We start from the raw sequence: 72089 nt of genomic DNA, 5'->3' as shown, positions 1-72089 counted from the left end.
AGTGGTGTAAAAAACCATCAAAAAAGGTGCAAAACTTTTGCGATGGCGGATGCATCAAACACGGTTCAGATTTTAGTTGCGTGTGTGATTTAGGGCATACGGTTCAGTTCAATTAACCGTTTTCGATGAGGAGGAACAAAAGAAACGGGCAGCCAGATGAAGGCATGTGCGATGTACATCATACGGTTCACTCGGATGAACTGTTTGTGATTAGGCAACACAAAAGAAACGGGCAGCCAGATGAAGGTGTGTGCGATATACAACATACGGTTCACTCGGACGAATTGTTTATGATTGGGCAACACAAAAGAAACGATCAGCCAGATCAAGGTGTGTGTGATTGAGGGTATACACTTCGGAAGGATTAACTGTTTGCGATTAGAAAACAAAATAGAAACGGGTAAGCCAGATCAAAGTGTCTGCAATTGATGGCATACATTTCACATGGATGAACTGTTTGCGATTAGCCACAACAAACTGAAACAGTTAGATAGATGAATGTGTGTGTGCTAGACGGGCACACCCATTCTAATTAAAAGAAGCATGCGCGATGGTAATAACGAGCGCGCACGGTTGTTGGAACAAGACGTGTGCTGGCATTGCCTATTGCGGTGCACCCAATGGTGCAAACGCCATGTACGCGGCCGAGAAGGTGTACATGCCCATGTTACGTCTTTTGGGAATAGTGATGTGATGGGGAACGTAGTAATTTCAAAAAAAATTCCTACGCACACGCAAGATCATGGTGATGCATAGCAACGAGAGGGGGAGAGTGTGATCTACGTACCCTTGTAGATCGACAACGGAAGCGTTAACTTGGTTGATGTAGTCGTACGTCTTCACGGCCCGACCGATCAAACACCGAAACTACGACACCTCCGAGTTCTAGCACACGTTCAGCTCGATGACGATCCCCGGACTCTGATCCAGAAAAGTGTCGGGGAAGAGTTCCGTCAGCACGACGGCGTGGTGACGATCTTGATGTACTACTGTCGTAGGGCTTCGCCTAAGCACTACTACAATATTATCAAGGACTATGGTGGAAGGGGACACCACACATGGCTAAGAATATGATCACGTGGATCAACTTGTGTCTCTAGGGGGTGCCCCTGCCTCCGTATATAAAGGTTCAAGGGAGGGGGGCCGGCCCGCCAGGAGAGGCGCGCCAGGAGGAGTTCTACTCCTTCTGGGAGTAGGACTCCCCCCTTTCCTAATTGGAATAGGATTCGCGGAGGGGGGGAAAAGAGGAGAGAGAGGAGGAAGGGGAGCCGGCCCCCTCTCCTTGTCCTATTCGGACCAAGGGGGGAGGGGCGCGCGGCCCATCTATGGCCACCTCTCCTCTCTTCCACCAAGGCCCACTAAGGCCCATATACCTCCCGGGGGGGGGGGGTTCCGGTAACCTCCCGGTACTCCGGTAAAATCCCGATTTCACCCGGAACACTTCCGATATCCAAACATAGGCTTCCAATATATCAATCTTTATGTCTCGACCATTTCGAGACTCCTCGTCATGTCTGTGACCACATCCGGGACTCCGAACAACCTTCGGTACATCAAAATGCATAAACTCATAATATAACTGTCATCGTAACCTTAAGCGTGCGGACCCTACGGGTTCGAGAACAATGCAGACATGACCGAGACACGTCTCCGGTCAATAACCAATAGAGGAACCTGGATGCTCATATTGGCTCCTACATATTCTACGAAGATCTTTTATCGGCCAGACTGCATAACAACATACGTTGTTCCCTTTGTCATCGGTATGCTACTTGCCCGAGATTCGATCATCGGTATCCTATACCTAGTTTAATCTCGTTACCGGCAAGTCTCTTTACTCGTTCTGTAATACATCATCCCATAGCTAACTCATTAGTTGCAATGCTTGCAAGGCTTAAGTGATGTGCATTACCGAGAGGGCCCAGAGATACCTCTCCGACAATCGGAGTGACAAATCCTAATCTCGAAATACGCCAACCCAGCATGTACCTTTGGAGACACCTGTAGAGCTCCTTTATAATCACCCAGTTATGTTGTGACGTTTGGTAGCACACAAAGTGTTCCTCTGGCAAACGGGAGTTGCATAATCTCATAGTCATAGGAACATGTATAAGTCATGAAGAAAGCAATAGCAACATACTAAACGATCGGGTGCTAAGCTAATGGAATGGGTCATGTCAATCAGATCATTCAACTAATGATGTGATCCCGTTAATCAAATAACAACTCTTTGTCCATGGTTAGGAAACATAACCATCTTTGATTAACGAGCTAGTCAAGTAGAGGCATACTAGTGACACTCTGTTTGTCTATGTATTCACACATGTATTATGTTTCCGGTTAATACAATTCTAGCATGAATAATAAACTTTATCATGATATAAGGAAATAAATAATAACTTTATTATTGCCTCTAGGGCATATTTCCTTCAGTCTCCCACTTGCACTAGAGTCAATAATCTAGATTACACAGTAATGATTCTAACACCCATGGAGCCTTGGTGCTGATCATGTTTTGCTTGTGGAAGAGGCTTAGTCAACAGGTCTGCAACATTCAGATCCGTATGTATCTTGCAAATCTCTATGTCTCCCACCTGGACTAGATCCTGGATGGAATTGAAGCGTCTCTTGATGTGCTTGGTTCTCTTGTGAAATCTGGATTCCTTTGCCAAGGCAATTGCACCAGTATTGTCACAAAATTTTTTCATTGGACCCGATGCACTAGGTATGACACCTAGATCGGATATGAACTCCTTCATCCAGACTCCTTCATTTGCTGCTTCCGAAGCAGCTATGTATTCCGCTTCACACGTAGATCCCGCCACGACGCTTTGTTTAGAACTGCACCAACTGACAGCTCCACTGTTTAATGTAAACACGTATCCGGTTTGCGATTTGGAATCGTCTGGATCAGTGTCAAAGCTTGCATCAACGTAACCGTTTACGATGAGCTCTTTGTCACCTCCATATACGAGAAACATATCCTTAGTCCTTTTCAGGTACTTCAGGATGTTCTTGACCACTGTCCAGTGATCCACTCCTGGATTACTTTGGTACCTCCCTGCTAGACTTATAGCAAGGCACACATCAGGTCTGGTACACAACATTGCATACATGATAGAGCCTATGGCTGAAGCATAGGGAACATCTTTCATTTTCTCTCTATCTTCTGCAGTGGTCGGGCATTGAGTCTGACTCAACTTCACACCTTGTAACACAGGCAAGAACCCTTTCTTTGCTTGATCCATTTTGAACTTCTTCAAAATCTTGTCAAGGTATGTGCTTTGTGAAAGTCCAATTAAACGTCTTGATCTATCTCTACAGATCTTTATGCCTAATATGTAAGCAGCTTTACCGAGGTCTTTCATTGAAAAACTCTTATTCAAGTATCCCTTTATGCTATCCAGAAATTCTATATAATTTCCTATCAGTAATATGTCGTCCACATATAATATCAGAAATGCTACAGAGCTCCCACTCACTTTCTTGTAAATACAGGCTTCTCCAAAAGTCTGTATAAAACCAAATGCTTTGATCACACTATCAAAGCGTTTATTCCAACTCCGAGAGGCTTGCACCAGTCCATAAATGGATCGCTGGAGCTTGCACACTTTGTTAGCTCCCTTTGGATCGACAAAACCTTCCGGTTGCATCATATACAACTCTTCTTCCAGAAATCCATTCAGGAATGCAGTTTTGACATCCATCTACCAAATTTCATAATCATAAAATGCGGCAATTGCTAACATGATTCGGACAGACTTAAGCATCACTACGGGTGAGAAGGTCTCATCGTAGTCAACCCCTTGAACTTGCCGAAACCCTTTTGCGACAAGTCGAGCTTTGTAGACAGTAATATTACCGTCGGCGTCAGTCTTCTTCTTGAAGATCCATTTATTCTCAATTGCTTGCCGATCATTGGGCAAGTCAACCAAAGTCCACACTTTGTTCTCATACATGGATCCCATCTCAGATTTCATGGCTTCAAGCCATTTTGCGGAATCTGGGCTCACCATCGCTTCTTCATAGTTCGTAGGTTCATCATGATCTAGTAGCATGACTTCCAGAACTGGATTACCGTACCACTCTGGCGCGGATCTCACTCTGGTTGATCTACGAGGTTCAGTAGTATCTTGTTCTGAAGTTTCATGATCATTATCATTGGCTTCCTCACTAATTGGTGTAGGTGTCACAGAAACAGTTTTCTGTTATGCACTACTTTCCAATAAGGGAGCAGGTACAGTTACCTCGTCAAGTTCTACTTTCCTCCCACTCACTTCTTTCGAGAGAAACTCCTTCTCTAGAAAGTTTCCGAACTTAGCAACAAAAGTCTTGCCTTCGGATCTGTGATAGAAGGTGTATCCAATAGTCTCCTTTGGATATCCTATGAAGACACATTTCTCCGATTTGGGTTCGAGTTTATCAGGTTGAAGCTTTTTCACATAAGCATCGCAGCCCCAAAATTTCAGAAACGACAACTTTGGTTTCTTGCCAAACCATAGTTCATAAGGCGTCGTCTCAACAAATTTTGATGGTGCCCTATTTAACGTGAATGCGGCCGTCTCCAAAGCATAACCCCAAAACGACAGCGGTAAATCAGTAAGAGACATCATAGATCGCAACATATTTAGTAAAGTACGATTACGATGTTCGGACACACCATTACGCTGTGGTGTTCCGGGTGGCGTGAGTTGCGAAACTATTCCGCATTGTTTCAAATGTACACCAAACTCGCAACTCAAATATTCTCCTCCACGATCAGATCGTAGAAACTTTATTTTCTTGTTATGATGATTTTCAACTTCACTTTGAAATTCTTTGAACTTTTCAAACATTTCAGACTTATGTTTCATTAAGTAGATATACCCATATCTGCTTAAGTCATCTGTGAAGGTGAGAAAATAATGATATCCGCCACAAGCCTCAATATTCATCGGACCACATACATCTGTATGTATGATTTCCAACAAATCTGTTGCTCTCTCCATAGTACCGGAGAACGGCGTTTTAGTCATCTTGCCCATGAGGCACGGTTCGCAAGTACCAAGTGATTCATAATCAAGTGGTTCCAAAAGTCCATCAGTATGGAGTTTCTTCATGCGCTTTACACCGATATGACCTAAACGGCAGTGCCACAAGTAAGTTGCACTATCATTATCAACTCTGCATCTTTTGGCTTCAACATTATGAATATGTGTGTTACTACTATCGAGATTCAATAAGAATAGACCACTCTTCAAGGGTGCATGACCATAAAAGATATTACTCATATAAATAGAACAACCATTATTCTCTGATTTAAATGAATAACCGTCTCGCATCAAACAAGATCCAGATATAATGTTCATGCTTAACGCTGGCACCAAATAACAATTATTTAGGTCTAATATTAATCCCGAAGGTAGATGTAGAGGTAGCGTGCCGACCGTGATCACATGGACTTTGGAACCGTTTCCCACGCGCATCGTCACCTCGTCCTTAGCCAATCTTCGCTTAATTCGTAGTCCCTGTTTCGAGTTGCAAATATTAGCAACAGAACCAGTATCAAATACCCAGGTGCTACTGCGAGCATTAGTAAGGTACACATCACTAACATGTATATCACATATACCTTTGTTCACCTTGCCATCCTTCTTATCCGCCAAATACTTGGGGCAGTTCTGCTTCCAGTGACCAGTCTGCTTGCAGTAGAAGCACTCAGTTTCAGGCTTAGGTCCAGACTTGGGTTTCTTCTCTTGAGCAGCAACTTGCTTGCTGTTCTTCTTGAAGTTCCCCTTCTTCTTCCCTTTGCCCTTTTTGTTGAAACTAGTGGTCTTGTTGACCATCAACACTTGATGCTCCTTTTTGATTTCTACCTCCGTAGCTTTCATCATTGCGAAGAGCTCGGGAATAGTCTTATTCATCCCTTGCATATTATAGTTCATCACGAAGCTCTTGTAGCTTGGTGGCAGTGATTGGAGAATTCTGTCAATGACGCAATCATCTGGAAGATTAACTCCCATTTGAATCAAGTGATTATTATACCCAGACATTTTGAGTATATGCTCACTGACAGAACTGTTCTCCTCCATCTTGCAGCTATAGAACTTATTGGAGACTTCATATCTCTCAATCCGGGCATTTGCTTGAAATATTAACTTCAACTCCTAGAACATCTCATATGCTCCATGACGTTCAAAACGTCGTTGAAGTCCCGGTTCTAAGCCGTAAAGCATGGCACACTGAACTATCGAGTAGTCATCAGCTTTGCTCTGCCAGACGTTCACGACATCTGGTGTTGCTCCAGCAACAGGCCTGGCACCCAGCGGTACTTCCAGGACGTAATTCTTCTGTGCAGCAATGAGGATAATCCTCAAGTTACGGACCTAGTCCGTGTAATTGCTACCATCATCTTTCAACTTTGCTTTCTCAAGGAACGCATTAAAACTCAACGGAACAACAGCACAGGCCATCTATCTACAATCAAACATACATAAGCAAGATACTATCAAGTACTAAGTTCATGATAAATTTAGGTTCAATTAATCATATTACTTAACAAACTCCCACTTAGATAGACATCCCTCTAATCCTCTAAGTGATTACGTGATCCAAGTCGACTAAACCATGTCCGATCATCACGTGAGATGGAGTAGTTTCATTGGTGAACATCACTATGTTGATCATATCTACTATATGATTCACGCTCGACCTTTCGGTCTTCGTGTTCCGAGGCCATATCTGTATATGCTTGGCTCGTCAAGTATAACCTGAGTATTCCGCGTGTGCAACTGTTTTGCACCCGTTGTATTTGAACGTAGAGCCTATCACACCCGATCATCACGTGGTGTCTCAGCACGAAGAACTTTCACAACGATGCATACTCAGGGAGAACACTTCTTGATAATTTAGTGAGAGATCATCTTATAATGCTACCGTCAATCAAAGCAAGATAAGATGCATAAAAGATAAACATCACATGCAATCAATATAAGTGATATGATATGGCCATCATTATCTTGTGCTTGTGATCTCCATCTCCGAAGCACCGTCGTGATCACCATCGTCACCGGTGCGACACCTTGATCTCCATCGTAGCATCGTTGTCGTCTCGCCAATCTTATGCTTCCACGACTATCGCTACCGCTTAGTGATAAAGTAAAGCATTACTGCGCGATTGCATTGCATACAATAAAGCGACAACCATATGGCTCCTTCCAGTTGCCGATAACTCGGTTACAAAACATGATCATCTCATACAATAAAATTTAGCATCATGTCTTGACCATATCACATCACAACATGCCCTGCAAAAACAAGTTAGACGTCCTCTACTTTGTTGTTGCATGTTTTACGTGGCTGCTACGGGCTTAAGCAAGAACCAATCTTACCTACGCATCAAAACCACAACGATAGTTTGTCAAGTTAGTGTTGTTTTAACCTTCACAAGGACCGGGCGTAGCCACACTCGGTTCAACTAAAGTTGGAGAAACTGTCACCCGCAAGCCACCTATGTGCAAAGCACGTCGGGAGAACCGGTCTCGCGTAAGCGTACACGTAATGTCGGTCCGGGCCGCTTCGTCCAACAATACCGCCGAACCAAAGTATGACATGCTGGTAAGCAGTATGACTTATATCGCCCACAACTCACTTGTGTTCTACTCGTGCATATAACATCAACATATAAAACCTAGGCTCGGATGCCACTGATGGGGAACATAGTAATTTCAAAAAAATTCCTACGCACACGCAAGATCATGGTGATGCATAGCAACGAGAGGGGGAGAGTGTGATCTACGTACCCTTGTAGATCGACAACGGAAGCGTCAACTTGGTTGATGTAGTCGTACATCTTCACGGCCCGACCTATCAAGCACCGAAACTACGGCACCTCCGAGTTCTAGCACACGTTCAGCTCGATGACGATCCCCGGACTCCGATCCAGCAAAGTGTGGGGGAAGAGTTCTGTCAGCACGACGGCGTGGTGACGATCTTGATGTACTACTGTCGCAGGGCTTCGCCTAAGCACTGCTACAATATTATCGAGGACTATGGTGGAAGGGGGCACCGCACACGGCTAAGAATATGATCACGTGGATCAACTTGTGTCTCTAGGGGTGCCCCTGCCTCCGTATATAAAGGTTCAAGGGAGGGGGGCCGGCCGGCCAGGAGAGGCGTGCCAGGAGGAATCCTACTCCTTCTGGGAGTAGGACTCCCCCCTTTCCTAATTGGAATAGGATTCGCGGAGGGGGGAAAAGAGGAGAGAGAGGAGGAAGGGGGGCCGGCCCCCTCTCCTTGTCCTATTCGGACCAGGGGGGGGGAGGGGCGCGCGACCCATCTATGGCCACCTCTCCTCTCTTCCACCAAGGCCCACTAAGGCCCATATACCTCCCGGGGGGGGTTCCGGTAACCTCCTGGTACTCCGGTAAAATCCCGATTTCACCCGGAACACTTCCGATATCCAAACATAGGCTTCCAATATATCAATCTTTATGTCTCGACCATTTCGAGACTCCTCGTCATGTCCGTGATCACATCCGGGACTCCGAACAACCTTCGGTACATCAAAATGCATAAACTCATAATATAACTGTCATCGTAACCTTAAGCGTGCGGACCCTACGGGTTCGAGAACAATGTAGACATGACCGAGACACGTCTCCGGTCAATAACCAATAGCGGAACCTGGATGCTCATATTGGCTCCTACATATTCTACGAAGATCTTTTATCGGTCAGACTGCATAACAACATACGTTGTTCCCTTTGTCATCGGTATGTTACTTGCCCGAGATTCGATCGTCGGTATCCTATACCTAGTTCAATCTCGTTACCGGCAAGTCTCTTTACTCGTTCTGTAATACATCATCCCGCAACTAACTCATTAGTTGCAATGCTTGCAAGGCTTAAGTGATGTGCATTACCGAGAGGGCCTAGAGATACCTCTCCGACAATCGGAGTGACAAATCCTAATCTCGAAATACGCCAACCCAAAATGTACCTTTGGAGACACCTGTAGAGCTCCTTTATAATCACCCAGTTACGTTGTGACGTTTGGTAGCACACAAAGTGTTCCTCTGGCAAACGGGAGTTGCATAATCTCATAGTCATAGGAACATGTATAAGTCATGAAGAAAGCAATAGCAACATACTAAACGATCGGGTGCTAAGCTAATGGAATGGGTCATGTCAATCAGATCATTCAACTAATGATGTGATCCCATTAATCAAATAACAACTCTTTGTCCATGGTTAGGAAACATAACCATCTTTGATTAACGAGATAGTCAAGTAGAGGCATACTAGTGACACTTTGTTTGTCTATGTATTCACACATGTATTATGTTTCCGGTTAATACAATTCTAGCATGAATAATAAACTTTTATCATGATATAAGGAAATAAATAATAACTTTATTATTGCCTCTAGGGCATATTTCCTTCATGACGCACTTATAACCGTCAGTAAATTTTGAGCATGTGTTCCGTCACAATTTTTTTAGAAGAACAGGGAGGTCACGTCCCGTCACATTCCGAATTGCAAACCTGTTCACACCGATCAAAACCTAAACAGTTTACCACTTAGGAGCGTATTACTACACGGTTATAAATACTACTACTTCAAGATGATTGCACATTCCTCCTCAACTCCTCATCCACAAAAAGTCAAAAACAAACAAGTCATTCATCATCATTCCCTTGCGTCCGCCATGGCCAGCGTGAGTTCTGGGTCGAGAGATTGCCCCTAGGGAGAGGCGAGCCTGGAAGGGGAAGTACGAGAGATGTCTCGCCTCGCCGCGAAAGCAGCCAACATGTCCTACCGCACGGCCATAGCAGCAGAGAGGTCCCGCCGCGCCGCCGAAGTAGCACGGAGGACCCGCCACGCCGTCGATGCAGCAGACTGGTCCGGCCATGCCGCGAAAGCAGAAGAGATGTCCCGCCGCGTCGCGAATGCAGTAAAGATGTCCTCCCGCGCCGCGGCGGCTTGGTAAAATGTCTCGCGGGCAGGCGACGACTCTTACAGGTGTATGCGTGCCCTTGTCCTTAGGCAGATGGATCAGATCTCGAGGTGGGCAAGGTTGCATGATGACCTGAAAGCCTTGTTTGAACAGTCTACCGACATCATCCGGCAACTAAATGAGAGCAATGCGAAGCTCCAGGACGAGAGTGACCTGCTGAGGGCGAAGATCGTTGGAAGTGCGGAGTAGCAGGAGCAGACCACTGCCTTGTTGAGGAGGACCGGCGTCATCATCAAGAAACTTATGGACGAGAATGTCATGCTGCGCATCGAGCGCAGAAGGATGGTGGAGGAATCCGTGGATGCTCTCAAGCAGCATCTTGGGGACAAGAAAGAGCTCGTCGCCGCTCGCCACAGATACTAGTTCCCGCGGCCTGTAGCAATGCATCAAGAAAGTAGAGATCAGCGAGCCAGATCGTTGTCTTGCTTCTTCTTTTGCCCTTGTGTATTTCGGGCGTTGCCGCATGTGGCTTTTTAAAATTATGTTTCTAAATATGTAAGACAATTATTATCCAATGTCATCGTCCTTATATTCATCATGCTTGCTATAAGTCGCAGTCGATGCTATATAGGTCCGTCGGATCTTACATCAAGATCCATGCAAAACTTTCTTTTTAGATTTTCATTTTTCTCTCTTAAATCTCAGTCCAGTGAGACATATAGTCATGCTATAGAACAGGTGCTCGGGCGCCACTAATGGAGACGTTGGGAGGGAGGTGCGTGGCGGGTAGCGGTCATGTAAGTGCATCTAGTGCCACCCCTAGTTGGTTTTGGAGTATTGACGACAAACCTAGTTGAGGGACTAATGTGTTTGTGAGAATTGCAGGATAACACATGTAGTAGTCCCTCATTGATTCGGTTTACCTACCGGAGATGACCCCTAAAAATGTATGAAGACATTGAAGACAAAGGTGGTATGTGAAGATATTCACATTGAAGACTATGACAAGAGAATACATCGCGTGAAGACTATGGAGCGTGAAGACTTAGTTGTTTCGTTGTTTCCTTTTCTTCTTTGTTGAGTCATAGGAACCACCGTACTGTTAAGTGGGGTCCCAGTGAACAAAGTCAGAGTGACTGAAGTGATGCTTAACCAAAATCCTATGTCTTCGAGCGAAGACAATGAGAGCAAATCTTATCCAGAGCTGGATGAGTCAGCTTTACTTGTAGCCCAAGTAAAGTTGTCGCGTGTGTTTGAAATCGGACCGTTGGAACACATGTCAGTTCCTTAGTGACCCAGGGTCATTTCGGACAAATCAGGTCAGGTTGCCTAGTGGCTCTAAATAGCCCACCCCCTACACCATAAATTGGTGGCTACTCAAAGCTAGTGCACGGCTTTTGTCGTTTGAGAGCAACCCACCTCGAAACCATTGGGAGAGAAATCCTTGCGAGGACAAAGCTCTAAACACCCAGAGCCAAAGAGTGTTAGGCATCACTGAAGTCTTCCTGTCTGTGTGATCTGAAGACTTGTTACACTTGAGGACTGTGAATCCTCCAGCCGGTTAGGCGTCATGTTCTGAGCATCCAAGAGTCATTGTGGATCGCCGGTGAACGAAGTCTGTGCAGGTTTGGAAGTCTACCTTGAAGACTTACCAGAGTGATTGGGCGAGGACTGGGTGTCCTTAGCTCAAGGGGAATAAGGTGAAGACACAGTCTTCTGAGCTAAATCTCAGCCTCCCTAACCAGATGTACAGTTGTCACAGCAACTGGAACTGGTCCAACAAATCATTGTCTTCAACAAGCCACTGGTTCTATCCTTCCCATCTCTTTATTTACAGTTGGTCCTTGTGAAGTCATTGCCTGTTTGCATTGTCCATTTGTCTTCACTGTGTGACTTTTTGTTCAGATTGGTTTCATACTATCTTCCATCCTGATCCGTACTGCCTAGCTGCTATTAGTCTTCATGCTCTCACTTCATTGAATACTTGACTATGGCTTGTCTAGTGTAGTCTACCTTCCACTGCATGGTTATAGGTTCATTTCTATCGTTTGTCTTCGAAACTCCCATGTTTTGAAGACTTTCATAAAAATCACCTATTCACCCCCCCTCTAGTCGATAACTAGCACTTTCAGGTCAAAAGGCTCTTCCTCCTCCCGATGAGCACGCGCAGGGGTCTGATCGCACGCCTCCCGCACTCAAATAACTACCCCGCACGGTGTTGGAAATATGCCCAAGAGGCAATAATAAAATGGTTATTATTATATTTCTTTGTTCATTATAATTGTCTATTGTTCATGCTATAATTGTGTTATCCGGAAATCGTAATACATGTGTGAATACATAGACCACAACACTTCCCTAGTGAGCCTCTAGTTGACTAGATCGTTGATCAAAGGATAGTCATGGTTTCCTGACTATGGACATTGAATGTCATTGATAACGGGATCACATCATTAGGAGAATGATGTGATGGACAAGACCCAATCCTAAGCTTAGCTCAAAGATCGTGTAGTTCGTTTGCTATAGCTTTTCTGAATGTCAAGTATCATTTCCTCAGACCATGAGATTGTGCAACTCCCGGATACTGTAGGAGTGCCTTGGGTGTGCCAAACATCACAACGTAACTGGGTGACTATAAAGGTACATTACAAGTATCTCTGAAAGTATTTGTTGGGTTGGCACGAATCGAGACTGGGATTTGTCACTCCGTATGACGGAGAGGTATCTCTGGGCCCACTCGGTAATGCATCATCATAATGAGCTCAATGTGACCAAGTGGTTGATTACGGGATCATGCATTACGGCACGAGTAAAGTGACTTGCCGGTAACGAGATTGAACTAGGTATTGAGATACCGACGATCGAGTCTTGGGCAAGTAACGCACCGATTGACAAAGGGAATTGTATACGGATTGATTAAATCCTCGACATCATGGTTCATCCGATGAGATCATCGTGGAGCATGTGGGAGCCAACATGGGTATCCAGATCCCGCTCTTGGTTATTGACCGAAGAGGCGTCTCGGTCATGTCTGCATGTCTCCTGAACCCGTAGGGTCTACACACTTAAGGTTCGATGACGCTAGGGTTGTAGAGATATTAGTATGCAGTAACCCAAAAGTTGTTTGGAGTCCCGGATGAGATCCCGGACGTCACGAGGAGTTCCAGAATGGTCCGGAGGTAAAGATTTATATATGGGAAGTCCAGTTTTGGCCATCGGGGAGGTTTCGGGGGTTACCGATATTGTACCGGGACCACCGGAAGGGTCCCGGGGGTTCACCGGGTGGAGCCACCTATCCCGGAGGTTCCCATGGGCTGAATTGGGTGGGGAACCAGCCCTTAGTGGGCTGGTGCGCCCCCCCCTTGGGCCTACCCTGCGCCTAGGGTTGGGAAACCCTAGGGGTGGGGCGCCCCCCACTTGGCTTGGGGGGGAAGCCGCCCTTTGGCCGCCCCCCTAGGAGATTGGATCTCCTAGGGCCGGCGCCCCCCTAGGCACCCTATATATAGTGGGGGGCGGGAGGGCAGCCGCACCCAAGCCCCTGGCCTCTCCCTCTCCCTCCCGTGACACTCCTCCGTCTCCCTGCGCTTGGCGAAGCCCTGCCGAGATCACCGTTGCTTCCACCACCACGCCGCCGTGCTGCTAGATCTTCATCAACCTCTCCTTCCCCCTTGTTGGATCAAGTTGGAGGAGTCGTCTTCCCAACCGTACGTGTGTTGAACGCGGAGGTGTCGTCCGTTCGGCACTTGGTCATCGGTGATTTGGATCACGTTGAGTACGACTCCATCAACCCCGTTCTCTTGAACGCTTCCGCGCGCGATCTACAAGGGTATGTAGATGCACTCCTCTCTCCCACGTTGCTAGATGACTCAATAGATTGATCTTGGTGATGAGTAGAAAATTTTAAAATTCTGCTACGTTCCCCAACAGTGGTATCAGAGCTAGGTCTATGTGTAGTTACTATGCACGAGTAGAACACAAAGCAGTTGTGGGTGTCGATGTTGTCAATTTGCTTGTCGTTACAAGTCTTATCTTGATTCGGCGGCATCGTGGGATGAAGCGGCCCGAACCAATCTTACACGTACGCTTACATGAGACCGGTTCCACCGACTAACATGCACTAGTTGCATAAGGTGGCTGGCGGGTGTCTGTCTCTCCCACTTTAGTCGGATCGGATTCGATGAACAGGGTCCTTATGAAGGGTAAATAGAAATTGGCAATTCACGTTGTGGTTTTGGCGTAGGTAAGAAACATTCTTGCTAGAAACCTATAGCAGCCACGTAAAAACTTGCAACAACAATTAGAGGACATCTAACTTGTTTTTGCAGCAAGTGTTTTGTGATGTGATATGGCCAAAGGATGTGATGAATGATATATGTGATGTATGAGATGATCATGTTCTTTTAATAGGAATCACGACTTGCATGTCGATGAGTATGACAACCGGCAGGAGCCATAGGAGTTGTCTTTATTTATTTATGACCCGCGTGTCAACCTAAACGTCATGTAATTACTTTACTTTATTGCTAAAGCGTTAGCCATAGTAGTAGAAGTAATAGATGACGACAGCTTCAAAAAGACACGATGATGGAGATCATGATGATGGAGATCATGGTGTCATGCCAGTGACAAAGATGATCATGAAGCCCCGAAGATGGAGATCAAAAGGAGCAAATGATATTGGCCATATCATGTCACTATTTGATTGCATGTGATGTTTATCATGTTTTACATCTTATTTGCTTAGAACGACGGTAGCTTAAATAAGATGATCCCTCGTAATAATTTCAAGAGAGTGTTCCCCCTAACTGTGCACCATTGCGAAGGTTCGTTGTTTCGAAGCACCACGTGATGATCGGGTGTGATAGATTCTAACGTTCGAATACAACGGGTGTAAGCCAGATTTACACACGCAATACACTTAGGTTGACTTGACGAGCCTAGCATGTACAGACATGGCCTCGGAACATGGAAGACCGAAAGGTCGAGCATGAGTCATATAGAAGATACGATCAACATGAAGATGTTCACCGATGTTGGCTAGTCCGTCTCACGTGATGATCGGACACGGCCTAGTTAACTCGGATCATGTTTCACTTAGATGACTGGAGGGATGTCTATCTGAGTGGGAGTTCATTGAGTAATTTGATTAGATGAACTTAATTATCATGAACTTAGTCTAAAATCTTTACAATATGTCTTGTAGATCAAATGGCCCACGTTGTCCTCAACTTCAACGCGTTCCTAGAGAAAACCAAGCTGAAAGACGATGGCAGCAACTATACGGACTGGGTCCGGAACCTGAGGATCATCCTCATAGCTGCCAAGAAAGATTATGTCCTAGAAGCACCGCTAGGTGACGCACCTGTCCCAGAGAACCAAGACGTTATGAACGCTTGGCAGTCACATGCTGATGATTACTCCCTCGTTCAGTGCGGCATGCTTTACAGCTTAGAACCGGGGCTCCAAAAGCGTTTTGAGAGACACGGAGCATATGAGATGTTTGAAGAGCTGAAAATGTTTTTTCAAGCTCATGCCCGGGTCAAGAGATATGAAGTCTCCGACAAGTTCTTCAGCTGTAAGATGGAGGAAAATAGTTCTGTCAAAGAGCAAATACTCAGAATGTCTGGGTTGCATAACCGCTTGACTCAGCTGGGAGTTAATCTCCTGGATGACGCGGTCATTGACAGAATCCTCCAGTCGCTTCCACCAAGCTACAAGAGCTTTGTGATGAACTTCAATATGCAGGGGATGGAAAAGACCATTCTTGAGGTGTATTCAATGCTGAAATCAGCAGAGGTGGAAATCAAAAAGGAACATCAAGTGTTGATGGTAAATAAAACCACTAAGTTCAAGAAAGGCAAGGGTAAGAGGAACTTCAAGATGGACGGCAAGGGAGTTGCGGTGCCCGGTAAGCAAGCTGCCGGGAAGAAGCCAAAGAATGGACCCAAGCCCGAGACTGAGTGTTTTTATTGCAAGGGAAGTGGTCAGTGGAAGCGGAACTGCCCCAAATACTTAGCGGACAAGAAGGTCGACAACACTAAAGGTATATGTGATATACATGTAATTGATGTGTACCTTACCAGTACTCGTAGTAGCTCCTGGGTATTTGATACCGGTGCGGTTGCTCACATTTGTAACTCAAAGCAGGAGCTGCGGAATAAGCGGAGACTGACAAAGGACGAGGTGACGATGCGCGTCGGGAATGGTTCCAAGGTCGATGTGATCACCGTCGGCACGCTGCCTCTACATTTACCTACGGGATTAGTTTTAAACCTCAATAATTGTTATTTAGTGCCAGCTTTGAGCATGAACATTGTATCAGGATCTCGTTTAATTCGAGATGGCTACTCATTTAAATCCGAGAATAATGGTTGTTCTATTTATACGAGAGCTATGTTTTATGGTCATGGTCTGATGGTGAATGGTTTATTCTTAATGAATCTCGAGCGTAATGCTACACATATTCATAGTGTGAATACCAAAAGATGTAAAGTTGATAATGATAGTCCCACATACTTGTGGCACTGCCGCCTTGGTCACATAGGTGTCAAACGCATGAAGAAGCTCCATGCAGATGGACTTTTGGAGTCTCTTGATTACGAATCATTTGACATGTGCGAACCATGCCTCATGGGTAAAATGACCAAGACTCCATTCTCAGGAACAATGGAGCGAGCAACCAACTTATTGGAAATCATACATACTGATGTGTGCGGTCCAATGAGTGTTGAGGCTCGCGGTGGCTATCGTTATGTTCTCACCCTCACTGATGACTTGAGTAGATATGGGTATGTCTACTTAATGAAACACAAGTCTGAGACCTTTGAAAAGTTCAAGGAATTTCAGAGTGAGGTTGAGAATCAACGTGACAAGAAAATCAAGTGCTTGCGATCAGATCATGGGGGAGAATACTTGAGTCACGAATTTGGCACACACTTAAGAAAATGTTGAATAGTTTCACAACTCACGCCGCCTGGAACACCTCAATGTAATGGTGTGTCTGAACATCGTAATCGCACTCTATTGGATATGGTGCGATCTATGATGTCTCTTACCGATCTACCGCTATCATTTTGGGGCTATGCTTTAGCGACTGCCGCATTCACTTTAAATAGGGCTCCGTCGAAATCCGTTGAGATGACACCGTATGAATTATGGTTTGGGAAAAAACCTAAGCTGTCGTTTCTAAAAGTTTGGGGATGCGATGCTTATGTCAAGAAACTTCAACCTGAAAAGCTTGAACCCAAATCGGAAAAATGTGTCTTCATGGGATACCCTAAAGAAACTATTGGGTATACCTTCTACCTCAGATCCGAAGGCAAGATATTTGTTGCTAAGAATGGGTCCTTTCTAGAGAAAGAGTTTCTCTCGAAAGAAATAAGTGGGAGGAAAGTAGAACTTGATGAAATATTACCTCTTGAACCGGTAAGTGGCGCAGCTCAAGAAAATGTTCCTGAGGTGCCTGCACCGACTAGAGAGGAAGTTAATGATGATGATCATGAAACTTCAGATCAAGTTACTACCGAACTTCGTAGGTCCACGAGGACATGTTCCGCACCAGAGTGGTACGACAACCCTGTCTTGGAAATCATGTTGTTAGACAACGGTGAACCTTCGAACTATGAAGAAGCGATGGCAGGCCCGGATTCCGACAAATGGCTGGAAGCCATAAAATCCAAGATAGGATCCATGTATGAAAACGAAGTATGGACTTTGACTGACTTGCCGGATGATCGGCGAGCCATAGAAAATAAATGGATCTTTAAGAAAAAGACAGACGCGGATGGTAATGTGACCATCTATAAAGCTCGGCTTGTCGCTAAGGGTTATCGACAAGTTCAAGGGGTTGACTATGATGAGACTTTCTCACCCGTAGCGAAGCTGAAGTCCGTCCGAATCATGTTAGCAATTGCCGCATTATATGATTATGAGATATGGCAAATGGACGTCAAAACGGCATTCCTTAATGGTTTCCTTAAGGAAGAATTGTATATGATGCAGCCGGAAGGTTTTGTCGATCCTAAAGATGCTGACAAGGTGTGCAAGCTCCAACGCTCGATTTATGGGCTGGTGCAAGCATCTCGGAGTTGGAACATTCGTTTTGATGAGATGATCAAAGCGTTTGGGTTTACGCAGGCTTATGGAGAAGCCTGCATTTACAAGAAAGTGAGTGGGAGCTCTGTAGCATTTCTCATATTGTATGTGGATGACATACTGTTGATGGGAAATGATATAGAATTCTTGGAAAGCATAAAGGCCTACTTGAACAAGTGTTTTTCAATGAAGGACCTTGGAGAAGCTGCTTATATATTAGGCATCAAGATCTATAGAGATAGATCAAGACGCCTCATTGGTCTTTCACAGAGTATGTACCTTGACAAGATATTGAAGAAGTTCAAAATGGATCAGTCAAAGAAGGGGTTCTTGCCTGTATTGCAAGGTACGAGATTGAGCACGGCTCAATGCCCGACCACGACAGAAGATAGAGAAAAGATGAGTTTCGTCCCCTATGCCTCGGCCATAGGGTCTATCATGTATGCTATGTTGTGTACCAGACCTGATGTAAACCTTGCCGTAAGTTTGGTAGAAGGGTACCAAAGTAATCCCGGCATGGAACACTGGACATTGGTCAAGAATATCCTGAAGTACCTGAAAAGGACTAAGGACATGTTTCTCGTGTATGGAGGTGACGAAGAGCTCGTCGTAAAGGGTTACGTCGATGCTAGCTTCGACACAGATCTGGATGACTCTAAGTCACAAACCGGATACGTGTATATTTTGAATGGTGGGGCAGTAAGCTGGTGCAGTTGCAAGCAAAGCGTTGTGGCGGGATCTACATGTGAAGCGGAGTACATGGCAGCCTCGGAGGCAGCACAAGAAGCAGTCTGGTGAAGGAGTTCATTACCGACCTAGGAGTCATACCCAATGCGTCGGGCCCTATGACTCTCTTCTGTGACAACACTGGAGCTATTGCCCTTGCCAAGGAGCCCAGGTTTCAAAGGAAGACCAGGCATATCAAGCGTCGCTTCAACTCCATTCGTGAAAGTGTTCAAAATGGAGACATAGAGATTTGTAAAGTACATACGGACCTGAATGTGGCAGATCCGTTGACTAAACCTCTCCGTAGAGCAAAACATGATCAACACCAGAACTGCATGGGTGTTCGATTCATCACAATGTAACTAGACTATTGACTCTAGTGCAAGTGGGAGACTGTTGGAAATATGCCCTAGAGGCAATAATAAAATGGTTATTATTATATTTCTTTGTTCATGATAATTGTCTATTGTTCATGCTATAATTGTGTTATCCAGAAATCGTAATACATGTGTGAATACATAGACCACAACACGTCCCTAGTGAGACTCTAGTTGACTAGCTCGTTGATCAAAGGATAGTCATGGTTTCCTGACTATGGACATTGAATGTCATTGATAAAGGGATCACATCATTAGGAGAATGATGTGATGGACAAGACCCAATCCTAAGCTTAGCTCAAAGATCGTGTAGTTCATTTGCTGTAGCTTTTCTGAATGTCAAGTATCATTTCCTTAGACCATGAGATTGTGCAACTCCCGGATACCATAGGAGTGCCTTGGGTGTGCCAAACGTCACAACGTAACTGGGTGACTATAAAGGTACATTACAGGTATCTCCGAAAGTATATGTTGGGTTGGCACGAATCGAGACTGGGATTTGTCACTCTGTATGACGGAGAGGTATCTCTGGGCCCACTCGGTAATGCATCATCATAATGAGCTTAATGTGACCAAGTGGTTGATTACGGGATCATGCATTACGGCACGAGTAAAGTGACTTGCTGGTAACGAGATTGAACTAGGTATTGGGATACTGACGATCGAGTCTTGGGCAAGTAACGTATCGATTGACAAAGGGAATTGTATACGGATTGATTAAATCCTCGACATCGTGGTTCATCCAATGAGATCATCGTGGAGCATGTGGGAGCCAACATGGGTATCCAGATCCCGCTCTTGGTTATTGACCGGAGAGACGTCTCGGTCATGTGTGCATGTCTCCCGAACCCATAGGGTCTACACACTTAAGGTTCGGTGACGCTAGGGTTGTAGAGATATTAGTATGCAGTAACCCAAAAGTTGTTCGGAGTCCCGGATGAGATCCCGGACGTCACGAGGAGTTCCGGAATGGTCCGGAGGTAAAGATTTATATATGGGAAGTCCAGTTTTGGCCATCAGGAAGGTTTCGGGGGTTACCGGTATTGTACCGGGACCACCGAAAGGGTCCCGAGGGTCTACCGGGTGGGGCCACCTATCCCGGAGGGCCCCATGGGCTGAATTGGGTGGGGAACCAGCCCTTAGTGGGCTGGTGTGCCCCCCCTTGGGCCTACCCTGCGCCTAGGGTTGGGAAACCCTAGGGGTGGGGCGCCCCCCACTTGGCTTGGGGGGAAGCCGCCCTTTGGCCGCCGCCCCCCTAGGAGATTGGATCTCCTAGGGCCGGCGCCCCCCTAGGCACCCTATATATAGTGGGGGGGGGAGGGAGGGCAGCCGCACCCAAGCCCCTGGCCTCTCCCTCTCCCTCCGGTGACACTCCTCCGTCTCCCTATGCTTGGCGAAGCCCTGCCGAGATCACCGTTGCTTCCACCACCACGCCGTCGTGCTGCTGGATCTTTATCAACCTCTCCTTCCCCCTTGTTGGATCGCGTTGGAGGAGATGTCTTCCCAACCGTACGTGTATTGAACGCGGAGGTGTCGTCCGTTCGGCACTTGGTCATCGGTGATTTGGATCACGTCGAGTACGACTCCATCAACCCCGTTCTCTTGAACGCTTCCGCGCGAGATCTACATGGGTATGTAGATGCACTTCTCTCTCCCTCGTTGCTAGATGACTCCATAGATTGATCTTGTTGATGCGTAGAAAATTTTAAAAGTCTGCTACGTTCCCCAACACACGGCACCTCCTAGCCAATAAAAAAGGGGACGCGTGGCCGTATGTAATTGGTAAGTCAAACGCCCACGGTTTCAATAATACTTGTGTTTCCGATTTGTAATGTGACAGCACCTGTTTCAAAATTACTTTGTTGATTGTTGATGTGTGCGCCTTCGCAAATCGGACAGAAAAATTACCATAGCATGTTGGTGCCATGTCATGAGACCATGCCAAGTTTCATGATTTTCAGGCGTGTTTTGGAATTATAGGAATTAAAAAACCAAGTTTATCAATCTTTTCGGCCGAGCCACGATGCCCAGATGTTTGAATTTCACTCACATCTTTTGCATGGGACCTAGAAATTCACCCAAGGACACACATGTGATTTTTCAAACAATTTTGGTGCACTGGAGCCTGTGCTTGTAGTTTAAATTTGAATTAAGCACACTAAATGCCCAGAAACTCAATTAATGTATAAAAAGGTCAAACGAACCCGGAATAATTCCAAAATTTAGCACGATACTTCTATCTGGTCTAATCTAGCTGTGTAAAAAATTAAGCGGGAGAAGGCAGTGTACGTATGTCGTTTCGCACACGGAGGTGACACGTTCCTTCTTGGAACCACGAGCCGTCTTGAGGGAAGCTCTGGTTTGCAAGAAGCTTACACCAAAGCTTGTCCCAATTCGGCCAAAAAAAATACCGCAGCATGTTTGTGCCATGTCATGACACCATGCCAAGTTTCATGATTTTCAGGCGTGTTTGGAATTACAGGAATTAGAAACCAAGTTTCTCGATCTTTCTGTCCGAGCCACGACGCCCAGATGTTTGAATTTCACTTCCATCTCTTGCATGAGACCTAGAAATTCACCCAAGGACACACATATGATTTTTCAAACAACTTTGGTGCATTGGAGCATGTGCTTGTAGTTCAAATTTGAATTATGCACATTAAATGCCCAGAAACTCAATTAAAGTATAAAATAGGCTAAATGAACCCGGAATAATTCTAAAATTTAGCACGGTACTTCTATTTGGTCTAATCTGGCTGTGTAAAAAAATTAAGGCGGGAGAAGACAGTGTACGTATGTCATTTCGCACACGGAGGTGACACGTTCCCTCTCGGAACCACGAGCCTTCTTGAGGGAAACTCCGGTTTGCAAGAAGCTTACACCAAAGCTTGTCCTAATTCGGCCAAAGAAATTACCGCAGCATGTTGATGCCATGTCATGACAACATGCCAAGTTTCATGATTTTTAGGCACGTTTTGGAATTACAGGAATTAAAAAACAAAGTTTCTCAATCTTTTTGGCCAAGCCATGACGCCTAGATATTTGAATTTTATTACCATTTCGTGCATGGGGCCTATAAATTCACCCAAAGACGCACATGTGATTTTCAGCAAACTTTGGTGCATTGGAGCATGTGCTTGTAGTTCAAATTTGAATTATGCACATTAAAGGCCTAGAAACTCAATTAATGCATAAAAATGCCAAACGAACCCAGAATAATCCCAAATTTAAACACGACACTCATGTACTAGTTGCATGTTCACTGTACGTAAATGTTCTAGCAATTCAAACACCATCCTTTCCCTTCGTAACACCATTCTGTCTTTCAAAACATAATGAAAAAAAATCAGATATACCACAAACAGTTTACTAGAAAGAATTGTGTGAGAGGCGATATAAAATATCTTGGGGCATCATCTTGTCTGGCTTACGCAGGAAGCTTCGTCATCTACAGTCCACCGCCCCCACTTGAACCACACTTGCGTGCCAGTTTCTCGCGGCACCGAGCGATTTTTTCCACCATGGAAATATCTATCTCCCCACCCCTCCCTCCTACCAAAAGCCACATTTCCACTGTTCCTTCTTTCTTTCCAAGTTCAAACCTTCATTGTTGCTTACTAGCAGCACAACCTCCTCACCAGCGACCCTTCTTCTTGCAGCGCCGCCTCGTCGCTGGCGACCCTTCTTCTTGCAGCGCCGCCTCCTCGCCGGTGATCCTTCTTCTTGCTCCACGACCTCCTCGCCGCCAACCCTTTTTCTTGATGCGCGGCCTCGTCGATATGGTCAGGTAATCCACACTTCACCCACACCATCCTCCTCCTTTCCTGTCCCACATGCCCCGACTGACGGGGCGACACCTTCCACTAAAATCACCGCCCCCTCCTCCAATTAAGCACCGCCCACAGCCATTTTACACGCATATAACGTGGAGCTGAGTAGCATGCGGCCGCACGCGTGAACGAGGTCACTATGGCTGCCATGCGTGTCGACCGCCAGATCTTGGAGGAGCACCTCGTCTTCGAGGCCACCGTCAACACCACCACGCGGTTGTCTACTTTAAAATATAGATCATGATGTTTTCTCGAGGCCACCGCCAGTGCCTTCTAGTGATTTGTCCTCTGTAATGTTAATATGCAATCTGATGTTCAGTTAACAGTTTGGTCCTCTGAAATGTAATGTTCAGTTAACACTTTGGTCCAACAATTGCTACATTTCGTAGTACTGTTCTCAAGTATTCTTTGTTTTGTTAACTGTCTTATCTTCTAGTACATGTTTCTATTCTGCAATGTCGTGCTCAGTTAACTATTTTGGTTCATTTGATCTGCTGTCCATTTAACTGTTTGGTTTAGTTCTGCAATTTGATTTTCATTTGCTATGGGTACAATTTTGTATTGTTATGCATGTGACACCAATTGAATTTGGATGTAATTAATACATATTCTACTGATAGTATGGCAACTCTCAGTTAACCTGATCAAGATCTTTCTTATGTGTGTTGCAGGGAAACAATGGGAGACACTGCGGTTTACCATCAAGGTTTGTTCAAGCAGGGTCCTTTGGCTAATAGCACATTATTGTGCAGTTGCAGGAATCATTCTAATATTTAGATTTCTTACAATTTGGTCTTGCACATGTAGGTCCTGCTGTGAGAGGCTTAGACTCACTGTTCGACCCATTTTGCATATGGGGAAATGAGATGTCCATGAATATCAGTCAAGTCAAGAAATTTAGAAAGATTGTTAGGATAAAGAAACTTGCGATGAATAACAACAAAATCTTTGTTTGCACAATGAAGAAGACATCAGTCAAATATAGGATGGTACCAACTCTTTTACCTTGTTTTTACCCCTTGCGCCATTTCAAAATTTACAACAACGATTTATGCATAGCTTTGTTTTCAGTACTTTTCAAAGCAGTTCACTGATGATTACCTCTCAAACCACCTGCATGGTCAAGAGGCGAGGAAGGTATTCATTCAACACCCATGGTACAATATTGAAGTCTTGCTGAAGAGGACGAAGGTTGGGCGGGCAATTATCCATAGCCACTGGCCTAAAGTTATAAGGACATTCAACATCACTGAAAGCTCAATATTTTCCTTCCACTTCAATAGTTTCCCAGGTGAGATTCATCTGTCTATTTACCGTGTATTATGCTACTTTCCAAAGGTTTTTGATGCTGCATGTGAAACTTGGTGCTATTGTGTAATGGCGTAACCGAGTGCCGAAGCTATCTGATGTAATTCGATTATGAAATCCTGGTTGCTTTTATACGGATATGAAATATCTGGCGTGTTTTATAAGAAATAACAATTTGATTAGTACATGGATTACCAATAATAGGCTAATTACCCTGCTTATTGGGGTTTTCTATTGCAAACGGTTACTCAGACAACACCGTGGGCGGTGAACTCAAACAACCCGCACGGTTTCTAGAAAGTAGGCGTGTTCGATCAACTAACAATCACACACGGATTCCGACAGCGAACTATTTGCGTTAGGCCACCTTGCACAAACGTTTCCACACAAAGAACTGTGTGTCATATACATACCTACGGAAATGTTTTTCTAGGATTACCGTGTGGGATGTACATACCTATGGAAATGATTTTCTGGGATTCACCATGTGGGATGTACATACCTACGAAAATGATTTTCTGGGATTCACCATGTGGGATGTACATACCTACAGAAATGATTTTCTCGGATTGCCGTGTGGGTTGTACATACCTACGGAAATGATTGGGTTTCGATGCCTCCCCCAATCGCACACGGCCCCAGCCTGGGTCCCAGGAGGGCCTGTCCCCGATGATTTCTGGGTCGTGTGGGAAGGACACCCTATCCCACACACTCACTTGGCGACGGTTCCAAATGTCATCGCGGAAAGGGGTTAAAAATCGTTTGTTTAGGACGTCGCTGTACCAGTGGTACTTCATGCATGAGGGCTTCTTGGCAGTCTGCGCAAAGCACCATGAATACGCAAGGGACTACATTGTCGATTCCATGGTCGCCAATAAGGACAAGGAGACGATTCTCGTGCCTTATCATCCCCTATAAGTCATCCGCACAGATATCCCTCCTTCGATTTCAATCATTCATTTGCACAGTGGAGGCTAATTAATTAGAGGTGTACTTATTTTGTGCAGCAGCGGGCGCGCCATCCTCATCATCTTTTACCCCCGACACTCCCACGCTCATTACTTGGACTCATTGAAGAACATGAACAAAAAGGATTACATACACATCAAGTCTGTTCTCGACAGTGTTATCTTTCTAAGGCGTACGGGATGGAGAGATCAAGACCAAGAAGAAAAGGGACGGCGGGCCCTCCTTCGGCCATAAGACCGGCTTCTGCTGCATCCAGCAACCGAGTGATACTCTTAGTGATGGATTATATGTCCTACACCACATGCTGGACAAAAGACGGGATCAGCAGAACCTTCGCATGTCACCTACATCCGGCGATGCCCATATTCTGCAATGGGCAAAGACCATAGGAGATATCCCGGATCATCGACTTTGAGATGAGTTCTATCACATCCAGCATGAACTTTCCCAAGTCATCATGAAGGAGGTCCTTGACAAAACGGGGATGTTCTACGAGGAAGGGCAAATGTCGCGGGAAGACGTCCGAACACGCGTAGCCGCTCAGCGTCTCGACCTGAAGCCTTTCACTAAGCTCGGGGACTATCTCCCTGACTTGGATGGATGGCACGACATGTTGGAGTGATTGTCTATATATGACAATGTGTCCGTTTATTCCATACTTTCTGAATGACGAAACTTTGAGTTATGTACGGTGAAACTTTATTTGTGATGTAATTAAACCATCCTCCTCAACTAGCGAAGATCACTCTAGTTAGGGCATTTTGGGTATGATGAACTTTGTTATTTATGCTTATGATATGTTGCTTCTATTTTTGCCAAGTCTGTCTCTTTCTGTTGCTCAACTATATATGTTGCATATCATTGACTCATGTGACAATGCAGGTGCATAGATCATCGATGACGAAGAAGTGCTACACCAGGAGTATACGACGAGTGGCCGGAGTGTCAGGCCTAGGTGTACCGGTTTCCGGTTTCCGAGCGACCAGTAGTTAGTTTATAGGTTCACGCTAATGCAAGAGAGGGATACGAACCGACGCCTCAAGAAGTACTACATTATGTATGATAAGACATGTCATGTAACTTGTATAGCTATATCGTGATTATGATGTGACGACATAATTTGTGTTGGATGATATGATGAGACTATTATGTGTATGATGTGATGAGCATATTGCATGTTTATGATATGATTGGAATACTGTATAAAACCTATACAAAAACATCACAAATACACGGCAAAAAAAGATATGAGAAAATATAGTAGTCGCGCTCTTTAGCGCTGGACAGGAAAACGCTACTGCTAAAGCACTTAGCAGTAGCGTTGGTATGGGACGCGCTACTACTAAGTAGTTATAGCTGTAGCGCCTTATCAGTAGCACGGTACCCACGCTACTAATACGTCAATGCCCGCGCTACTGCTAGGCTTTTCCCTAGTAGTGTTGTTAAGAATCTTCCTAGAATGAGTTATGCTATCTTAGAGACAACGCTGCAATCAATGGATCTGGTGTCATTGGAAATAATACTTTTATGCTTTTCATTATCGGACAATGCTTTACGCTTTACTGGGAAAACACCTCAGAGCCAGAGCTATGTATTCTCTTTAGGTATGGTCAATCCGATCTTGCAAAGTTCGTGTTTGTGTTTTCGCAATACTGATGTTTTAGATCTTGCGGAATTCATGTTTGTATCATCGTAAAACCAATTTGACGGATCTTGTGGTGTTTGCGTTTGAGTTTTTACTAGTGTGGATTGGTGCTTTTGTTAGTTTGACTTTTTTGCGTAGTTGGAATCCTTCCTCGGCATCATAGTGCAGATCGTGTGGTTTGACAATATGCACTTCTAAGGGACCATCCTCGACCATATATAGATCGTTCATCAGTCATGGCTACCCATATTTTTGGATGTGCGACACAAGGGGCTCTCTAAAACCTTTATTGGTTGTGTACGAGTGACATGTGATTGCTCATGTCTAATTGCAAGGGTCTTCATTGAAGCTTTGGAATAGTTTCGTCTTTGCAAAAAAATTTTTACCATGAGAAGATATATCCAAGAGATCTAAATGTAACTACTAATTAGTAGTTCTAGGATTTACTTTCTAGTTTTTCGGATCTTTGATCCAAAGCATTGTGACATATAATGGTTGTTATCATTGAATAAAGTCACATGTATTTCTAAGAAGAAAACTTCCGGGCTCTGTTAACTCTCCATCTGAAAGCAAAAGTGTAGTAAGACAGCTAAACGATCATCTGGTGCACACATCCACAATAGCAACACATAGAGCACGGTGACATTGGAGCACAAGCAAAAGCTGATCGATGACAAGCATAAGAGGGAGTGAGCGACATAACCAGGGGCGCTGGAAAGATAGGAAAGAGGTGGACAACTAGGGCATGACACACATCATTGTCATCGAGCGCAACCACTGCCGCCGGCTAAGCCATTGCCTTAGTCCTCAGGTGATGACCAATATTTTAGCTTTTTATTTGGATGGTGTCCAATATTTGGCACTCTCGTCCTCCCACACAAATTATTTTTCCTGTCAATATTACCAAATATATGGGGAGAAATATCTTAGGCAAAATAGAGGAATTTTGTGTGGGATTCCCTTTGGCTTAAAGAAAACATACAACCATTAAACCAGGTTGTCTACCAACTTTAGCGAAAATTGAACTTTGGCTATCTCATGAGCCCATGAGACAGGCCATTTGCCACTATTGAATAATGGCTATAGTTGATCGGGAAGCATGCGCCAAGCATATTTGTTTTCCTTGCAGACAACCTGGCTCATGACTCATGAGATAGCTAATGAGTTCCTCATGATAGGATTCGGCATTGGTATTGAGTGATGGCCATCATGGCGATTTAAAAAAAATGAAATAATTGTTTCATTCATAATCAACATGTTACATGATATGAGTTTTTATTAAGAAAATAAAACTTGGTTGTCTCATGAGCCAGGCCGTTTGCCACTCTTGGACAATTGCTTACACCACCTCCACACAATCAACATACATCACATGCATCCCACCATTGCTCTCATCCCAAACACACATCGATCACCTAGCTCTACCTGCATGATACGTATTCAACGTATCTATAATTTTTGATTGTTCCGTGCTGTTATATTATCATTCTTGGATCTTTTATAATCATTTTTAGCAACTCTATATCATTTTTTGGGACTAACCTATTGACATAGTGTCCAGTGCCAGTGACAAGATCTATTTTATAGCAACGTATCTATAATTTTGTATTGTTCCTCTCTCTCTTTTGATTCTCAATACAATGGTCTCTTGGAGATCTATTTCATGTAACTCTTTTTTGTGGTGTGTTTGTTGGGATCCGATGAAATTTGAGTTTATGATCAGATATATTTTATGCATGAAAGTTATTTGAGTTTTGATCTCTTATATGCATGATTATTTATAGCCTTGTATTTCTTCTTTGAATCTTTGGTTTAGTTAGGTTGACTAGATTGATTTTTCTTGCCATGGAAAGAGGTGCTTTGTGATGGGTTCGGTCGTGCGGTGTTCTTTCCTAGTGACAGAAGGGGAAGCAAGACACGTATTGATTGTTGCTATTAAGGATAACAAGATGGGGTCTATTCCCACATAAATAGATCTTGTCTACATCATGTCATCGTTCTTATTGCATTACTCTGTTTCTCCATGAACTTAATACACCACATGCATGCTGGATAGCGGTCGATGTGTGGAGTAATAGTAGTAGATGCAGGCAGGAGTCGGCCTACTAACCTTGGACGTGATGCCTATATATTGATCATTGCCTGGATATCGTCATAATTATTTGAGGTTCTATTAATTGCCCAACATTAATTTTTTTACCCACCGTGTGCTATTTCTTGAGAGAAGCCACTAGTGAAATCTACGCCCCCGGGTCTATTCTTTATCATATTTGCTTTCCGATCTATTATTTGCCTTTGAGATCTATTTTTATTTGCTTTTATTTTCAGATCTATTATTCCAAAAACCCAAAAATACTTTGCTGCATATTTTATTTGCATCTTCTATTTCACGTTTATTCTAGATCTATTTTATCCAATCTACACAATGTTTATCCCGTCAACTTGACAATTTCCTATGTCATTACCCGTAAGAGGCATTGACAACCCCTCATAAGGGTCGAGTTGTAAGTATTTATTCTTTGTGTGCAGGTACCGTTTACATAATGTTGCTTGGTTCTCCTACTGGATTGATACCTTGGTTTCATAACTGAGGGAAATACCTACCATAGTTGTCCTGCATCAACCCTTCCTCTTTGGGGAAATACCGACGTAGTTCAAGCGACATCACTGCACAAGAGTACATCCAATGTGGTTAGCTAGCAAAAGACAGTGGTGCATGGCAAAACCCTTAATCATCGTCGCATTGACTGCATAGGGCATCAATTCATAGCTTTCTGTTGTTTGACCAAGTTATATTATTTGTCATATGTAGGATATTTTTTTACATCAATTCTCTCTTCAAAAGCAATGATTTTGCATTTGACAAACCAGCTCGAAACAACTCATTCCTATCAAGATCAAGCCGATCTAACAATATATGTGTGTTCATTGACCAAATTCAAAATTGACATGGTACCATAGAATGTGAGTAGACAACCTTAATGCATCGGTTAGATTTGCTATTATGGTATTGATTTTTTTTCGAACAACCTGACTTTAGTCTAAATGTACATCATATTCAAATAAAATAAATGAGGACCAGGAAATATATAAAAAATCGAGTTACAACAAAGTAATATGAAATTATCATCACATGCTCCACCAATCATATCTTGATGATCTTCCATGCACTAGGTAACAAAACTACACAAAACTATATATGAACAAGGGATTTCTATTTCTGTGCCCCTCATTGCTTAGTCCTCTTCAGTTTTGTCCATACATATGTCTTTCTCTTAGTAAGAGTTTGGAAATATTTTGCTTCCCCTAAAATTGTTTTAGTGGTAGTACTATCCACTAAGCATAACTCTTCTTCTATCGGATTGTTCCCGTAAAATTTTATAGATAGACACAGAGTATTTTAGAATAAGTTTACTTCTATTCATATATTCATCAAATTACATACATGATATTTATATCACAATCTTAAATATAAATTCATTACAATATTATGTCTAATTCACATAATACAATATACATAGTCTAACAAACTTTATTCTACTTATTGTTATACAATATATAACTTTTTGTAGTACTTAAATAGCTAAATGACATCAACTTGTTTATCGAGATTAAATAAGGTCTCCAAAAACATCTGTGTTGTAATCCACAAGCATGTCTTCATCGAGGATGATATTGCCCTTTGGCATGTATACTTGAATAGCTCCTTGAGAAGGACCAGCTTGAGGGTTATCTTGAATAGCATAGAAATGAGCTTCAACTTTATTTCCATGATCTTGTTTGTCTTTTTCTCCTACTTCATGTATAGATCCACAAGGTGCTTGGGAATACAACATTGATTAGTACGACGATTCATGCATCCAGACCCTTGACAAGTTTGAGAGTTGTCATTTTGATCATGTTTCTTGAAATGAGGTTTGTTTAGTCCAGGAAGTGTATGAGAGAGCATTCTGTTTGGGCTTCCGGCAACATTACTGCTCTTTGTTGGTCATATCTTTTCTTGAGGGAGTCCCATAAAGCTAATGGATCCACCTCCATTAAATATTCATTTTTAAAATCAGGATGGAGTGGTGCATTATATAGTGCAATGCTACATACTTTACCATTTGGGAGTATTTTTGGAGCATTTTTGGGGTTCGACAATGCAAGGGCCAAGGTTATGTCCACTTACGAATATTTTCATGTCCATGGCTCATGATAGATTTTTTTTTTGCGGGGGGAGAGGGTTCTGTATTAATTAACCCGGATCAGTATGATCCAGTGCACACAGTTTTACAACCATCTCAAGACCCGACCGTAACCAGACGGCCGTCTTAACCTCAACCCTCCCAATCTTAGCTAGTTCATGGCTAACAAGATTACACTCCCTCTTTATCGCCTTAACCTTAATCTGTCTGCCCCTCTCATCATAGCAGAGATCTCCTGGACAAGGGCAGTGTACTGTGATCTATCAACCAAGGGGTTGGAAATCATCGTAGCAGCTTCAACACTATCCGTTTCGATGGTGAATGGGAGTGAGCTCCATTTTAGCGCCAATGCAATTCCTTCTTTGCAAGCCTCAAGTTCTGCAGCTAGTGCATTATCACATGTGAAAAGATGTCGGCACGAGGTAAAGATAATACCACCGAAGCTGTCACGAAGCACCATGCCGATGCCCCCATTTCCAGTATGCGCCATATAGGATCCGTCGACATTTAAAGTAAGCCACCCAGGCTCAGGTGACCGCCAGCCCACACACGAATGCTTGTGCACAGAAGCTACTTTGCCCCTGTTCATGCATGTGTGTAGCTCGTCATGATTCATGCTTATGCACAGTGCACCGTTGTTACTGCTGTTTCCCAGTGCGCCGCTGTGCGTACTCGTGCACAGTGCTCCGCTGTTTCTTTCGTTTCCGAGTGCGTCGTTGTTGCTGCTGCAAGGCGCCGTCCTTAGTGCCGGGTCCATCAGAACCATTTTCCCCTTCCTCTGATCATCCTTAGGGAATTGTTGAATGCAAAGTAGCGACATCAGGTAGCTATGCAGGAACCGTCGAGAGGCTTCAGTCGGTGGAGGAATTTTATCATGGGTGATCTCGTTGCAGACGTGCCACGTGCGCCACATGGTCATCAAGAGCACCATGCGGGATGTGTCCGAGAGGGGCTCAAGCACATCAAAAAGCCACTCCGGGCCTGTGTGCCGAACTGACTTTATATCCGGGAGCTTCCAATCCTTAGCCATCGCCCTCCAAAGCTCCACCGCACGGGGGCACCTACTCATCGCGTGGAACCCATCCTCGCGTTCCAAACCACACAGGGGGCATATGTCAGTGGTCTCCAAATGACGGGAAAACTTATTCACCCATGTTGCAAGAGAATTTGTCACAAGCCGCCATGCAAACACACGTACCTTTGGGGGGGGGCAGGGCACCCTCATATGTTCTTCCAGATGGCGCACCGACCATCCGGTGCCCTGCTAGATGCGCTCGCGGAAGGACGCTCGTGCTCGTCCATCGCGAAGCGGTACGCAGACCGAACAGTGAATATACCGTTCTTCTCAGGAGCCCATGCAAGGATATCATCGGCGAGGCGTGGAGACGTCCGTATATTCCTGATAACATTGACATCAGCCGGAAGGAAGTGCCGGTGGAGTAGGTCCATACGCCATGCGCCGCGCTCGTCGAGTAACTCGGCCACTCGGCGAAGCCGGCAGGTACCTTGGGCGGAAATCAGAACGCCCGATGGAGCTCGAGGTAGCCATCGATCACGCCAGATACGGATGCTCTGGCCATTTCCCACGCGCCACACCAGCCCCTTCTTGAGGAGCTCAAGCCCATACTGGATAGCCTGCCAAGTTGACGAGGCATTCCCAGAAAATACTGTATCCTCGAGGCGTCCCTCTGGATAGTAGCGAGCTTTGAGGACCTGCGCACAAAGACTATTAGGATTAGTAAGAAGACGCCACGCTTGCCGAGCAAGCAGCGCCTGGTTGAAGACTCTGAAATCTCTGAATCCGAATCCTCCTCTCATTTTATGTGCCAAGATACGCGGCCAAGATATCCAATGAGTTTTCCTCTTTCCATCTGAAGCGCCCCACCAAAAATTGCGAACCATTCTGTTTAAGTCATCACACACCGACATAGGCAGTTTAAACACTCCCATCATGTACGTCGGAATAGCCTGGGCAACTGCCTTGATCATTGTTTCCTTCCCTGCTAGGGACAGCGTATCACCCCACGCGATAATGCGTTTTGTGAGGCGGGCCTGTAAATTCTAAAATTTACCTTTTGACATCCGTCCTTCCGGTGTTGGTAAGCCTAAATATTTTTCCTCAAAAGTGGACATTTGAACCTGCAACGATGTGCGGACACGTTCCTGGTCAGCTGCCAAACAAGAATTACCAAACAAAATGCTGCACTTTGTGGGATTTATGAGCTGTCCAGTAGCAGTTTCATAAGTATTTATAATTTTCTTCACCTCCCTGGCTTGCCCCTCATCCGCTTTAAAGAACAACAATGTATCATCAGCAAAAAGTAGATGTGAGATCCCAGGCGCGCGCCGACAAACTTTAATGGGAGTAAATTTTCCTTGAGCCTCTCCATCCTTCAACAAAGCAGACAAGCCATCAGCCACAAGCAGGAACAAAAACGGGGATAGGGGGTCACCTTGCCGAAGCCTACGCGACGGTGCGAACGAATCCAAGAGGGTTCCATTAAATGTTACAGAATATCTCACTGAGGTGACACAAGACATTATCCAGTCAACCCATCGGTGAGCGAAACCCATCTTTTGCATCGTTTGCTTCAAGAAACTCCAGTCTACCCTGTCATAAGCCTTTGAGAGGTCCAGTTTATATGCGCAAAAACTCCTTGATGGATCCTTCTCTTGCTGGATGTGGTGAATGCACTCAAAAGCAATAAGAACATTATCAGTAATCAGTCTACCTGGAACAAAAGCACTCTGCTCTGGCGAAATGATCTCCTCCAGGATAGGTCGTAACCTGTTGACCAAACACTTTGCCACTACCTTGTAAATGATGTTGCATAAGATGATTGGTCTAAAGTCTATTAATTTTACCGGTCTATCCACCTTTGGAATCAGGACAATGGCTGTGTCATTGACCCCCTCAGGCATATGCCCAGTCCTAAAAAATTCCAACACACCTGCAACCACCTGTGGTTTCATAACTGCCCAATTCCGCCGGAAGACCTGTGCCGGAAGACCGTCCGGTCCTGGTGCCTTGAGGGGACCAATATGAAATAATGCATCTGAAATTTCTTTCTCTGTAAATTCTGCGCACAAGCTGTCATTCATTATATCTGTAACACGTGCATGTATAAGGTTAGTGACTGGATCAGCACACAAAGTAGGGTCAGCAGTGAACAAATTTTTGAAATAAGTGGTGGCCATGTCCGCCAAAACTCTGTTGTCCGTATGTGTCACTCCCTGTTCATCAACCAATGATTTAATCCGATTTTTCCGTGCTCTCCAAACAGCCTTCCTATGAAAGAATTTTGTGTTACGGTCTCCCTCCCTCAACCAATCTATTCTGGATCTCTGCATCCAAAGCATCTCCTCCCTGTACAGAAGTTCATTCATGCGATCTGTGGCCTCCCTGATAGTTCTCTGATCTGCATTCATAGCCATTAGCTCTTCAAGACGAGTACGAGACTTATTAATGTCCATGACCACATTACCAAACTTTTTCTTGCTCCAAGATTGCAAGGTATGCATAAGTGTGTGTGTTGGGGAACGTAGTAATTTCAAAAAAATTCCTACGCACACGCAAGATCATGGTGATGCATAGCAACGAGAGGGGAAGAGTGTGATCTACGTACCCTTGTAGATCGACAACGGAAGCGTTAACTTGGTTGATGTAGTCGTACGTCTCCACGGCCCGACCGATCAAGCACCAAAACTACGGCACCTCCGAGTTCTAGCACACGTTCAGCTCGATGAAGATCCCCGGACTCCGATCCAGCAAAGTGTCGGGGAAGAGTTCCGTCAGCGTGACGGCGTGGTGACGATCTTGATGTACTACCGTCGCAGGGCTTCGCCTAAGCACCGCTACAATATTATCGAGGACTATGATGGAAGGGGGCACCGCACATGGCTAAGAATATGATCGCGTGGATCAACTTGTGTCTCTAGGGTGCCCCCTGCCCCCGTATATAAAGGAGCAAGGGAGGAGGAGGCCGGCCCTAGGAGGAGGGCGCGCCAAGGGGAGTCCTACTCTCACCGGGAGTAGGACTCCTTCTTTCCTAGTCCAACTAGGAGAAGGGGGGAAAGGAGGGAAGTGGAGAAGGAAGGGAGGGGGGTCGTGCCCCAAACCCCTTGTCCAATTCGGACTGGGCTTGGGAGGGGCGCGCGCCACCTCCTGGCTCCTTCCCACTAAAGCCCATTAAGGCCCAATACTCTTCCCCGTATTCCCGTAACTCCCCGGTACTCCGAAAAATACCCGAATCACTCGGAACCTTTCCGATGTCCGAATATAGTCGTCCAATATATCGATTTTTACGTCTCGGCCATTTCGAGACTCCTCGTCATGTCCCCGATCTCATCCGGGACACTGAACTCCTTCGGTACATCAAAACTCATAAACTCATAATATAACTGTCATCGAAACCTTAAGCGTGCGGACCCTACGGGTTCGAGAATAATGTAGACATGACCGAGACACATCTCCGGTCAATAACCAATAGCGGGACCTGGATGCCCATATTGGCTCCTACATATTCTTCGAAGATCTTTATCGGTCAGACCGCATAACAACATACGTTGTTCCCTTTGTCATCCGTATGTTACTTGCCTGAGATTCGATCATCGGTATCCAATACCTAGTTCAATCTCGTTACCGGCAAGTCTCTTTACTCGTTCTGTAATACATCATCTCGCAACTAACTCATTAGTTGCAATGCTTGCTAGACTTCAGTGATGTGCATTACCGAGAGGGCCCAGAGATACCTCTCCGACAATCGGAGTGACAAATCCTAATCTCGAAATACGCCAACCCAACATGTACCTTTGGAGACACCTGTAGAGCTCCTTTATAATCACCCAGTTACGTTGTGACGTTTGGTAGCACACAAAGTGTTCCTCCGGCAAACGGGAGTTGCATAATCTCATAGTTATAGGAACATGTATAAGTCATGAAGAAAGCAATAGCAACATACTAAACGACCGGGTGCTAAGCTAATGGAATGGGTCATGTCAATCAGATTATTCAACTAATGATGTGATCTCGTTAATCAAATGACAACTCTTTGTCCATGGTTAGGAAACATAACCATCTTTGATAACGAGCTAGTCAAGTAGATGCATACTAGTGACACTCTGTTTGTCTATGTATTCACACATGTACTATGTTTCCGGTTAATACAATTCTAGCATGAATAATAAACTTTTATCATGATATAAGGAAATAAATAATAACTTTATTATTGCCTCTAGGGCATATTTCCTTCAGTCTCCCACTTGCACTAGAGTCAATAATCTAGTTTACATCACCATGTGATTTAACACTAATAGTTCACATCTTTATGTGATTAGTTCACATCTTCATGCGACCAACACCCAAAGGGTTATTCAGTAATCTAGTTCACATCGCTATGCGATTGACACCCAAAGAGTACTAAGGTGTGATCATGTTTTGCTTGTGAGAGAAGTTTAGTCAACGGGTCTGCCACATTCAGATCCGTATGTATTTTGCAAATTTCTATGTCAACAATGCTCTGCACAGAGCTACTCTAGCTAATTGCTCCCACTTTCAATATGTATCCAGATTGAGACTTAGAGTCATCTGGATTAGTGTCAAAACTTGCATCGACGTAACCCTTTATGACGAACCTTTTTGTCACCTCCATAATCGAGAAACATATCCTTATTCCACTAAGGATAATTTTGACCGTTGTCCAATGATCTACTCCTATATCACTATTGTACTACCTTGCCAAAATCAGTGTAGGGTATACAATAGATCTGGTACATAGCATGGCATACTTTATAGAACCTATGGTTGAGGCATAGGGAATGACTTTCATTCTCTTTCTATCTTCTGTCGTGGTCGGGTTTTGAGTCTTACTCAATTTCACACCTTGTAACACAGGCAAGAACTCTTTCTTTGACTGCTCCATTTTGAACCACTTCAAAATCTTGTCAAGGTTTGTACTTATTGAAAAAAACTTATCAAGTGTCGTGATCTATCTCTATAGATCTTGATGCTCAATACGTAAGCAGCTTCACCGAGGTCTTTCTTTGAAGAACTCCTTTCAAACACTCCTTTATGCTTTGCAGAATAATTCTACATTATCTCCGATCAACAATATGTCACTCACATATACTTATCAGAAATGATGTAGTGCTCCCACTCACTTTCTAGTAAATACAGGCTTCACCGCAAGTCTGTATAAAACTATATGCTTTGATCAACTTATCAAAGCGTATATTCCAACTCCGAGATGCTTGCACCAGTCCATAAATGGATCGCTGGAGCTTGCATATTTTGTTAGCACCTTTAGGATTGACAAAACCTTCTTGTTGCATCACATACAACTCTTCTTTAATAAATCCATTAAGGAATGCTTTTGTTTATCCATTTGCCAGATTTCATAAAATGCGGCAATTGCTAACATGATTCGGACAGACTTAAGCATAGATACGAGTGAGATACTCTCATCGTAGTCAACACCTTGAACTTGTCGAAAACCTTTTGCGACAATTCTAGCTTTGTAGATAGTAACACTACTATCAGCGTCCGTCTTCCTCTTGAAGATCCATTTATTCTCAATTGCTTGCCGATCATCGGGCAAGTCAATCAAAGTCCATACTTTGTTCTCATACATGGATCCCATCTCAGATTTCATGGCCTCAAGCCATTTTTGCGGAATCTGGGCTCACCATCGCTTCTTCATAGTTCGTAGGTTTGTCATGGTCAAGTAGCATGACCTCCAGAACAGGATTACCGTACCACTCTGGTGCGGATCTCACTCTGGTTTACCTACGAGATTCGGTAGTAACTTGATGTGAAGTTACATGATCATCATCATTAGCTTCCTCACTAATTGGTGTAGTAGTCACAGGAACAGATTTCTGTGATGAACTACTTTCCAATAAGGGAGAAGGTACAATTACCTTATCAAGTTCTACTTTCCTCCCACTCACTTCTTTCAAGAGAACCTCCTTCTCTAGAAAGGATCCATTCTTAGCAACGAATGTCTTGCCTTTGGATCTGTGATAGAAGGTGTACACAACAGTAACTTTTTGGGTATCCTATGAAGACACACTTTTCCGATTTGGGTTTGAGCTTATCAGGATGAAACTTTTTCACATAAGCATTGCAACCCCAAACTTTAAGAAACGACAACTTTGGTTTCTTGCCAAACCGCAGTTCATACGGTGTCGTCTCAACAGATTTAGATGGTGCCCTTCTAACGTGAATGCAGTTGTCTCTAATGCATAACCCCAAAACGATAGTGGTAGATCGGTAAGAGACAACATAGATTGCACTATATCCAATAAAGTACGGTTATGACGTTCAGACACACCATTATGCTGTGGTGTTCCATGTGGCATGAGTTTGTGAAACTATTCCACATTGTTTTAATTGAAGACCAAACTCATAACTCAAATATTTGTCTCCGCGATCAGATCGTAGAAACTTTATTTTCTTGTCACGATGATTTTCCACTTCACTCTGAAATTCTTTGAACTTTTCAAATGTTTCAGACTTATGTTTCATCAAGTAGATATACCCATATCTGCTCAAATCATCTGTGAAGTTCAGAAAATAACGATACTTGCCGTGAGCCTTAACACTCATCGGACCGCATACATCAGTATGTATTATTTCCAATAAGTCAGTTGCTCGCTCCGGAGAACGGAGTCTTAGTCATCTTGCCCATGAGGCATGGTTCGCAAGCATCAAGTGATTCCAAAATCCCATCAGCATGGAGTTTCTTCATGCGCTTTTACACCAATATGACCTAAACGACAGTGCTACAAATAAGTTGCACTATCATTATTAACTTTGCATCTTTTGGTTTCAATATTATGATTATGTGTATCACTACAATCGAGATCCAACGAACTATTTTCATTGGGTGTGTAACCATATAAGGTTTTATTCATGTAAACAGAACAACAATTTATTCTCTTACTTAAATGAATAACCGTATTACAATAAACATGATCAAATCATATTCATGCTCAACGCAAACACCAAATAACACTTATTTAGGTTCAACACTAATCCCAAAAGTATAGGGAGTGTGCGATGATGATCATATCAATCTTGGAACCACTTCCAACACACATCGTCACTTCACCCTTAACTAGTTTCTGTTCATTCTGCAACTCCCGTTTCGAGTTACTACTCTTAGCAACTGAACCAGTATCAAATACCGAGGGGTTGCTACGAACACTAGTAAAATACACATTAATAATCTGTATATCAAATATACCTTTGTTCACTTTGCCATCCTTCTTATCCGCCAAATACTTGGGGCAGTTCCGCTTCCAGTGACCAGTCCCTTTGCAGTAGTAGCACTTAGTCTCAGGCTTAGGACCAGACTTGGGCTTCTTCACTTGAGCAGCAACTTGCTTGCTGTTCTTCTTGAAGTTCCCCTTCTTCCCTTTGCCCTTTTATTGAAACTAGTGGTCTTGTCTACCATCAACACTTGATGCTCTTTCTTGATTTCTACCTTCATCGATTTCATCATCATGAAAAGCTCGGGAGTCGTTTTCGTCATCCCTTGCATACTATAGTTCATCACGAAGTTCTACTAACTTGGTGATGGTGACTAGAGAATTCTGTCAATCACTATCTTATCTGGAAGATTAACTCTCACTTGATTCAAGCGATTGTAGTACCCAGACAATCTGAGCACATGCTCACTAGTTGAGCGATTCTCCTCCATCTTTTGGCTATAGAACTTGTTGGAGACTTTATATCTCTCAACTCGGGTATTTGCTTGAAATATTAACTTCAACTCCTGGAACATCTCATATGGTCCATGACGTTCAAAACGTCTTTTGAAGTCCCGATTCTAAGCCGTTAAGCATGGTGCACTAAACTATTAAGTAGTCATCATATTGAGCTAGCCAAACGTTCATAACGTCTGAATCTGCTCCTGCAATAGGTCTGCCACCTAGCAGTGCATCAAGGACATAATTCTTCTGTGCAGTAATGAGGATAAACCTCAGATCGTGGATCCAATCCGTATCATTGCTACTAACATCTTTCAACACAATTTTCTCTAGGAACATATCAAAAATAAACACAGGGAAGCAACAATGCGAGCTATTGATCTACAACATGATTTGCAAAATACTACCAGGACTAAGTTCATGATAAATTTAAGTTTAATTAATCATATTACTTAAGAACTCCCACTTAGATAGACATCCCTCTAATCCTCTAAGTGATCACGTGATCCAAATCAACTAAACCATGTCCGATCATCACGTGAGATGGAGTAGTTTCATTGGTGAACATCACTATGTTGATCATATCTACTATATGATTCACGCTCGACCTTTCGGTCTCCGTGTTCCGAGGCCATATCTGTATATGCTTGGCTCGTCAAGTATAACCTGAGTATTCCGCGTGTGCAACTGTTTTGCACCCGTTGTATTTGAACGTAGAGCCTATCACACCCGATCATCACGTGGTGTCTCAGCACGAAGAACTTTCGCAATGGTGCATACTCAGGGAGAATACTTCTTGATAATTTAGTGAGAGATCATCTTATAATGCTACCGTCAATCAAAGCAAGATAATATGCATAAAAGATAAACATCACATGCAATCAATATAAGTGATATGATATGGCCATCATCATCTTGTGCTTGTGATCTCCATCTCCGAAGCACCGTCATGATCACCATCGTCACCGGCGCGACACCTTGATCTCCATCGTAGCATCGTTGTCGTCTCGCCAATCTTATGCTTCCACGACTATCGCTATCGCTTAGTGATAAAGTAAAGCATTACAGCGCGATTGCATTGCGTACAATAAAGCGACAACCATATGGCTCCTGCCAGTTGCCGATAACTCGGTTACAAAACATGATCATCTCATACAATAAAATTTAGCATCATGTCTTGACCATATCACATCACAACATGCCCTGCAAAAACAAGTTAGACGTCCTCTACTTTGTTGTTGCAAGTTTTACGTGGCTGCTACGGGCTTAAGCAAGAACCAATCTTACCTACGCATCAAAACCACAACGATAATTTGTCAAGTTGGTGCTGTATTAACCTTCACAAGGACCGGGCGTAGCCACACTCGGTTCAACTAAAGTTGGAGAAACTGTCACCCGCAAGCCACCTTTGTGCAAAGCACGTCGGGAGAACCAGTCTCGCGTAAGCGTACGCGTAATGTCGGTCTGGGCCGCTTCGTCCAACAATACCGCCGAACCAAAGTATGACATGCTGGTAAGCAGTATGACTTATATCGCCCACAACTCACTTGTGTTCTACTTGTGCATATAACATCAACACATAAAACCTAGGCTCGGATGCCACTGTTGGGGAACATAGTAATTTCAAAAAATTCCCTACGCACACGCAAGATCATGGTGATGCATAGCAACGAGAGGGGGAGAGTGTGATCTACGTACCCTTGTAGATCGACAACGGAAGCGTTAACTTGGTTGATGTAGTCGTACGTCTCCACGGCCCGACCGATCAAGCACCGAAACTACGGCACCTCCGAGTTCTAGCACACGTTCGGCTCGATGACGATCCCCGGACTCTGATCCAGCAAAGTGTCGGGGAAGAGTTCTGTCAGCACGACGGCGTGGTGACGATCTTGATATACTACCGTTGCAGGGCTTCACCTAAGCACCGCTACAATATTATCGAGGACTATGGTGGAAGGGGGCACCGCACACGGCTAAAAATATGATCACGTGGATCAACTTGTGTCTCTAGGGTGCCCTCCTGCCCCCGTATATAAAGGAGCAAGGGAGGAGGAGGCCGGCCCTAGGAGGAGGGCGCGCCAAGGGGAGTCCTACTCCCACTGGGAGTAGGACTCCTTCTTTCCTAGTCCAACTAGGAGAAGGGGGGAAAGGAGGGAAGTGGAGAAGGAAGGGAGGGGGGGCGCGCCCCAAACCCCTTGTCCAATTCGGACTGGGCTTGGGAGGGGCGCGCGCCACCTCCTGACTCCTTCCCACTAAAGCCCATTAAGGGCCAATGCTCTTCCCCGTATTCCCGTAACTCCCCGGTACTCCAAAAAATACCCGAATCACTCGGAACCTTTTCGATGTCCGAATATAGTCGTCCAATATATCGATTTTTACGTCTCGACCATTTCGAGACTCCTCGTCATGTCCCCGATCTCATCCGGAACTCCGAACTCCTTCGGTACATCAAAACTCATAAACTCATAATATAATTGTCATCGAAACCTTAAGCGTGCGGACCCTACGGGTTTGAGAACAATGTAGACATGACCGAGACACGTCTCCGGTCAATAACCAATAGCGGGACCTGGATGCCCATATTGGCTCCTACATATTCTTCGAAGATCTTTATCGGTCAGACCGCATAACAACATACGTTGTTCCCTTTGTCATCGGTATGTTACTTGCCCGAGATAACGAGCTAGTCAAGTAGAGGCATACTAGTGACACTCTGTTTGTCTATGTATTCACACATGTACTATGTTTCCGGTTAATACAATTCTAGCATGAATAATAAACTTTTATCATGATATAAGGAAATAAATAATAACTTTATTATTGCCTCTAGGGCATATTTCCTTCAGTGTGAAGGGCTGAAGCGACATCGCCCAGATTTGACATGCTGCCGGCCGCCCTCCAAGCGTCCATAATTACCTCAGGGAGCGCGGTATCATGCTCCCACATCACCTCGTAATGGCGGCCCTTCCTGCCGACGTCCACACGTGCCTCCTCAACCAAGCACCGGAGCAAGATGGGTGCATGGTCCGAGGAGGGCTCATGATAGATAATTACTTCCATCAATTTGCAGTTCTTGGAATTATTTCTTATTGATATCAACCATAATGTTTTTATTCTTCTTGGCCTGACCTATGTCTAGATAAATGTGTGCATGATAACGTGAGAAGAAAAGAAAGAGAGAGTTTATGTGAATGGAGCAATCTTTATTGAATGAATGATACATTCAGGTATATATGAATGGATGTTTACAATATCAGTTACATGTGCTTTGGTCGTTTGGAAGAGACTCATCGACGGTTTGAAATAGACAACATTTGGATAACGCTAGATAAGAATTTTCTAAAGAATCCGCTAATTGTCTTATTAGCCTAAATCAACACTATTTGATTCATCACAATTCATACTAAACTTTATTACTTTGTTATAACTATTCATGCATGTCATCTTTATTGACACATCGCTAAAGTTATTATCTTAAATATTACTTTTGAAGTATAACTACCGGAATTTAACATTTTAATGTTGTTTGTATATATATTAAGATATGTCTTTGTTATAAAGTTTAAAAATTTATCAATATAAAAATACTTTGTCATGTTCAGTTTGAATTATATTTTGTTGCCAAAATATGGTTTATTATACATTTAATTAGGGATGCTTAACATTTTTGAGAAAATATATTTCATCATAAATCTGAGCAAAACAAAAGTACTATATTACTCCACAAAATTACTTATACTTATTAATATATTATATATAACATTTACATGTGTCCTTCGTAACATCCTGAAATATCTACAAATTTTGGTTGAATGTTCTAAACTGCACAATTTAACAACATATGGTAGAGGTTTCTAGAGTAGATCATCTTGCTCATTTCAAATACTAGTTTCTTGGTCAAATGGCCATTTCTATTTGGAGGGTAGGGGAGTCACTAGTTAGCCATCAATGCATGTGTGCTCCAAGTATGAAAACATTGTCATTTGTGATATGCATGGGTATTGAGGATATGATTTTTTTTGTCGATTGTTTGATTTTTTTACATCAAGTTTTTCTTTGAAAGAAATGGATTTTTGCTTTCCCAAACCTGTTTGAAACAATCCAACCACGTCGAAACCAACCTTATCTAACAAGATATGTGTGTTCATGGACCAATTTCAAAACTGATATCATGCCAGGAAAGTGTGAATATACAACCTTAGTTTAAGGGAACGTGATAGCTAAGGTAGCTATATATAAAACATTTTTTTCGTGGAACACTAGAAAAAATGACAAGATGTAGGTCACGAGTCATATGAGAGTCATTGTACCCTCAATACAAGGGGTTGTAGCAAGCGATAGTGAGTGACTCATGGTATAATTCCACAAGAGAAAATGGCAAGGAATCTCCTTCTACAACATCACTAAAACAAATGAAGAGACTTCTGTATGTCCCCTACAATTCTAGTGTGGTTCTCAATCACACTAGTCTTCTTAAATGCCATAAAGTTATCAGAGTGGGGCCAAATTAGCATACAAGTCCGAATAAGGGGACTTGCTTCGCCGTTAAGGTAGCAACTTGGGGAGATAGGGATCATCGGTTCTGGATAATTCCCCTAGATGACAAATGCTTCTGTTAAAGAGGCTTTGGAAAAACTTTGAGAGGGCTCCTCAGATGCCCGAGGTACATGACTCTTCGATCAAGACTTGGTCACTTCGGAAAAGTGCATGACAACTTTGTGAACCAACTTACAAGACCGAAGACCAAAGATGTAGAACGGCTCGAAGGGACAAAGTAGTGTCCTCGACTTGAAGACCAGTTCAGGGCTTGGGGGTGCAAGCCACGTCGGCCTCATTCATATGGGCTGGGCTGAGGACCCCCCCCCAAGATTATTAACCAAGTGGGTCTCATTTGTTGAGCACAAGAGCCAAGATGAAAGATTCTGAAGACTTGGCACATACTCCAAGATTTAGAGGTCCTCTTCGCCACGTTTGCCCTTAGATGTAAAACTGAACTATGTAAACCCTAGGCACCCCCGGTATCTATATAAATCGAGGGGTGAGGGCCATAGAGGACAACTCATACACACACACATATGATATTATGGTAGATCACCTGTACTCTGTACCCTCCTAAAATCAATATAGTCAAAGCAGGACGTAGGGTATTACCTCTTCGAGAGGGCCCAAACCAGGGTAAACTCCCGTGTCCTTGTTACCATCGTTCCAAGACTACGGCTCGGGACTCCCTACCCGATATCTGCTAGATTTGACTCCATCAGGGTGTCAATCACACTAGTTTTCTTAGTTCCCATAACACGTGAGTAGATAATGATAGAAACATTATATAATTTTGCACAATAGTAATAAATATAAATAAATACATCAAAAAAACTTTTAGACTGCTTTCTTATATGGAAAACCGCATCGAGACTTCATGGGTTTACTAGTACCTGTTGGGGAACGTTGCAGAAAACAAAAAAAATTCCTACGGTTTCACCAAGATCCATCTATGAGTTCATCTAGCAACGAGTGATCGGATTGCATCTACATACCTTTGTAGATCACGCGCGGAAGCGTTCAAAGAACAGGGATGAGGAAGGCGTACTCGACGTGATCCAAATCACCGGAGATCCTAGCGCCGAACGGACGACACCTCCGCGTTCAACACACGTACGGTCAACGTGACGTCTCCTTCTTCTTGATCCAGCAAGGAGGAAGGAGAGGTTGAGGAAGATGGCTCCAGCAGCAGCACGACGGCGTGGTGGTGGTGGAGCTGCAGTACTCCGACAGGGCTTCGCCAAGCACTATGGAGGAGGACGATGTGTTGGAGAGGGAGAAGGAGGCACCAAAGGCGTGGGGTGAGAGGTCCTCCATCTCCCCACTATATATAGGGGGGCCAAGGGGGGGGCGCCGGCCCTAGGAGATCCAATCTCCTAGGGGGGCGGCGGCCAAGGGAGAACTCCCTCCTCTCCAAGGCACCTAGGAGGTGCCTTCCCCTTTTGGGACTCTTCCCTTCTTGAACCCTAGGCGCATGGGCCTCTTGGGGCTGGTGCCCTTGGCCCATGTAGGCCAAGGTGCACACCCCTACAGCCCATGTGGCCCCCCGGGGCAGGTGGCCCCACCTGGTAGACCCCCGGGACCCTTCCGGTGGTCCCGGTACAATACCGATGACCCCGAAACTTGTCCCGATGGCCGAAATAGCACTTCCTATATATAATTCTTTACCTCCGGACCATTCCAGAACTCCTCGTGATGTCCGAGATCTCATCCGGGCCTCCGAACAACATTCGGGTTACTGCATATACATATCCCTACAACCCTAGCGTCACCGAACCTTAAGTGTGTAGACCCTACGGGTTCGGGAGACATGTAGACATGACCGAGATCGCTCTCCGGTCAATAACCAACAGCGGGATCTGGATACCCATGTTGGCTCCCACATGCTCCTCGATGATCTCATCGGATGAACCACGATGTCGAGGATTCAAGCAACCCCGTATACAATTCCCTTTGTCAATCGGTATGTTACTTGCCCGAGATTCGATCGTCGGTATCCCAATACCTCGTTCAATCTCGTTACCAGCAAGTCACTTTACTCGTACCGTAATGCATAATCCCGTGACCAGACACTTGGTTGCTTTGAGCTCATAATGATGATGCATTACCGAGTGGGCCTAGTGATACCTCTCCGTCACACGAAGTGACAAATCCCAGTCTTGATCCGTGTCAACCCAACAGACACTTTCGGAGATACCCGTAGTATACCTTTATAGTCACCCAGTTACGTTGTGACGTTTGGTACACCCAAAGCACTCCTACGGTATCGGGAGTTACACGATCTCATGGTCTAAGGAAAAGATATTTGACATTGGAAAACTCTAGCAAACGAACTATACGATCTTATGCTATGTTTAGGATTGGGTCTTGTCCATCACATCATTCTCCCAATGATGTGATCTCGTTATCAGTGACATCCAATGTCCATAGTCAGGAAACCATGACTATCTGTTGATCAACGAGCTAGTGAACTAGAGGCTTACTAGGGACATGTTGGTGTCTATTATTCACACATGTATTACGATTTCCGGATAACACAATTATAGCATGAATAAAGACAATGATCGTGAACAAGGAAATATAATAATAATGCTTTTATTATTGCCTCTAGGGCATATTTCCAACAGTCTCCCACTTGCACTAGAGTCAATAATCTAGTTACATTGTGATGAATCGAACACCCATGGAATTCTGGTGTTGATCATGTTTTGCTCTAGGGAGAGGTTTAGTCAACGGATCTGCTACATTCAGATCTGTATGTACTTTACAAATTTCTATGTCTCCATCTTGAACATTTTCACGAATGGAGTTGAAGCGACGCTTGATGTGCCTGGTCTTCTTGTGAAACCTGGGCTCCTTGGCAAGTGCAATAGCTTCAGTGTTGTCACAGAAGAGTTTGATTGGCCCCGACGCATTGGGTATGACTCCTAGGTCGGTGATGAACTCCTTCACCCAAATTGCTTCATGCGCTGCCTCCGAGGCTGCCATGTACTATGCTTCACATGTAGATCCCGCCACGACGCTCTGCTTGCAACTGCACCAGATTACTGCCCCACCATTCAATATATACACGTATCCGGTTTGTGACTTAGAGTCATCCAGATCTGTGTCGAAGCTAGCATCAACGTAACCTTTTACGACGAGCTCTTCGTCACCTCCATAAACGAGAAACATTTCCTTAGTCCTTTTCAGGTACTTCAGGATATTCTTGACCGTTGTCCAGTGTTCCTTTGCGGGATTACTTTGGTACCTTCCTACCAAACTTACGGCAAGGTTTACATCAGGTCTGGTACATAGCATGGCATACATAATAGAACCTATAGCTGAGGCATAGGGGATGACACTCATCTCTTCTATATCTTCTGCCGTGGTCGGACATTGAGCTGAGCTCAATTTCACACCTTGTAACACAGGTAAGAACCCCTTCTTAGACTGATCCATATTGAACTTCTTCAATATCTTATCAAGGTATGTGCTTTGTGAAAGACCTATGAGGCGTCTCGATCTATCTCTATAGATCTTGATGCCTAATATATAAGCAGCTTCTCCAAGGTCCTTCATTGAAAACTCTTATTCAAGTAGGCCTTAATGCTGTCCAAGAGTTCTATATCATTTCCCATCAAAAGTATGTCATCTACATATAATATGAGAAATGCTACAGAGCTCCCACTCACTTTCTTGTAAACGCAGGCTTCTCCATAAGTCTGTGTAAACCCAAATGCTTTGATTATCTCATCAAAGCGAATGTTCCAACTCCGAGATGCTTGCACCAGCCCATAAATCGAGCGTTGGAGCTTGCACACCTTGTTAGCATTCTTAGGATCGACAAAACCTTCCGACTGCATCATATACAATTCTTCCTTAAGGAAACCATTAAGGAATGTCGTTTTGACGTCCATTTGCCATATCTCATAATCATAGAATGCGGCAATTGCTAACATGATTCGGACGGACTTTACCTTCGCTACCGGTGAGAAAGTCTCATCGTAGTCAACCCCTTGAACTTGTCGATAACCCTTAGCGACAAGCCGAGCTTTATAGATGGTCACATTACCATCCGCGTCTGTCTTCTTCTTAAAGATCCATTTATTTTCTATGGCTCGCCGCTCAACGGGCAAGTCAGCCAAAGTCCATACTTCATTTTCATACATGGATCCTATCTCGGATTTCATGGCTTCTAGCCATTTGTCGGAATCCGGGCCCGCCATCGCTTCTTCATAGTTCGAAGGTTCACCGTTGTCTAACAACATGATTTCCAAGACAGGGTTGCCGTACCACTCTGGTGCGGAACGTGTCCTTGTGGACCTTCGAATTTCAGTAGGAGCTTGATCAGAAGTATCTTAATCATTATCATTAACTTCTTCTCTAGTCGGTGCAGGCACCTCAGGAACATTTTCTTGAGTTGCGCCATTTTCCGGTTCAAGAGGTAATACTTCATCAAGGTCTACTTTCCTCCCACTTACTTCTTTCGAGAGAAACTCCTTCTCTAGAAAGGATCCATTCTTGGCAACAAAGATCTTGCCTTCGGATCTGAGGTAGAAGGTATACCCAATAGTTTCTTTAGGGTATCCTATGAAGACGCATTTTTCCGACTTGGGTTCGAGCTTTTCAGGTTGAAGTTTCTTGACATAAGCATCGCATCCCCAAACTTTTAAAAACGACAGCTTAGGTTTCTTCCCAAACCATAATTCATACGGTGTCATCTCAACGGATTTCGACGGAGCCCTATTTAAAGTGAATGCGGCAGTCTCTAAAGCATAGCCCCAAAAAGATAACGGTAAATCGATAAGAGACATCATAGATCGCACCATATCTAATAGAGTGCGATTACGACGTTCGGACACACCATTACGCTGAGGTGTTCCAGGCGGCGTGAGTTGTGAAACTATTCCACATTTTCTTAAGTGTGTGCCAAATTCATGACTCAAGTATTCTCCTCCATGATCTGATCGCAGAAACTTGATTTTCTTGTCACGTTGATTCTCAACCTCACTCTGAAATTCCTTGAACTTTTCAAAGGTTTCAGACTTGTGTTTCATTAAGTAGACATACCCATATCTACTCAAGTCATCAGTGAGGGTGAGAACATAACGATAGCCACCGCGAGCCTCAACACTCATTGGACCGCACACATCAGTATGTATGATTTCCAATAAGTTGGTTGCTCGCTCCATTGTTCCTGAGAATGGAGTCTTGGTCATTTTACCCATGAGGCATGGTTCGCACGTGTCAAATGATTCGTAATCAAGAGACTCTAAAAGTCCATCAGCATGGAGCTTCTTCATGCGTTTGACACCTATGTGACCAAGGCGGCAGTGCCACAAGTATGTGAGGCTATCATTATCAATCTTACATCTTTTGGTACTCACACTATGAACATGTGTAGCATTACGCTCGAGATTCATTAAGAATAAACCATTCACTATCGGAGCATGACCATAAAACATATCTCTCATATAAATAGAACAACCATTATTCTCGGATTTAAATGAGTAGCCATCTCGAATTAAACGAGATCCTGATACAATATTCATGCTCAAAGCTGGCACTAAATAACAATTATTAAGGTTTAAAACTAATCCCGAAGGTAAATGTAGAGGTAGCGTGCCGACGGCGATCACATTGACCTTGGAACCATTCCCGACTCGCATTGTTACCTCGTCCTTCGCCAGTCTCCGCTTATTCCGCAGCTCCTGTTTTGAGTTACAAATGTGAGCAACCGCACCGGTATCAAATACCCAGGAGCTACTACGAATACTGGTAAGGTACACATCACTTACATATATATCACATATACCTCTCGTTTTGCCGGCCTTCTTGTCCGCTAAGTACTTGGGGCAGTTCCGCTTCCAGTGACCACTTCCCTTGCAATAAAAGCACTCAGTCTCGGGATTGGGTCCATTCTTTGGCTTCTTCCCGGCAGCTTGCTTACCTGGCGCGGTAACTCCCTTGCCGTCCTTCTTGAAGTTCTTCTTACCCTTGCCTTTCTTGAACTTAGTGGTTTTATTCACCATCAACACTTGATGTTCCTTTTTAACTTCTACCTCTGCTGATTTCAGCATTGCAAATAATTCGGGAATGGTCTTTTCCATCCCCTGCATATTGAAGTTCATCACAAAGCTCTTGTAGCTCGGTGGAAGCGACTGGAGGATTCTGTCAATAACCGCGTCATCCGGGAGATTAACTCCCAGCTGAATCAAGCGGTTATGTAACCCAGACATAGTGAGTATGTGCTCACTGACAGAACTGTTTTCCTCCATCTTACAGCTGAAGAATTTGTCGGAGACTTCATATCTCTTGACCTGGGCATGAGCTTGAAAAACCATTTTCAGCTCTTCGAACATCTCATATGCTCCATGTCTCTCAAAACGCTTTTGGAGTCCCGGCTCTAAGCTGTAAAGCATGCCGCACTGAACGAGGGAGTAATCATCAACACGTGTCTGCCAAGCGTTCATAACGTCTTGGTTCTGTGGGACGGGTGCTTCACCTAGCGGTGCTTGTAGAACATAATCTTTCTTGGCAGCTATGAGGATGATCCTCAGGTTCCGGACCCAGTCCGTGTAGTTGCTGCCATCGTCTTTCAGCTTGGTTTTCTCTAGGAACGCGTTGAACTTGAGGACTACGTTGGCCATTTGATCTACAAGACATATTGTAAAGATTTTAGACTAAGTTCATGATAATTAAGTTCATCTAATCAAATTATTCAATGAACTCCCACTTAGATAGACATCCCTCCAGTCATCTAAGTATAACATGATCCGAGTTGACTGGGCCGTGTCCGATCATCACGTGAGACGGACTAGTCAACATCGGTGAACATCTTCATATTGATCGTATCTTCTATACGACTCATGCTCGACCTTTCAGTCTTTTGTGTTCCGAGGCCATGTCTGTACATGCTAGGCTCGTCAAGTCAACCTAAGTGTTTGCATGTGTAAATCTGTCTTACACCTATTGTATGTGAACGTTAGAATCTAACACCCGATCATCACGTGGTGCTTCGAAACAACGTACTGTCGCAACGGTGCACAATTAGGGGAAACACTTTCTTGAAATTATTATGAGGGATCATCTTATTTACTACCGTCGTTCTAAGTAAACAAGATACAAAACATGATAAACATCACATGCAATCAAATAATAATAGTGACATGATATGGCCAATATCACATAGCTCCTTTGATCTCCATCTTGGGGCTCCATGATCATCTTGTCACCGGCTTGACACCATGATCTCCATCATCATGATCTCCATCATCGTGTCTCCATGAAGTTGCTCGCCAACTATTACTTCTACTACTACGGCTAACACGTTTAGCAATAAAGTAAAGTAATTTACATGGCGTTTCTCAATGACACGCAGGTCATACAAAAAAATAAAGACAACTCCTATGGCTCTTGCCGGTTGTCATACTCATCGACATGCAAGTCGTGATTCCTATTACAATAGCATGAACATCTCATACATCACATATATATCATTCATCATTCATCACAACTTTGGCCATATCATATCACAAAGCACTTGCTGCAAAAACAAGTTAGACGTCCTCTAATTGTTGTTGCAAGTTTTACGTGGATGAAATAGGGTTCTAGCAAGAACGTTTTCTTACCTACGTGAAAGCCACAACGTGATTTGTCAACTTCTATTTACCCTTCATAAGGACCCTTTTCATTGAATCTTCTCCAACTAAAGTGGGAGAGACAGACACCTGCCAGCCACCTTATGCAACTTGTGCATGTTAGTCGGTGGAACCGGTCTCACGTAAGCGTACGTGTAAGGTTGGTCCGGGCCGCTTCATCCCACAATACCGCTGAAGCAAGATAAGACTAGTAGCGGCAAGAAAGTTGACAACATCAATGCCCACAACAAATTTGTGTTCTACTCGTACAAGAGAACTACACATAGACCTAGCTCATGATGCCACTGTTGGAGAACGTTGCAGAAAACAAAAAAAATTCCTACGGTTTCACCAAGATCCATCTATGAGTTCATCTAGCAACGAGTGATCGGATTGCATCTACATACCTTTGTAGATCACGCGCGGAAGCGTTCAAAGAACGGGGATGAGGAAGGCGTACTCGACGTGATCCAAATCACCAGAGATCCTAGCGCCGAACGGACGGCACCTCCGCGTTCAACACATGTACGGTCAGCGTGACGTCTCCTTCTTCTTGATCCAGCAAGGAGGAAGGAGAGGTTGAGGAAGATGGCTCCAGCAGCAGCAGGACGGCGTGGTGGTGGTGGAGCTGCAGTACTCCGACAGGGCTTCGCCAAGCACTATGGAGGAGGAGGATGTGTTGGAGAGGGAGAGGGAGGCACCAAAGGCGTGGGGTGAGAGGTCCTCCATCTCCCCACTATATATAGGGGGGCCAAGGGGGGGCAGCCCTAGGAGATCCAATCTCTTAGGGGGCGGCGGCCAAGGGAGAACTCCCTCCTCCCCAAGGCACCTAGGAGGTGCCTTCCCCTTTTGGGACTCTTCCCTTCTTAAACCCTAGGCGCATGGGCCTCTTGGGGCTGGTGCCCTTGGCCCATGTAGGCCAAGGCGCACACCCCTACAGCCCATGTGGCCCCCCGGGGCAGGTGGCCCCACCTGGTGGACCCCCGGGACCCTTCCGGTGGTCCCGGTACAATACCGATGACCCCGAAACTTGTCTCGATGGCCGAAATAGCACTTCCTATATATAATTCTTTACCTCCGGACCATTCCGAAACTCCTCGTGACGTCTGAGACCTCATCCGGGACTCCGAGCAACATTCGGGTTACTGCATATACATATCCCTACAACCCTAGCGTCACCGAACCTTAAGTGTGTAGACCCTACGGGTTCGGGAGACATGTAGACATGACCGAGATCGCTCTCCAGTCAATAACCAACAGCGGGATCTGGATACCCATGTTGGCTCCCACATGCTCCTCGATGATCTCATCGGATGAACCACGATGTCGAGGATTCAAGCAACCCCGTATACAATTCCCTTTGTCAATCGGTATGTTACTTGCCCGAGATTCGATCGTCGGTATCCCAATACCTCGTTCAATCTCGTTACCGGCAAGTCACTTTACTCGTACCGTAATGCATGATCCCGTGACCAGACACTTGGTTGCTTTGAGCTCATAATGATGATGCATTACCGAGTGGGCCCAGTGATACCTCTCCGTCACACGAAGTGACAAATCCCAGTCTTGATCCGTGTCAACCCAACAGACACTTTCGGAGATACCCGTAGTATACCTTTATAGTCACCCAGTTACGTTGTGACGTTTGGTACACCCAAAGCACTCCTACGGTATCCGGGAGTTACACGATCTCATGGTCTAAGGAAAAGATACTTGACATTGGAAAACTCTAGCAAACGAACTATACGATCTTATGCTATGTTTAGGATTGGGTCTTGTCCATCACATCATTCTCCCAATGATGTGATCTCGTTATCAATGACATCCAATGTCCATAGTTAGGAAACCATGACTATCTGTTGATCAACGAGCTAGTCAACTAGAGGCTTACTAGGGACATGTTGGTGTCTATTATTCACACATGTATTACGATTTCCGGATAACACAATTATAGCATGAATAAAGACAATTATCATGAACAAGGAAATATAATAATAATGCTTTTATTATTGCCTCTAGGGCATATTTCCAACAGTACCATCAACATAGTGGCACATAAAAGTATATGAATTTGAATTGATCAAACCAAATAATTACAAATACTCATATACATGGCTGTGGTAAAGTCATATAGGTGGTATGTATGCAAATCCAAACTATAAAAATCAATTGTATGAATTGGCTAATACTGAATTTAAGTGCCCCAAACACTCGCAACACCTAAGAATTTAGTGGCTATATAGCATTGCATAGAGCATGATGGCATACCATTGAGAATATATTCCACCTACCATGCACATCATGAGTTGTATAGACGTGCAACCCCCTTTTTGTACTAAGTGTCGCAAACCCGTCAGAACATTTCTTATTCCTTTTTTATCACTAACAACACTTCACAAATTGTGATATACAACATCTAATGCACACTATTCCCAATATTTTCCTGCATCCAAACTTGCCAAAGATGGACTAATTGAACAAAGATCTGACATACATATATAAATAATCTTACAACCATGATAACAACAGAATAATGATGTTAATAATCACATAGCAAAACATCCACCATAAAAATTTACATAGATGATCATAATGATAGATTGTGCATATGATCTGCAGACATGTAGCACAATATGAGAAACTGCTACATAGCTACTACCATAAGCATGTAGTCCCAGAGGTGTACTACTCACAACTCATCGCATAGTAACTCAGAGATGATCTTCATCAAGAACAATGGTGAATTCCCCCTGTAGCAGGGTGTTGGAGAAGCAATGTAGAAACTCTTCTCTTGTGTTCCACAAACATCTTGGGCAGTGGCGACAAAATAATATGTGAAAGAAATTAGGGCAGGCCTAACTTATATATAGAAGGGTTGTGACCAAAGGGCGGTTGGAACCTTAGGAGGGGTCCGCGCACCCCTTGTGTGCCTCCCCGGTTACCCTATGGCGAGGTTTTATTATCTTCCTTGAAATTTCTTCCTGATTTTTTCCATGTTTTTTGAGAAAATCCCGAAAGCGTAAACATTGCAAAAAAGGCTTTATGGCGACAAACAATAAGTTAGTCCTCAAAATAATGACTAGTTCATTCATTATATAACAGGAAAAAGTGCAACTAAACATATTGATACATTACAACGTATCATAGGGGGGGGGGGGGGGGGGGAGTAGCTTGTAAGAGGAGGAGACCGGGGGAGGTCAACATGACGGCCCAAGGATCATCTAGTGTGTGTGTGCTACCGTTGATAGGCAAGTAAGGAAGATGATTCACCACCTTTATTTCCTATTGCCATATGTATAGGTCACTCACAGATTATTTAGTTTGTCCTGAATCCTTGTCCATTTTTCAATCAGTGCTGGTGTTTCTATCTTTTTCTATGAGCAACATCGCAACCATCTTTAGATGATCCTAAGCCTGAGACCAAGTGCTCCGTGTGGCATGGCTTATTTTACTGTTTAGCTCAAACCACTTCTACATATAAATTTGGATACAAAGTCCAGATCTTCTAAGATACTAACCTCTCTATATTTTGAGCATCATGGTGCGTCGTAGGGGTTGTTATGGACCCCCCATATAAGTGTATGTGTCGCTAGTTCGGAGTAACGCACGCCTAACCATAATGGAACATACAGGTTTTTTTTTATTTTGAGAATGTATTGTCTGATTTTCTATCTTCCTTTTTTGTCCTCATGCTGGTCGATTCGCCTAGACATTTAGTCGGGCCTATTGTTGTATATTTATTTCCCTTCCCTTCTTTTTGCACATAACACATTTATTTGTATTTTTAAAAAATATCAAAAGAAATTTCTATAGTTTCGGGTCAAAAATCTTCCTTTTTCCATTTTTACAGCTTTTAATATTTTAATATTTTTTATTTTCTGTTTTTTCTTCTCTTTATATTTATTTTTTATTTTTTTCACACTTAATTCATGAATAAGCTTCATAGATTTGGAGCCTCCTCGTCCATCAAGGTGTAAGGGTTTATATGGACCCGTCTGTGAGGATGTGTACCATTGGTTAAAAATAATGTACATCTAGCTGTAACTAGTAGAGGCGCATGTGCAACACACGTTAATATTTAGGTAATATATTAATTACACGTAGATATTAGGAATGCAATTATTTGTGTGTTAATCATGTGATTGGTGCAATATTTGGTATGATATTAATTGCACGTTAAACACGTTTAACGCTCGCCATTGGAGCAGTCTAGATCGTTGGATTGACTTAGTTCGATGGCCGAGATCAGTTGGATCTGCCCCTTTGGGTTTTTTTATATTGGTATAGATGGGCCGGTCGGTTTTGACAAGGTATTTCCTAATTTTTTGTTTTTCTTGATTTTCGGTCTTTTTCTACTATTTTCAATAGTTTTTATTTCCTTTTTTGCTTTTATCTTCTTATGTGTGTTTTTTCCTTCTTTTTTTATTTTACCTTTTTACATTTAAAAAACATGAATATTCTTTAAAATCCTCAAACAATTTTAAATTCATGGACACTTTTTAGTTCATGAATATTTAGAAAATTCATGTGCACTTTTATAGTGTGTAAATATTTTTAAATCTGTCAACTTTTTTCAAATTCATGAACATTGTTTGAAATTTACAAAAAAATAATTCCTGGAATTTATTAAAATTCATTTTTAAAATTCGCAATATTTCTTAAAATCCAAGTTTTTTTTAAATTCCATGAACATCTCTTTATTTAATGAACTTTTTCAAATAAAACATACGATAGCCGGATTTCTTTGATCTAGTCAAGCGAGCAGAGGAGCAAGCCGAACTGAGCCAGCAGGGAATATTGCGAATACGATAGCCGGGCCATGCGAGCGTTATAGCAACAATTTTATGGTTTGAGCGTGGAATAAGAGCTCCCAAGGGGGCTCACTAACCATCATCGGCTGACACCGACGCCGAAACATGTAAGAACACCACAACCACGCATCGAACAGCTCCACTCTTCTCTTAGAATAAATACAGTTTCCAACAGCAGCCCAACGCGATATACGAATGAAAGAAACACCAGCATAACATAATTAAAATCCAAGCCAACATAGATAAAACCAAATGAAACAACCGACTGCTAGAGAAAAAAGAGTTGGTCTCATGAATGAATAATGGCACGGCGAAGCGCGCGGTAGCTCTCTAGTAGAACTCAATGATGAATGAAATGGTTTCTCCAGGTTAGCCCTCTTGTACAGTTCAATGTTGAATGAGATGGTTCCTGTAGGATTACATGTCTGGGGCAGACAAGAGAAGAACTAGACTGAGTGTTTCAGGAGGATGTTCACAAACAGTATATGACTAGATCTGGAAACATATTATTGCTGGATTCACTTTGGGTGTGTACGCACTTCTGTTCACAGCATTACAAGTCATGCAAATTAACACTAGCTTTCTTTCTTTCTTTCTTTCTTTCTTTCTTTCTTTCTCCTCATTTCATACATTTCGCTACAACTGCATGCAGACTGACAATTTACAAGGATTCTAGCCCCAGCACCAGATTGATCATATAAGAAAGAAAGAAGAAAACATTATTCCAACAGACTAAAACAAACGGTTCCTTCTTGAGGAGACTACTAAAAGGTACCAGCAAAAAAAGAAAAAGAAAGGTAATTACACGCCCCTGCTAAATCTAGCAGCAGGCAATTATTCTTGCTTCTGTCATAGCCCATACGCGGTGCTGAAGTAGCTCTTGGTCACGTTCCGGTTCAGGATCTGCAGCACCTTGCCGTTGCCCGGGCTCACGAACCGGGGCGTCTTGAACTGGCTCACCGCGCCTCCTAGGGTCAGGAAATGGAGTAGGATCTCCCTGAATGTGCCCTTCCTCAGGACCCGGAGCTCGAGCGGGCCAATGGTCTTGATCTTCCTCGACCCCATGTAGCCCGCGTCGAGGAATGCCAGGTCCAGCGCGTTGGCGCACCCGCTCAGAACATCGTCTGTGGCCTCAGAGCTCAGCTCCCAGAAGATCACGTACCGGCCCGGGTCGCTCGACTTCTCCACGTAGCTCGTGAAGTCCACGATCTCCAGCTTCTCCCCTTCCAGAAGCTTCGCCGCCTCCTCGACGGCCAGCTGCAGGTCCTTCTCGGTGTTCTTGTCGATGTTGATGCTCAGCACCAGGCTCCTGCGGCAGATGAACTGGAGCTCCGGCGTCGAGTTGTGGAAGCGCGCTATCTTCACCACGTCTCCTAGTCTGTAGCGATATAGGCCTACAGCAACAGAGCAGAGAAGGGACTGTAAATAGACTAAATAGTACTCAGAGATCATGGTTTGCTTTCTGCAACAATTAAATCATCTGCTGTAAGAGAAGAGGATCAAAATTTTACACCTAAACTTCACTATTTCCTGAGCAAGGAATGTCCAAAGTTGCTCTTGACAGATATGTACTAGCTGAATTAATTAATGACGCGATGTGATTGTTGAGTCTGGTATAAAGCTGATATAGACCAAGATTAGGACGCACTGGCTGGCTTATGCTGTTTGATGCTACCCCTAATGAATGCAGCAATGAGTGGACAAGAAACGTTTGTGATAGTTACTTGCCCACGTGCTTAATACACAACCTTGATGCATACAGAGCAACTGTGTTTGAAATTTGTAGGGACATGGCTAACAAGTCTGAATTTACACTGAAAACTACGCACCACAAGAACCACTAGATTCGGTGCTTCTAATAATCGTTAGAAGATAAGATATCTGACTCAGGTGACAAGCGCAAAAGGAGAACACATGATGAAAATCCAGAACATTAATATAAGTTTCCGAACAAATAGCCAAGAGAAGGAATGTACCTGCAAAGGTAGTGAGCACAACTTCATAGATTTTGCCAACCTCAACTTCAGTTAAGCCAACCGGCTCGGACTCGATGTAATGAATAGCTGCACTGTTCTCCGTCTCCTCCCCTGTTGGCTTCTCCAAAGGAATGAACTCAAAATAACCAGTCTGCGGCAGAACAGCATACGTCACCTGCTCAGGCGGTACCGTGGGGTCAATGTTAGAGCCAACCCATCCTTCGGACGCGCCGTAGTCAGCACCGATCAGCGGCAAATGCCCAGCATAATGCCGCAGCTTCTTCAGATACGGCTCCATGGACCCTGTCATGATGCCATACACGTACTTTGCCTTGGGCCACAGTGCCGGGATCACACCATACCAGTTGCTCAAGCCCGCACACTTGTTGTGGATCGAGTCAGCAAGCTCGGGGTTGGGCTTCAGAATCTTTGAAACAGCCCCGCGAATTGATGGTACTGTGATTCTTTCTGAAAGAACACCGTCTCTTATATCAGCACAGAGGTCTTCCCAGATCTCCTCCAATGTTTGAAATGCATGCACTAGGCTGTGAGCAAACGTCGAGAACACAAAATGGACCTCGTCCGAATATATCAACCCACAGAGCAAGTGACAGTACAAGGATTGGTTGAAGTCAGGGCCAAAGATGACTTCGTCGGGGCTGCAGCCCTGAGACTGGATATCCTTCATCCCTTCCTTGTAGCGCTGACTCCGGTACAGGTTTGTTGTTGCAGTTGTAGCAAGGATGCCACCAGGCGTCAAGGATTGCTTGCTACCATAAACAAATTGCAAGGCCTTTCCTTCGCCGATAGGGTATTCACTGTAATGACAAAAAATAATATCATTCCAAAACTTTGTGATGCATTGAAGAAATTAAGAACCCAGGCTACTACATTCTAATCACACGAGTTAAAGTAATGTATAAACAACACAAGTTTATGAAGCAAAAGCAGCAGTTGTACTTGAGCATGGTAACAAAATGGAGATCCTTACCGGTTTCTGAATGCGTATGAAGTACGGAATATTTGAAGTGTGTTCTCAAGCAATTCATCATTAAATGGCAGGAACTTAGGCTTCCCCTGCGTCGTACCAGAACTGCATAAAACAACAGCAAACAGGTTATAAACATCTACTTCCACAGAACAGCAAGACAACTACATTCGAAGGCAATGAGTACCTGAGGGAGAGGGAGGTGATGGGCTTCCCGGTGAGCACTGGTGCGCTATCACCATCAACAACCCTCTGGATGAAAGGTTCAACGTCGCTGTGCACGCACAGCGGGATGCAAGATTTGTAGCTCTGGGCATCAGTCCTCCCGTCGAGGCCAAACTGCCTCAGGTATTCAGCATCGGCATTCGCCTCAAGGATCCTTTTCAGCGTATCCTGCTGCACGCGCCCAGCATCGCGCGTCAACATCTCGAACTCATTGATGGTCTCCTCGCAGCTACAGATCGTCATTTGTGCTGGCAGAATCCTGGCTCTATCACCTGTTCTGAAGGACAAAACAGAGGAAATGTGTGTGAGTGAGCAAGCAAATCTGTGAGGCCAGTTATAGGAGAAGAGCTGAAGGCATTGCTGCATTGCAAATTCAAATTAAGTGGCAGTGAATTCAAAGAGAACGGCGTCAAAAGATTTTGCAGTCTGTAACCACTGACTGAGCTGGAAACCAAGAACCGACAGTGCAGTCTAAAGAGAGAGGCATCAGAATGTTAAGACATTCTTGAAGAACTTCAAACTTTATCACCGACAGAATGTGAATATCCGACTAAAACGCAGTAATCTTCTTCCAACGAACACCACAAGATTGCACGCACGAATGGCGGATACGAAAAGTGGTCGGCCGGGGAGACCGAGATAAACCAGAACACCAGTATTCCCCACAGTATACCTACCAAAGAAAGCTGACTAGCAACCATGGAAAACCATGGCCACTTTGCATGCCATGTGTGGAAACATCGACAAGCCTGAGATTTTACTTTCCGACGCAGCGTTTACTAATGAAATGAAATAGCAGATCAGAATCCCAGCAAAGGGAGGGGCATCGATGCCCGCCTTTTGCAGCAGAGATACCACTAACAAACCCAAGGATTGCAACATAAAGACAATCTATGTAGCAAAGCTAAAGCATATACTGACATAAGACGCCACGCCAGCCAAGCAGGTTGCCTAGCTTAACTCCGCTTCACTGGCATTGTGCTAGGAACTAAATGCCCTCCCGGATAATCTTGGAAACCGTCCCCTTCAGTAATCAATAAGAGAAAGAAACAGCACACCGTCATCGGCATTTTTGCAGGAACTTTTCATGGCTATTTCATAACAGAGGAAAATATAAAATCCTCCACGCTGGCTGATTCAGGAAGCAGCATCTGGCGATACAAACTACTAAGAGAAAAGAAACAGCCACAACGCCATTGACAATTTGACAAGAGAAGAAGAAGCAGAACCCTCCCAGATATACACAGTATGATTCTTTTTTTTTTTGTGCTAAAAGCAGTGAGCCTACCGTTCTAGCATCGGTGAGTGGACAGAATGGGAAAGTAATAGTAGTGTCCATCCCTAGAGCAATTGTTCTATGCACGTCTCTAGACAATAGTGCTAGCATTCATATAGAAACGTTTCTTTTTTGGTGAAATATTCGACGAATCATCCATGCATCCGTCCATCCATACATACAGTGGAATCCTACGAAACAAAAAAGAAATGCCTATCGATTCTCTTCAGGTAGGGATGGACCTCGGCGCCGACCGACAGAGAAAAACAGAGCTCGCCAGCGAAGAACAAAGAAAGAAAGGAAGAGAGACATGGGCGAAACGGACTGGACAGGAATGGGCGAGCGGCGAAAGAGGGAAGTAAATGCGACGCGACCTGACTAACTGACCTAGTAACAGCCCCGAAAAGGGAAGCAAATCGACGCACGAACTGCGCAAACATGGCCAGATGATGCCCGGGATAAGAATGTGTTTGCTCCAGGTGTCGACGAGCTCGCCGGAGCAGGAACGGGCCGGTGGAGGTGGGTGGGTGGGTGGGTGGCCGTGGAAACTGATCCAAAGCTGCCGCCGCCGCCTGGAAGAACGGGAGCAGCAGAGGAGAGGAGGGAATATGGTAGTACTGGTAGCAGTGCCGTAGCATGCCGTGTGTGCTCCGACCATGGGGATGGTGGGAGCGCGAATCGGAGCGACATTCGACAGTGGACGCGGGGACTGTGAGGTTCTGGTGGCTCGTTGACCCGGGGAAGAATTTTCTGGTGGAGCTTCTAGAAGGACGGAAAGACAAGGCGCGGCACGAACGATTCCTGGTGTTGTTGCTCCAAGAATCCTCTGTTTCGGCGTTCAAGACGAAGACGAGGAGATTGGTTTCGGAAAGCTTGACGAATTCGTCCCAAGAAAATCAAATCAAAGCCAAAATCAAATTGGAGATAGGAGCAGAAGAAGTATATTCTTGGAGGTGGGCGTATCAATGAAGCAGTATTTTACCCCGGGCCGGGCGGAACAAAATCAAATTGGGGCGACTTTACGGAGCAGTATATCCCCGGCCGGCCGGCGAAAGACAAGAGAACAGAGGCAGGCCGGCAGAAACAAGAAGAGCAGAGCAGAGCCCCTCCGGCTCGTGGAACAGAGCGGAGCGGCCCCCAATCAAAATCCAAACTGGAGCCGAGAGCAGGGAGGGGAGGAGAGGGGGAGGGGGAGTGACTGACCGGTGGTGGTGATCCGTGGGGTGGGGCGCGGGGGGAAAGCGACCTCTGGCGCCGCCGGCGGCCGGGCTCGGGTCTTCTGGGGGAAGGGGAGGGGAGGGGAGGAAGGCGACGAGGGAGGAGCAGGTGGCTGACTGGCTCCACCTCCACTAGGCGACGACGACGAGGAGGAGGAGGAGGAGGGGCGGGGGAGGGAGGGACCGGCGCCCGGACCAACCAACCAACCGAAGGCAGGCCCGACGGACGGACGGACCACAACCGCGGGCGGGGATCACTGGATTGATTAGTCCAAGGGGAACAGGCGGGCCGCGGCTGCAGGCATACGACCTGAGCTGAAGCGAGAGAGGGAAATGATGGTGGTGGTGGTGCGTTGCCCTTTTTGTAGGCGCCTCCCTCCGGCCTCCGTCGGCCTCGCCGTCACCACCACCTCTCTCGTCTTTGTCCCTTGTGTTTCCTCCGCCGTTTGTTTCTGTGCAGCGGCCGGACACGTGTGCTTGGAGCCGGGGGTGGTGCGTGCAGCGGGCTAGCCTTGCTCCGGGCTTCGCCTTTTTTCTTTTCCCCTTTTGCATCTCCCTCAGGTGCTTTGCCCGCTGGGCTTCCTTGTAGCTCGTTTTTTCCTCTGATCAATGAATTTGGTAGGCCGACTACCAACATTCAAAAAAAGATTTCACCGATTAATGCAATATGTATCTTTCTTCATATATATACATATCTTCGATTAATATTGTGTATATCTTCGATTGATGGAGCATATCTTGTTCATGTATATCTACACGAGCAAGATATACTCCCTGTCTTTGCCGAGCAAATAGGGCAGTTTTTCGACTAAATTAGTCCATGAAAAATTACTAGCATGGCACTGACAGAAACAAACACATGATGTTATTCGATCATGCATCTGCGTGTAACGCTAGCATGATTAAAACAGAAATCAATAGAAACAGGACAAACGAGTTATACCCTCTAGTAGCCCCGGCAGAGGCGGCGGCATCCTCGGTGGCCTTCTTCTCGGCTTCGAGCTTCTCGCCGGCGGCATGTTCGGCGTCGCTGGACATGGTGATGATGAAGACGACGCAGAAGTAGAGGAAGTAGTCGATCGGAGGCGAGCAGTCGTGTAACCGATCCCCAAAAGCCTAATCGCCCCCCTCCCGTACAGGATACAGAGAGGCGGGGTTTCTGAGGCGTGTCCTCCCGTCAACCATGTACGCGGTGAACGGAATGGAGTCGGCGGCGGTAGCAGCAGCAAAGGGAATGACAGGGGCGGTGCGCGTGGAGCAGATGTGATCTGTTTGTATCGGCTAGGGTTGGCCAACGCCTCACATATATATGCACGTCCGGGTGGAGTGGGCGGGTTGTCTCACTGGCTCTCGATGGACTGCGCGAGATTTTATCCATTAATGGAGCATATCTTTTTTGTATATCTCCTGAATATTGCGCATTAATACAAGATTTTTCTTCCAGGAGAGGTTGTTACTGTCCCCATACCAATTGTTTTGTTTAGCAGCAATACAAGTGCTCTCGCTGTGGGGCCAACACATGTCAAGTTGGAAGGGGGCGGCTCATTCCACTGTGGTGGGGTTGCGGGGGATTTCTTCGATTAATGTTGTGTATATTTTTGATTGATGAAGTATATCTTCTATGTATATTTTTTATATATCCTCAAGATATATACATAAAAGATATATCTTCAATTGATGGAGTATATCTTCTATCTATATCTTTTATATATCCTGGAGATATATACATAAACGATATATCTTCGATTGATGGAGTATATCTTCTATGTATAAAGGGGTTGGGCTGCGGCTCCCTCGCCGTCACCACCACCTCTCTTCTCTTTTTCTTCTTGTGTTTCCTCCCCCACTTGTTTCTGTGCCGCGGCCGCGCACATGTGCTCGTCACGGGGCGGTGTGTGCCAAGTGTGCGTGCGTGCAGCGGGCTCGTCTCGCTCCCGGCTGGGCCGCCTAAGATTTCAAAGATTAACGGAAATGTTAACGCCCACACGTGTGCGCGTTCACCACCCCGACCACACGCAAGCATCACCGTTGGCAGGTGTGTGCATGAATCTTGGAACAAACCAGGCGGTTTTTTGCGCCACGTAGGATGAGGCGCGTGTGCGGTGTGCGAGTAGGTTCGCCCGCACGTTGGTTGCCACCCCGCGGTCAGCGGTTGCCATCGGAGTCGTGCGGTGGAACTGCAATGCGCCCGCACGCCACGCTTCGACTGCGGTTGACGTCGCACGCCTCTGCCCCCTCCCCCTCACGCTCCCATTTACTCTCCCGCACTGCAGTTACTGGCAGAACCCACTCGCATTTCCAACCATCGAAGGAGAAGGCGAGGGGAGAAGGCAACGACGAAGGCGGAAGAATCGACGGTGTTCGGGACCGTCGGTGGTGCTCGCCGGAACGGAGCGGCTCGCCGGAGCGCCTGCGGGTTGAAGGTACTGCTCGCTGCACCCCTCGCAACCCTTCCTGCATTTCCTTCCCTTCCCTTCCTGTTTGATTCCTCGATCGAGATTCGTAGAGATTCAGGCGATTCGTCAATGCGTCGGCGTTCCCGCCGGCGCCGAAGTCGTCTGCTAGACGTTTTTGGTTGCACTGGCCAGTTTCGTCGCGGCCGCGGCGGCGGCGGCATCGTCGGCGTGGTTCTGCTTGTTCGGAGGCACGCACTAGTCTTTGCATATGGATTGAGCAGGTGTCTTCCGGGTAGTTTTTGATGCGCGTTGGTTCGATTTTGTGTTTTGCAGTGAGTTCGTGGGAGAATTTCGAGGGTGAATTTGAAGTCGAAGTAGTTGCCATTGAACCCTAGATCTAGTTAGTTTGGTTTTTGAAAATGCAGAATGAGGCGAACTTGACAGTTACATTAACTATCATGATTGCGCGACCACTTACTCCCTGAACATATTTGATAGTTGCCACAAATGTGTTTCCTCTTGCGGCAACAAATTACTGAAAACGACTGTGTTAGTTGCCACATGTTAGCTTTCGCACATGGCAACTATTTTTTTCATTCAGTGTATGTGATAGTTGCCACACACACGATCTTCCATGTGGCAACTAATTTTGCTGACGTAATGCGATACTTGCCACAAACACGCTCTTCCATGTGGCAACTAATTTTGCTGAAGTAATGTGATATTTGCCACACACACACGCTCTTTTTTCCGTGTGGCAATTAAGATTGCTGAATTCCTGTGTTAGGTGCCACAACCATTCTATTTTCATTGCGGCCAGTGTGTTTTCTGAATGATATGTGACAGTAACCACGGTGTGACAGTTGCCACAATCGGTAGTCAGTGGGCATTCAAGAGCCAACTGCACTGGATGGCAACCACTGCGCACTTAAAGTGTGCTTGTTGCCATCTGGGTAGTATATTCATGTGGCAAATAGAGTGCGAACACACTGCCTGTTGCCATTCTGCATATAAGACAGTGTGGCAAATAGAGTGTGAACAGACTGCATGTTGCCATTCTGCATATAAGACAGTATGGCAAACTGGCTGCACAATGTGGCAACCGAATTTGCATATCAAATGTTTCAGATGCCATACGTATGCGTTGCATGCGGCAAGTGTTTTTGCTGACCTCCTTGCATTTACATTTTCCACCATGACAATTTGGTATGTTCCCATCTCAGCAGAATGGCTCGTGGCGATCGTCAAAACGACGATGATGATTTCATGGATCCACCACAGCGTAATCGGGCAACTGGGCAGAGAAAAGAGGGTGATGAGGTAAATGTTCACACACCCCCCTTCTTCCTGATGTATGTTAATGGTTGACACCTTTGAGCTCGCAGTCGTCTGGCACGAACTAAAATTTCATTACATTGCAAAACGCGGCAACAACTGATATCCTTTTTTTTGTAAAAACATGGCAACAACTGATCACTTTATGTCTGTTTTTTGCAGAAGAAGAAACGTATTCGCAACAGAGCCTCCCAAGAACGACTGACTGCGTTGACTGATAAATTCAGCGACGATCAGAAGGGGGCTGCTGCTGAGATGGGTATGCAGTCTATGATGGCTGTCCGGTGCACGAACCTTGTCAACCCTGTATGTGATTGGCTTGGTGAGATCTACGACCCTGCCTCTAGAGAATTCGTGATTCCGGGACGTGGAAGACTACCGCTGAATGAGGAATCCGTGTTCTGTACGTTGGGTGTGCCCCGTGAACATATCAAAGTCCCGTACGAGATCAACAACGAGATCGAGGAAGAGCTGTTCCCCCGTTTGTTTCCTGGGTTGGAATCCATGCCGAACACGTCTGCAGTGGCAGATTCGTTGGAGGCCATGACGACGCATGGAGATGTTTTCAAGATGAAGCTACTCATGTACCTCATCTCAGCCGTTTTCGCGCCGACCACTTCTCTTCGCCCAAGCAACAAATGCTTCCCCATCCTGGTGAATGATCTATCTTTACTACATTATTTTTCCTTCAATTTTTTTGCTCCGATGTCATGTGCAAGCTAGTCACTGCTAGTTTTTTGTTGTTGTTTTTCCATTGGAATTCTGACGCGGCAACTCCTTGTCCTGAATTTTATGCGGTGCAGGCGAAACTGAAAGATGTGAAGAACATGAACTGGTGTAAGTTCATTGCCGACTTCCTGCATGATGCATTCGCAAGCAAGGTGTACCAGAAGGGTTGTCGACTGCATTTAATGGTATTTTTTTACCGGTCCTTTCTGTGAACACTCTTTTTTAACACATTTTTATTCATGCATGGCAACATGATCATAACAAGATGGCAACTGCCATGTTGATTATGTGGCAACTGCCATCATGACTATATGGCAACTGCCATCATACTATGATGGCAACTGCCATCATGAAAATATGGCAACTGCCATCATACTATGATGGCAACTGCCATCATACTATGATGGCAACTGCCATCACATTATGATGGCAACTAGCACATGCAGATGGCATATTCTTCGTAAAATACCATATATTTATCCTGTTTTTGTCGCAAAATACCATGATCACAACTGATTTTTCTTTCTTTTTAAAATTGTTGTACATCAGCTCATGTACATCGACTGCCTTGATTTGTCCATCGTGGATTTCACTGGGACAGGAGGCCCGCCGCCTACGCACAAGTTTGCTGTTTCTGCGTGGACTATCGATGCTGTCAAGGCTGTGCTTGCTGCAGACAGGGTAACTGATACCAAATATGGAAAACTGCAGGTTAGTTCTGCATTTTTTTTGCAATGCATGAACTGCTAGTCAGTGTTCATCATTCTCTCTCTTATATCGTTGCTACTTTTTTTTCTTTCTCTCCAGCTGATGGCCAAGCATGCTATAGACTACAGCGTGTTTGGGGGGCCTCAAAACTTTGAAAAGTGGATGGACGTGCACTCAGCTCCGTCTTGCCCTACAGAGGTAATCAAAAGATCTACATACATGGTTTGCCATGGAGTATTTTTCGATGTCGTGCAAGTGATTGCAATACAGGGTTGTCATTGATGCCTCTTTGTTTCGTGTACAGGCGAGGGCACCTGTTGAGCAGCTAATAGGGCAGTTTGCATCTGGAATGACCGGCTTGCTCGGGAAGTTGGTTGAGGGGTGGACGTCCCTCAATGGCTCTGACGGCGATGCGGTTGCGAGGCAATTCACTTCATTCGTCCCAGAACGTACACACCGGCCAACCGGTTACCGTGGCCGGTATGACTACAACAGTTCCCAGGAGCCCGCTGACACACAAGATGAACTAGGTGGAGACGCTGGTCTCAGCAAGGATGACGACGATGTCATGGATAATGTGCAAGAGGACACCGATGATGATGAACACGCTGAAGTTCGCGCAGGTGGTAACAGGGACAAGGATGCAACAGATGTCCCCCAACCGGATAAAGTCAAACAACAAACGGCTGTGAGAGGCGAAGGGGTTTTGCCATCAAAGAGGGGGATGGCTCCAGAGGGTGCTGGGCAAGTTTCTGCTGGCAAGAGGTCTAGGACCGACCCTGTAGCTGCCAGGAAGAGGTTCGACTTTCATCTTAGTTTTTTGCTTTGTCTATTTTCTTCGAACAGACTCATCCTTTTTTTTGCACTTGTGTTCTGTCAAACGCGGCAACGAGATTGCTGACTGACAATTGCCACCTCTTTTTTTGGACCTCCATCTCATACGTGCAGCGAGCCGACAGCTGGTGGACGAGTAGTTACGAAGAAACAGGCGCCAACGCCAACCCGTGTTTCTGCTCGGTTGAACAAAGGTGCCCCCATTGCCGGTGACACCACTTCCACCAGGACATCTCCTCGCACGACGACAACAAACACCGGGGATCCTGTCGTGTTGCCAGACCTGAGGAAGGCAGTCAGGAAGTAGGTTTTTTTATCCGCTTTCATTGACATAGCGCTATATTTTTTGATTTTCCAATGCATTCGTTTAGCTTGCCACATTGTCTTCTATCATCGCCCCCCACGTGGCAACCGCTGTTTTACCAAATGGTCTTTTATTTACTTTCTAAGCGTGTGGCAACTTCTATTTGTTTTTCACATGGCAAGTGGAATGTAGGCCAAATGGTAACTTTAATGTACCTAATGGCAACTGCCATCTTTTTACCGTTGGCTTGTGAGCTCATCCCACGCCTAGGTTTGAAATTGCATTCATGGTAGATCAGACACTTTTATCATTCTTTTCAAGGTTGCTAACATGGCAACTGCTGCTGGATGGCAACTGCTAGTTATGACACATGGCAACTCACGTTCCCCTTACATGGCAACTGCCAGCTTTTCCACCTATTTTTCCATTTTTTTAAGATTTCTACCAAGGCAAACATAATTTTGTTTTATTTTTAAATACCTTTTTTCATGCGCTTCATTTTTTTGCAAGGTGAAGAAGACTACTACGCGTGGGTCCAAGCATATCAGTAAGGACCCGCTCGAACGCCTGCACTCAAAGTTGTCAACAGGGGGCAACTCAGATGTACAGGAGGCACCAGTCGACAATACTGCTGCTGCACCGTTGACCGCTCCCACCAACTCTGATGCAAGTGGCCGACCATCTCCGCCGGCTACAGATGTGCAGCCTACAACAACAGGCATCCGTACATTGGGGAGTGATGAGTCGGTATCTGCCAGGACAGCTGAAATACTGCCAACCCTTCTGGCAATGAAGGATGCTGCTGTGAGCCATGCCACCCCATCAGCAAGTGTTGAAGTGGACGCTCCCGAGACGAACCTAGGAAAGAAAGATTCTCGCTCATCTGACACTGATTCCAAGCGCGTGCGCGGTGGCACTCCTGTGTCCACGACAGAAGCGGTCGAGGCGGCAGTTCACAAGGACATGCCATCTACAGGTGAGAGTCTTGGCACAACAGCTCCAGCTCCTGACGGTGCAGATACTGCTAAGGCGACTATTTCGCGTGCTGGTCTACCACCTAGGCGTCATAGCCCCCGCAAGCAACCAACAGACATACCGAACGCACAGGCAATAGCCAGGAGCAGGAGAGACGAGTCTGGTTTTGTTCCTGCGTCCACACTGTTCCCGCCACCGGCAGTAGCCAGGAGCAGGAGAGACGAGTCTGGTTTTGTTCCTGCGTCCACACTGTTCCCGCCGCCTGCCAAAAGCAATGTGACAGAGAAACCTGAAGATCAGAGCACAACTGATGCAGGTGTCAAGCCGGGCACGAGCGACGCAGGTGAACACCCGGAGCAGACTGCGCCTTTTCCTGCAGTGGAAATCCCCTGCATAAATCTGCGCACTTTCAGGCTCCCAGTCAACGTCGGTGTCCCCTACAGCCCAAACAAGAAGATTGTCATGAAAGCTACGGTTGATACCGCTGACAACACGCCCCGCCCTGCAAATAAGGACGATCATTCTGCAGCGGCTGATTCAGATATGTTTGTTGATCTTTCACCCTTGGATTCTGCCCCGCAAGTCGTTCGTGGTCCGGCCAGCAGGAATGAGAGGCACCCAATTGCCTTTACCCCACCGAGTTTCAGCCTTGGCATCAGTCAAGATCAACCGGTTGTGCAAGATCCTATGCCAGTTGCCTTTGTTTTTCCGGGAGGCATGCCTGCAATGATGGCGCAACCAATGGTCGAGGGCAGGAAGGCTGTCAAGTTTGCAGAGCCGATTGTGCCAGGTACACTTGCCATGTCCATATGATTTTTCTTGTACACGTCTTTGTAGTTTCACTGTTGTCCCAATCATATTTTTTTGGGGGGGGGGTTCTCACTTGTGATGGCAACTGACATGCGATGACATGGCAACTGGATTTGATGCACCGTGTCACCTACATTTTTTTCTGCCATGCTGCATTTTACATTTGGGCAACCACGTGGCAACTGAAGTTGATTCAACATGGCAACCGTAGTCTCTGTAACATGGCAAACACAGTGCATCACACATGGCAACTGGAATTGATTCAACACCATGTCACCTGCATTTTTTGTTTCCATGCTGCATTTTTTCATATGACAATCACATGGCAAGTGGAGTTGACACAACATGGCAACTGTAGTTGCTGTGACATGGCAACTATAGTCCAACTAGATGGCAACTACATTTCAACTACATGGCAACTGTAGTTGATATGACATGGTCACTACAGTTGGACCACACATGGCAACTGCCCCACTTTTTCCTACCTACAACTCACATCATGCACCCCATCTTTTCTCACAATCCATCTGCTTTTGATTTTCTAGGTATCCTAACCCACTTTTTTTTATCACTGCAGCCACACCCGAGAAGATTTCACCGTCACTTGACGAAACTTACCGCATGCTTGAGGAGGCAGCATTGCAGAGGAAGTCCTCACGAGGGCAAGGGCAATCAAGTTCCAACGTGCCTGCAGAGACGGTATCTGAGGATACCATTAGGAGTGCCACTCCTGGTTCTGTGAGGCAGCAGAGGGTAGTGCACCCACCTCCCGCGGAAGACTACGAGCCCGAATTCAAGGCCACTAAAGAACAGACCTAGCTATACGATATCGTCAAGCGGCTTGGAAATGCGAGGTCCAGCGGCAAGCACATGAAGGAGCTGAAAGCGTAAACGACCACACCCCATAACATCTCATTTTGCTTTGCTCCTTTTTTACCATTCACATCCTTCGTACTTTCTATGTTATATTGTTTTAGTTCTTTCATAATTTTTTTTACTTAGTAGGCATGATCCTTCCATGTTATATTGTTTTCATACAGCTCATGTTTGGACAGAACCAAAGTCATTCAATGCGGAGCGACGTACATCGACCTTGGTAATCTTGCTGAGTCCGTGAGGCCAAACGGCAAAATGTCGACGAACGTAGTTGCATGTGGGATTGACTACATCAACAACCACACCGATGTGTGCGCCGACAAGACAATCATGCATTACAGTGTGACCTGCAAAATATGGGACGGTGACTTCCACCACAAAATCCTGAGGAAGAATTTTTCCCAACACGGTGATTTCAAGCTCACAATGAAGAAATATGTGAGTACTCCTTCACTGTCTGCACTGTTTTTTCACAAGGTGTGCTTTTTGTTGCCATCATCTGCAGTTGTGTTTTACGTGGTAGCTATTTTCATGTGGCAACAGCTGCCGTGCACACTGACTTATTGATTTTTGCATGCCGCGCAAACTATGTGGCAACTTGACAGTAAAATACATGGCATACTTTTGTTCACACATGGACGGCAACTTTATTTCAACTACCCCCACCCATAACCAGAGTTTTT

The 72089-nt window shown here is 44.9% G+C and overlaps 1 protein-coding gene across 5 annotated transcripts; it reads right to left on the bottom strand.

Annotated features, from left to right (window-relative positions):
* Nucleotides 1-57320: 57320 nt before the first annotated feature.
* On the bottom strand, nt 57321-63696 carry LOC123069945 (jasmonoyl--L-amino acid synthetase GH3.5). Of its 5 annotated transcripts, none has more exons than XM_044492936.1 (5): nt 63383-63696; nt 59909-60223; nt 59725-59826; nt 58734-59551; nt 57321-58151 (listed from the first exon to the last, which is right to left on the bottom strand). In XM_044492936.1, the coding sequence occupies exons 1-5, from the start codon at nt 63475-63477 to the stop codon at nt 57607-57609; spliced, it is 1875 nt and encodes a 624-aa protein (XP_044348871.1). In that variant the 5' UTR covers nt 63478-63696; the 3' UTR covers nt 57321-57606. The 5 variants fall into 5 exon arrangements, with proteins under 5 accessions (XP_044348871.1, XP_044348880.1, XP_044348897.1 ...); XM_044492945.1 differs by having other exon boundaries at nt 59909-60218; XM_044492962.1 differs by lacking the exon at nt 63383-63696 and adding an exon at nt 62426-62886 and having other exon boundaries at nt 59909-60218.
* Between the last annotated feature and the right edge of the window lie 8393 nt (nt 63697-72089).

Source organism: Triticum aestivum, chromosome 1A, assembly GCF_018294505.1.
Source record: "Triticum aestivum cultivar Chinese Spring chromosome 1A, IWGSC CS RefSeq v2.1, whole genome shotgun sequence".
Lineage (NCBI taxonomy): Eukaryota > Viridiplantae > Streptophyta > Magnoliopsida > Poales > Poaceae > Triticum > Triticum aestivum.
This window is presented reverse-complemented; position numbering and strand designations above follow the sequence as displayed.

Bases quoted from the DNA above. Each gene is read 5' to 3' on its own strand.
- LOC123069945 (XM_044492935.1), bottom strand. From the start codon at position 61,860: ATGCTACGGCACTGCTACCAGTACTACCATATTCCCTCCTCTCCTCTG. The intron at 60,224-61,609 runs GTCAGTTAGTCA...TTTGTCCTTCAG, and splicing joins CTTTTCGGGGCTGTTACTAG to AACAGGTGATAGAGCCAGGA. The intron at 58,152-58,733 runs GTACATTCCTTC...CTGTTGCTGTAG, and splicing joins TGTGCTCACTACCTTTGCAG to GCCTATATCGCTACAGACTA.